This window comes from Sturnus vulgaris, chromosome 30 (assembly GCF_052056855.1).
Source record: "Sturnus vulgaris isolate bStuVul1 chromosome 30, bStuVul1.hap1, whole genome shotgun sequence".
NCBI classification, from domain to species: domain Eukaryota; kingdom Metazoa; phylum Chordata; class Aves; order Passeriformes; family Sturnidae; genus Sturnus; species Sturnus vulgaris.
Window position 1 is genome coordinate 2291934 of NC_142272.1, and position 68204 is coordinate 2360137.

Here is a 68204-nt window from a genome sequence, read left to right on the forward strand (position 1 = left end):
ACAACAGAACAAGAGGAAGCAGCCTCAGGCTGTGCCAGCGGAGGTTTAGTTGGACATCAGGAGGAATTTCTCCGTGGGGATTGGAAGGGGCTGCCTGGGGAGGTGGTGGAGTCCCCCTCCTGGAGGTGTCCAGGGAAGGACTGGACGTGGCACTTGGTGCCCTGGGCTGGGTTACAAAGTAGGGATTGTGCACAGGTTGGATTCAGTGATCTGGGAGGGCTTTTGCAGCGTCAGGGATTCTGGATTATATGATCCAATAACCTCGTGGTTAGAGAGGGTGTGTTTGGGCAGCAGCAGGAAGGCACTGGCTGACCTGGCCCAGGCTGCAGTTCTGAGGGAGGATATTGCTGCTTCCCTGGAGGCTGCTGAGAGAGGTGCTGGAGCAGGAGTGGGGACCCACAGCAGATCCACAATCAAGCCTGCAAGATTTCAGGAAGATTTCCTCAGGGATACACATGCAGAGCACGGGGCATCCTAGAATATTATTGGAAACTGCTGGTCCTGAAGGAAGCCCTGAATCCAGCCTGTCATTCCAGCACTGGCAGTTCCCTTCTAAGTCCTCAAATCCATGGGTATTTTCCTAAGAGGGCCTCTCTACTCATTATTTGAACCTATTAAAATCCAGGGAGTGAGGGCTGGGATGTTTTTTCCAGTTCACGCAAGTGACTTTCCAGCAGTTAGATCTGCCACTGTAAATGTTTCTCTGCTTTTACTTCTCCATTAATTTCTCCCAATTAGTCAGAACCACATGTGAAATCCCTATACCTCCTCTGGTTTTTCTTCCTCCTTCTCAAAACAAGACCTTGTCTCCAACATATCCTAAAAACCTGAAGAAATGCTGGATTTTGATGACTTTCTCTTTTCAACAGTGAAATAAATCCCTTTCTTGGCTGTTTTTATAGCTACTGGATAAGGGACATTTAATTCAGTGTGGGACTATATCTGGTTCCTAATTCCTATTGGCCAGAGTCAGGACCTGATCCTGCCCCTCTGTGTGACTACAGGGAACGTCAGCACCAGGACCCAAACTGAGCACCTGAGCCAGGGAGGGCTCTCAGCCCACTCAGGCAGATGTTGGCACTGCTGGCTCCAAAGCGTGGGTGAGACCAAGGGTTTGGGATGGATGATTCACCTGAACAGGCCAGGGGGCTGCTCTGGCTCCCCTGGGAATTAATTCCCTCTTGTTTGAGGTTTGTGCAGTACATCACACACCTGGCACTGGGATCCCACGCCCGGGATCCAGGCTCTTGGATGTTCGATGGGCTGGCAGCTGGAAGCAAATGAAGCTCAGACCTTTTCCCCTATGCCTAACTCCTGCCTTGGCGTGTCCTGGTGTTTGGCTTCCAGGTGTTTTCCCTGCACAGTGGGGAGGGAATGTCGAAATCAACACCAAACCTCCCTCTGAGGCTCTGCTGGGCTGGGGTGTTTTGGCTGCTGACAGTGAAATTCAGTAAATCTGAGTGAGGAGCAAAAATCAGAGCCTTTAACTGGTCAGGGCCTAAGGGAAAGTTCTTGTTACCTGTGCTTGCATTTGCTCTTGCACCTCTTTAATTAAAAGGACCACAAAATAGAATAAATTACATATGCATTTTTATTAGACAAACCCCAGAAAGTGAAGAGAGACAAACAGTCATGGGACACATTTTATATACAAAATTCGGCCAAAAAAATTGCTGAGCTGGAGCAAGCGAGCTGTAAATTTAACCCAGTGAGACGCAGGTTCCAGGGCTGAGCCCAACAGGATGTGTGCGAGACAACACAGCTGAGAGAGAGTTCCTAAAGTAGGGCTCCTGTGGGACAGGACTTGGGGTGCAGGTGGCCCTGGTTGTGCTGACCCTGCCACACTTCAGGAAAGGACCAGTTTCGGTGCTTTCTGCTGCGTGGCGGTGACTGGAAGGAGAATTTTAGCTCCTGTAACTTCTTCTGGTGGAGGAGCTGGAGACAAACTTCATGCTGGAGCTGCTGCCAGCTCCGAAGGTGGTGCTGCTCACCCCGGGAACACTCCCACAGTTGAAGCTGTTCCCCAAATTGCAGACCCCCCCTCCCATGCTGAGGTTGCTCCCTCCTCCGTATCCCGTTCCCACTGTTGTTCTGGTGACGGCTGCAAGGAGAAGGAGGAAATGTTCAGTATCTCTGGGCATTGGCTTCGTGGTGCAGAGACACAGGAATGTTTAAATAAGGTATTTCTTATATTTTAGAGACTTACAGATATTCACTGGGACCCCATCTCCAGCCAACCTGTTCAGTGATGGAACACAAGGAAAAGGATTAGGATATTGTTGATATTGGGGGGGAGGGGAACAACAGGATACATTTCCCAGAGTCCTTTGTGAAGAAAAATAAAATCACACCATAATTCATGGATTTTTGTTATTTCCATTATGTGGGACAATCTCCCCATTCTGTGCTCCCTGTTTAGCATTCCAGAAATGCTGAGCTTCTCCTGTGCAATGCCCGGCCCCAGGGATGATGTTGCCCACTCACCTGCACTCCTCTCCCTCCAGCAGTTTCCTGTAGGTCGCAATCTCGATGTCCAGGGCCAGCTTGACGTTCATGAGCTCCTGGTACTCCCGGAGCTGCCGGGCCAGGTCAGCCTTGGCCTGTTGCAGAGCATCCTCCAGCTCGGCCAGCTTGGCCCTGGCATCCTTGAGGGTCAGCTCCCCACGCTCCTCAGCATCAGCGATGGCAGCTTTCAGGTTTGCACACTATGGAACACAAAGCTCTGCTCAAAGTCCGCACTCCAGACCCAGGTTGTTCTTTACCTCCCCTGCAATCACAAGGTTCTATCCCAGCACCATCAACTCCACCAGTTTTACTGACAGTTATCTTTTTGAATGAAAAAGGGTCAAACTGAATAGAAGTGCTCAGGTTCCTCCAACCTTTTCCTTCCTCTCCCTTTGAAGTGGGGGGTAAATTGGTTAGCAGTGGGGTTTGCTGCCCTTTACCTGTTTTTTCACGCTGTCGATCTCGGATCGGAGCCGCTGGACGTGGCGGTTGAGCTCCGAGATCTCCTGCTTGGTGTTCCGGAGGTCGTCCCCGTGCCTGCCAGCCGTGGCCTGCAGCTCCTCGTACTGTCACAGAGAGGAACAACCAGTCAACAGAAAATCCACCATTTTTGGAGTTACCACGAGCCTGAGAATCCTTTCTCAAGCGCAGATCAGCAGCTGGGAGGGTTTTCTCGGAAGAGTCAGTCTTTATCTGTTCCAGACAAGATATGAAGATAAGAGCAGGGAAACTCCAGGTCCTTCACCTTGGTCTGGTACCAGGACTCGGCCTCGGCGCGGCTGCGGTTGGCGATGTCCTCGTACTGCGCCTTCACCTCAGAGATGATGCTGTCCAGGTCCAGGTTCCGGTTGTTGTCCATGGTGAGAACCACAGAGGTGTCAGAGATCTGGGTCTGCATCTGGGACAGCTCCTGCAAAGAGTACAGGGAATGAGGTAATTCCCTTGGGACATGCCTTTTCACCTTTCCAGGTGAGCTGCAGACCTGGGAGAGGCTGCTGCAGATTGTTATCTGAACAGCTCAGGTGTTGGTGCAACTCTATGGAGGGGAAGGATTTAGCATTTCCTGGGGGAAGGAATTAGAGGCTCTCAGAGGAGCGGAGGGAGAGAAGCTCTTCACTGAGGGCCAGGATGTTTTGGAGCTGGTTGTACTCACTGCTTCGTAAAGTGCTCTCAGGAAATTAATTTCTTCACTCAGTGCATCTGCCCTGGCTTGGAGTTCCACCTTGTTCATGTAGGAAGCATCTACATCCTGGGGGATGAGAGATTTTTGGGTGGTTTACACCCCTATCAGTAAATCAGGAACATGCATTGTGATAATAGTCCAGGGAAGAAACCATAAAAAAAAAAAAAAAGGAGTTGGAATTGTAATGGATGGATTTGTGACTGAGTAGGTGATGAGAGCTCTACAATGAGCCATCCCACAGTGCCCTGGAATTTGCTCTCACCTTCTTGAGCGTCACAAATTCGTTCTCTGCGATGGTCCTCCTGTTGATCTCATCTTCATACCTAAAGGAGGACGGCACAGGGAGTTTTTGTTTGGGCGGGTAACAAAGAGATTTGAGTTTGCTGGAATGAATTTCCTTCAGAGCATTTTGCATACAATGCTCTTTTCCCTCAATGAGAGACCAGGAGCTGAACCAGTTAAAACAAGTACATCAAAACAATTTGAACGAATCCATTATTTTTTACTTATTTCTGGCCATTAGTCATCCTCCTTCTGCTGTTTTAAGCAAATGAAACGTGCTGCCCTGAAACTTTCAGACCTACTGTGTAATTTTTCCTTCTCAGTAGGTAATTTAATTAATAAGTCTTTGATCATGCTCCAAATTATTCCCTAAATGTTGATGTACTTGGATCGGTTACTCTGTTACTGAGAAAATTTCTCCTTGAGAAAATGTCATTGCTGGGAATTCCAAGATCCTGGACTCTCCTGGATTCCCCAGTTGGTTTAAGGATATTGAGGGGAGAAAGGCTGCACCTGCCCAGGTGAGTAGAGCATTAGCTCAAGACTTACTTCTTCTTGAAGTCCTCGACCAAGTACTGGGTGTTGACGAGCTCTCCTTCCAGCCTCCCCTTGTCGCTCAGCAGTGAGTTCAGCTGCACCCGCAGGTTGTTGATGTAGGTCTCGAAAAGGGGCTCCAGGTTGTTCTTCACTGTTTTCATTCCCTGCTCCTGCAGCAAACTCCACTTGGTTTCCAGCACTTTGTTTTGTTGTTCAAGGAATCGGACCTGGAAGGAGAAATATCCTGAAGGGGCTTTGAAAGAACAGAAACTGGGGAGAATTTCCCTGCAAAAGGGAGGGTCTGGCTGAGAGGGTGAAATGGTTTTTCAGCTGGTTTTCAGAGCCAAATTCTCATCTATTGGGAGATTTTACTGCAGGGACCCTGTTCAGTGTTATAAACTCTGGAACAACCCTTGATTTTCTGGTGTCCCATTCATTCTTTAAATTGAGACCAGGTACAGGGATTTTGAGTAAAAAATGTGAGTAAAATCACATAAAGATCAAAGCAGGGCTTGCTCTTTAATAAAAATAACATTGTTAAGGTGCTTCTCCTTCCCTTCAGTAGAGCTCCCCTACCCCACTAAATGTCCAAAATATTGCAGTGTTTTCCTTGAAACCAAGGAGAACCAGCTTGACCAGAGCAGGAACTGAGCAGATGTTCTTGTGCATCAGTGAAATGTGGTGGACAGACAGATTTGGATCAAATTTTGATACTTTGAACTGAAAATCCAAACATTTTGGTGACAGATTTAAATACCCTTTAGAGAATTCAGGCATTGAGAAGCTGCTTCTCCCTTGTACCAATTTCCTGGTCATTTTAGGTGGGTTTAGGTGGGTTTCTGGAATTCATTTCGTCATCTACAAAGCTGTACCCAAGGCTCCTGAGATGCTCACTGGAGGAGCCTAAAGTCTCCAGAAGAGTGGGATTATCCTCTGGAGATTTTTTTCCCCACTGCCTGTGAGATGTGGAGCAGCAAACAAGGAGGAACTCAAACACTGGATGATTAATTCATGGCAACCGCTATGGAACAGGTGCCATTCCCTGGAGCTTCCAGGGCATCTTCTAGTCTCATTCCTCACTTCTATTCCTCCTTGATCAGCTTTTGTCCTCATTAAGCAGAAAAGAAAAGTGTCCCTGTCAAAAAAATCAGATATTTAGGAAAGCTCAGATCTCACCTTGTCAATGAAGGAGGCGAATTTGTTGTTGAGGGTTTTGATTTGTTCCTTCTCCTCTTTTCTGATCCTTTGGATGTTGGGGTCAATCTCTAAGTTGAGTGGTTTCAGAAGGCTCTGATTGATGGACACTTCATGGATTCCCCCAGCTGGGAATCCAGGACCACCCCCAAAGGCCCCGTATCCGTAGCCAAGGTTGGCTGGAACACCAAAGCCAGCCCCGTACACGCTCCCGGCGCCACCACCAAACCCTGCTGAGCCATAGAAGCTGCCACCCCTTCCAGCCACGGAGATCTTCTTGCAGCCACCAACATTGTAGAGGCTTTTGCTTCCAAAGCCCCCCCCGACCCTGGCAAAGCCACTGCCAGCATTGCAGCTGCCCAGGCGGGTGACGGAGCAGGAGCTGAAGCTGGTCCGGCAGGTGTTGGGGACCACGGCTGAAGCAGCGCTGAAGCCACTTCTCCCCCTCTGAATCCTCACGGTGGACTGGCGAGACATTGCTGGGGCTTTTTGGATTGGGATGGATGCAGCTAGAATAAAGGAGCAAAGGAGCTGGCCTGGAGCAAGGAGTAGGAGGGAAAGGAGAGAGGTGAACCTGTGCTCTGCAAGGGCTAGGGAGAGCCCTTTTATGCATGTATGAGCCTGGGATGGGTTGGATGAGGTGGATCATCTTTCTGATGAATTAGGCTTGGCATGTCCAACAGCATTCTGGAGAGTGAACTCACTCTGCACACACGCCCTGCTGAAATAATACAGCCCAGGTTCTCAGCAACAGGGAATTGTTTGGGAATAACTGTCGCCGGTCTTTGTAGACAGCCAGACTCGTCCCCATTTCAAAGCTGGAAAGTGCTGATGAGTCACCTTGGGCACCGGCAGCAAAACACCAAGTGCCTGTCACTCAACACCTCTGTCATTGGAAAATTTCATCCCTCGGGATTGCTTTTGCCCCTTCTCTTGTTCACAAGCAGGGCTTGGGAAAGTTTAAATCCTTGTGCTTTAGGAGTGGGACCGGTGCCAGCTCCACAGCCAGCCCTGCAGTCAGTTCTTTTATCCTGGGCTTTTGGGACATCTCTGTGATAAGATTCTTGTGAAATTTGCCCACAGAGGTTATGGACTCCCCATCCCTGGGAGTGTCCAAGGCCTGGTACTTGGAGCAACCTGGTTTATGGAAGGTGTCCCTGTCCATGAAACTAGATAAGGTCCCTTCCCACCCAAACCATCCTGTGATTCCCTGGACCATGTGGTTCCCTCTGAGCCACCACAGAAATTGGCAGATATAGTTTTGCTCCCATGCCTAAAAAGCTCAGGTCCCTCTGGAAATCCTGCTGGAAATCCTGCTTTTCCAGGCTTATTCCACTGTCTTAAAACATATAATTACACGAATAAAAATGGAATATTTTGACAAGATCTTGTTCCTGTGTGGATTTTGACAGCTGCCACTGAGCTCTGTCACAAACATGTGCTGCTACCTGAGGTTTGAGGGTTTGGACTTTATTTTAGCAGGATGAAAACAAACAAGCAAACAACTCAGAAATAAATACATAGGAGGAAAGACTGTGGGAATGGGAACTGCTTTGACTCCACTGGCTCTGTGGAAATGGAGCGCTCCGGGGCCATTCCCAATGCACGCTTAATAAACACAATGTCATTTCCCAAGGATTTAATCAGCTCTTTCAGCACATCTGGAAGTGTGATCCTGCCTGCTGAAATCCACTGGAAATCCACTCTACGGGATTCCCTCTGCCCAGATCCACAGGACACTCTAGGACATCCTGGGTCTTTCCTTTCCCTCGCACGGCCCTTTGCATTTGACAAGTGGTCTGAGTAAAAGATAAAAATGTAAAAAAATAATTAATTTTGAGGCAAAAGAAGTGCTTGTGGTGTTTTGTGTTATTCAGGAAAACAGGATTTATATTTATTTACACAAAAGGCTGAAATTGTAAGTGTATACCCCTGAGCAGTTTCCCCTTGTGCTGGCTGCAGGGCAGAGCAGCTGCTGCTGCAGCACGGGAAGAATGGAATAATGAGGGATCAATGGAATAATGAGGGATCAATGGAATAATGAGGGATCACCATGCTGGGGGCAGTTGTGCTTCCATCTGCTCCTGCCTGGCAACGTATCCAAGTGCAGGAAACTCCCAGAAATTCTTTGTGTCCCTGTTGTTTCTCAACAGTCTGAGGGACGATGTTTGCAATGGAGGTTTTAAGTTCAATGTTATTCTTAGACAGGGTTTGTCAGGTCGGTTTTGTGTTTGCTACCAGGCTGAGTTTATGTTGCAAGGAAGGGCTGAATCCTGCAGGTTTTGCACAGTGGGGCTCTGTCACTAGATCTGACTCTGCATCCCCAGGAGCTGGAAGCAAATAGATTGTAAGTAAAGTCTGTGTCCAAAGGGTATTTTTGAAAGGATTATTGATCAGTCTGGGGGCTTTGCCCACTAACAGACAGATATCTGGACTCGAGGTCATGAGATTCATTCCCACATGCTGGATTCCCGTCCCAGGCAGAAAGATTTCCAACTGAAAGAGGGGAAAATTAGGTTGGATATTGGGAAGAAATTCTCCCCGTGAGGGTGGGCAGGCCCTGGCACAGGGTGCCCAAAGCAGCTGTGGCTGCCCCTGGATCCCTGGAAGTGTCCAAGGCCAGGTTGGAGCAGCCTGGGACAGTGGAAGGTGTCCCTGCCATGGCAGGGGTGGGATGGGCTTTGAAGTCCCTTCCCACCCAAACCACTCCATGACTGTAAAATACTCAAAAGCAGCTGGAAGTTGTCAGCCCATGGTTCCTTTGGGAATTGCTCTCTCAGCTCTCTCCATCTTTCCTAACTCTGAGTACCTGAAAGGAGTTTTATTCCAATTTTTCAAGGGAAAGTCAGCACCAAAGGGCAGATCCTCCCTCCCCAGGGAGATACACAACGTGGGGAGTCTGGGTGTGAAGGGCAGAGCCCCCTCAGTTCTCCCAGCAGGATACGTCAGTGCTTTCCTTTTTCCCCTCAGGCTCCCTTTACATCAGAAACTTGTCTTTTTTTGGCAAAGGAATCCACTGGGTGAGTTGGAGCCCATGGTTAATAACAGCAGTAATAATGCAGCTCCTCCAAGCAACTGAGAAGGAATTAATTTCTTTCCATTCCGCCTTTTGCCAGGGTGGAGGTGATGTGGTCGTCACTCATCCGGAAGGAATTTCAGAGGTAATTACAAAAGGCAGAACTGGGAGCACAAGGAACTGTAGCTGCAGGTTTGGGGTACGGGCTGGTGGAAAGGGGGGTCCCCACCCTGCTCTGTTGGTGAAACACAGGGTTTCCAGGTAGCTCCCAGGGGAGTGTCTCCCATGGCCCTGCAGTTCCAGACATGGAATGGATTTGCTGCTCTGGTGCAGGGACCTCCTGATACAGAGGCTCCAGAGGATGGTGCTGGAGCTCAGCCATTGCTCGGGAGCTTTTCCTCCTGATCCCACCTCAGGAGCTGTGTCAGGGCAGGTCCCTCTGGGCCAGAGCCCCCCTCGTGTGAGAGAGGCTGGGCAGGCTCTGGAGCTCCCTTCCCTCTCCCCGTTTCTTCCCACCAGGAGAAGCAGTCCCTGCAAGCCCAGAGAGAGGCAGGGGAACTCTTCACACACGCTGCAAACCTGGGAGTAAAGTCTTGGCTGAATTTGTATCTGGCACCATGTGCTGTCAAGGTAAAAACCTCTCCTTTGAGATCGGGGAGTTCTGCCTCTGTCAGCGCAATAAATGCAACTCCAGCCCCTTTAGTGAGAAATCCGAGCCATTTTCCTGTGGTTTGGTGAACAGGGATGTCTCCGACAACCTTTCATCACCTCCTCTCCATCCATCTGCTCCGCTGCTCCTACCCAAAATTCACCTCAGAATCCTTCATCTGATGCAACTTCTCAGGCTGAAATTTTTGAATGTTCCTCTCTGTGTTTTGTTTGCAAAAATAACCATATTTGTAAAACAAGAGCGTGTCAAAGTACTCTGCATTGGTTCACCTGTGCTACCTAATCTCAGTTTAATTATCAGCAAAGTCAAGGCTGTAATTTAGGTTAATTGCTTAAATTAAAGCCTTTGGGTTAAACTTGGGCTTCCAAGCTAAATTCAAACCCGACTCATTTTGGGCGTAATTTACTATTTCATCCCACGTTAATGAAGACCAGCAGGACTGAGGTTATTCCACAGGAGACCACTGAACTCACGGCATCCCTGTGCTGAGGGGCCTGGCCCGTCTGAGACCCCCTGGGTGAGAGGCAAGTGTCCAAGAATCCCATTTCCTGAAGGGATGAATTAGGATGAACTCCTCAGAAGTTTTCCCATAGGTGTTGCCCTGTGCTGGGCCCTTTGAGCCTGTTCCCAGCAGTATCTGCAGGCCAGTCAGCTCCAGTTCCTGGGTGACTTTGAAGTGTAGGTGTGACCTGCTTTCTCCAGATAATTGTTTTCTGTGCCAGCACGGAGACTCCAGTGCAGTCAGGCTTTGCAAAGAACTTCAGCTCTGTCACTGCTGCGTGGCACACACCTGGGAGGGCTTGTTCTCCCCGGGCTCTTGCATCTTGAGGGACCCTCAGACTTTTGGAGGGGTCTGGTACCCCCTTTATGCTGTGCTGGTGCCTGGCTGGTGGTGCCTGAAGGAATCTGGATCCTCCACTCTCCTTCTAATGCCTTTGGAGAATCCCCTGCCCTGGGCTGGGCTGCTGGGGCTGTGACCCCACATGAAAACATGAACTCCAAAGGCTGAAGGTGGCCACAGGGTCCTATCTCATTTGTCCATTTGTCCATTTGTCCATTTGTCCATTTGTCTATTTGTCCTATCCCATCCTTTCTCCTGGCCCTGGGGCATGTCTTTTCTCCCAGTAAAGAACACTGGAAATGGTGTTGCTGGGGACACCCACAGTTTTGGTGAGCTCTGTGCACGTTCCACATCCCTCAGCTCCATCCTGCTCCTGCCTTGGTTTTCCTTCTGAAGATCCATAGTGCTGGTGTGGAGCTTAATTTTTCCCTGTTAAAACAGCTGGATTGGCACAAGGAGCTGGGAAGATAAAGGAGGATTATCCATGTGTCCTGGAAAGTGGATCCAATCACAGGGCAGAGATTCCAGGGGCCCCTGTGTTTATTTGCCACTCTGCTGTCCTGAGGAACTGGTGCCATTCCTGACCTCCAACTGCTTTGGGCAGCGAGATATTGCCCCAATTGAGCAGATGGCAGCTGGGAATATTGTTCCACTCTGGATTTGCTGCATCCTGTGTTGTCTTTCCTGCAGGCATTTTGTGTCTTGTTTCATTCGCAGCCTGTGCAAATAAACAATTTGCTGATTAAAATAATTTTCTTTGATAGAAATTCTGCTTTTGACTCAAAAAAAGCTGCAAAATTTTGTTTTGGAATTGTTAAGGACAGTTGATTCACTGTTTTGAGACAGGATCATTCCCATAGGAAACATTGAAATTAAATGTTGGGTTTCAGAAAATGTTTCACCTGGTGTTTTGGTGGCAGCTAAAATCACGTTATGTTGACTTGAGCGTGTCAAATTTTCCAGGTGTCTGCAAATCAGGAGGATGGAAGTTGAATACAGCTTTTTGCATCTGCTCTGCAAGATGCAAAGAAGATGTGCCAGGATGGGCTCTTAGAACACTTAACTGGAAACAGAAAACACAGAGCTGCTCAGGGCTGGTTTTGGCTGCATCCTCACCCTCAGAGAGCGGGAGACAAACCCAGTACTGGCTCACAGAGGATCAGGAGCTGTCCTGCTGCCATGGGGATGAGTAAGGATTTGGCAAAGATGTTTCATGGAGGGTTCATTGGTGGTGGACCCATGTGTTGATGTGGTCGATAGTCCAATGTGTTGTGCAACTTGGGTTAAAAACCAAAAACCATCAGATTTGACATTTTCAATAATAAAACCCAAAAAATTGGGCTGCTCTGCCTCCAGCCACCACCTCGACTCTGGTAGCTTGTCCCCATTCCCTCAAATCAGTCTAGGAAACAAAGCCAGATGCTTGAAAAGTGGTTAAAACTCTTCAATTAACGGAGCCCAACCATTCACCCACCATAAAACCTCCTCTGGTGCAAACGGGCTGCCCCAGCTTTCCCAAGATATTGTTCCATGGCCCTTGCCAGGTGCTGGAGTGGAGCCTCGGGATGTTCATCCCACCATGGGCGGGACCATCCCTTTCCCTGCTCTGGGTCCCCACCTGCTGGAGATGCCCGGCTGGCTCGGCCAGGGCTCTCACACCTGCACCAGGTGATGGATGAGGGGGTCCCGCTGGTGTGGGAGCTTGGAGGCTTTTCCCTGGAAAGCTGCTCAGGAATGTTGAACTAGGGGCTTTTTCTGGCAGACCCGGCTGACATCCCCTCTCGTCTCCTTTCCCAGCTGGAAGTTGCAGCGATTGAGGGATGGGTTGATGGGCACTGACCATCTCCTTTGGGGACCAGCATTCCCAAAGGACTGCGATCCTTCCTCACCTGCTCCCCTTCTGCCCTGGCTCTTTCCTTGCCCGTGGTTCTTGTCCTGCCGTTGGGGCTGGATTCCCACCTTGCCTGGCACTGCCCCATTCCTGCTGGATCCACACCCAGCACTGGCAGGGAGCGGGAGAGCGGGATCAGGAGCCACAGGAGGCAGCCCGGGATTGGAATCTCAGCTGAAATCCCCCAACCAGCCAGGTCATGGAAACCTCCTGAGCAGCTGGGTGGGAACTGGGAGACTGAAGTGCTGTGGGCACCTTGGAAGACCTCCAAATGAACTGAGGCCTTGAAACTGCCCTTGCAGAGGAACAGCCAGGATGTTCATAGGATATTTGGGTGTCCCAGGGAAACCTCCGTGTGCAAACCGTGTGTGTGCAGATTTTGGGTGCCTTGCCCTGTGCCTGCCCCTGCAGCTGCTCTTCCCAGTCAGGGCAATGTCCACCTGCTCTATCCCCTTCTTGCTGTGTGCCAATCTCGCTGTGTCCTTGCCATGGTGCTGATGCCAGAGGTGGGCTCCTCTGTTGCACAATTTACTCCTGCTTGTATAAATTAATGGCTGAGCCATGCCCTGCACGAGCCAACCCATGAATCCCAAATAAACCTTTGGGAACCACCTTCCTTTTCCCCACTTCCCTGCACTTACTTCCTCCTGCAGTGACAGGCAGAAAGTGCAACTTTGCAGGCAACCACTACAGTGGGATTCATCCAGCTTTTGGCTCAGTTCTGAGGCAGCTTTTCCTTCCTGTGCCTCAGTTCTCCATCCATAGAATCATGGAATAGTTTGGTTGGAAGGGACCTTAAAGCCCATCCAATTCCACCCATATGCCATGGGCAGGGGCACCTTCCATAGACCAGGTTGCTCATCCCAACCTCTTCTCCATTTGCCCCGACTTGTCCTAGAGCCCAAGTCCTAAAACTGAGTTTTGTTTCCTCAAGGATCCAATCCTGTCTCAGGTACTGCCCTCAGGGTGTCTCCAGTGCAGCAGAGGCACGGCACAAACCAACACCCGCAGCAGGAGGAGGGAAGAAAAGTCAAAATCCAGCAGAGTTTAAAAATGACAAATGCTCTTTTATTGGACCTTACGGTAGGTTAGGCATGGAAGTGAGGAGGCTGCAGCCATGAAGACAAGTAGTTAGGAATCTTATACACACAAAGCAAAAACCTTTCCCACAAGTGCCAGAGAAAACAGAAGGGGCTGGAAGAAATCTTGAATTGCAGACAAAACCTTTGGAGATTGTAACATGTGTTGGGGGCAGAGGCTTTTGGAGCCTTTTGGAGATGTTTTCACTGCCGAGGACCTGGGACTGTGGTCCCACAAGGCTGTGATTCACCCTTGGAATGGGATGAAGGAAATGGTTGTCACCATCCACACAGTGCTTCCATTTCCCTTTGAACGCCTGACTTTGAAGAGAGACCAAGGGCTCGCTGACAGAGGGGCACCAGGGGGTCCGTGCCCAGCCAGTGACCTGTTACAACCTGTGCTTCAGCCAAAGGTGCTCCAGATTCTCACAGAGGGGTCCTGGTCCCCCCCGCTGCCCCAGAGGTGAAGGATGGAGGAAGGAGAGGCTCTAGCGCTGCTATTTACACCACAATCTGCAGGGCAGGAGGCCGGCATTGCCGACTATCACACGCTCCCAGCCTTATCTGATGGTCTTTTTGCTGGTGGTGGTCTTGGAAACGATCCTGACGCTGCCTCCTGTGCTGGAGCTGACGCCCCGGCTGCTCCCAGAGCTGAAGGAGCTGCCTCCACCATAGCTGTGCCCCCCAGAGAAGCCTCCGCTGCCGCCTCCGAAGCCTCCGCTGCTGCCGAAGCCGCCGCTGCTCACGGTGTAGCCGCCGCCGCCGCCGCCGCCCATGCCGAGCCCCCCGCCCAGGCCCAGGCAGCTCCCGCCGCCGTAGCCCATCCCGCTGGAGCTGCTGACCACGGCTGGGAATGAAGCAGGAACGCTCATGTGAGGGGACAGCTGGGCCTCCGAGGTGGGGAGACCCCCACCTTGTCACCCCCTTGGGGAGGGCTGGGTGGGAAGAGGAGGAAGGGGAGCAGGTACAAGGAGGTGGAAGGACGGGGATATGAAGAGATGGAAGGGAGGTGATACTCACAGACACTGACAGCTCCGACTCCTTCTCCAGCAAGCCTGTTGGGAAAGGGGAAAGTGAGTAAAAATGCCAAAACCTTGTCCATGGGACCATCTCATTAGGCCTGCATGGCCTTTGGTAGGGTGGGGTGTGTCTGTGTTACAGGTGAAATGTGATAGTGCTCATTTTTATCAGTATCAGTGCCAAGAGCTGGACACAAAACTTTGCCTACAAAGTTCAAAATTTCAACCATTTCAACCATTTGAGATGTCTCTGTCTGCCCTGGTGCTCCAGCCCCTTGGAAAGAGCTGTTTGACCCCAAGGAGATGATCCCTGGTCAGCACACAGCAGGTCCATGTGTCCTCACCTGCTCTCCTCTCCCTCCAGCAGTTTCCTGTAGGTCGCAATCTCGATGTCCAGGGCCAGCTTGACGTTCATGAGCTCCTGGTACTCCCGGAGCTGCCGGGCCAGGTCAGCCTTGGCTTTCTGCAGGGCATCCTCCAACTCGGTCAGCTTGGCCTTGGCGTCCTTGAGGGCCATCTCCCCACGCTCCTCGGCCTCGGCAATGGCTGCTTGGAGGTTGGCACACTGGGAGCGGGAAGAACAGGCAGCTGTTTCACTTGGGCTCCCCAAACCACTCTCTCTGTTGCTGGGGGGTTGTGGACACTGGCTGGTGGCTCCCAGGATGGCACTGAGGCCTCCTGATGGGAGCTGGCTCTTCCTGCTGTGTCTGACCACCATCACCTCCCCCCCACCTCCTCCTGCTCTGCAGGAACATCCCCCTCCTACCTGTTTCTTCACGCTGTCGATCTCATTCCGCAGCCTCTGCACCATCCGGTTGATCTCTGAAATCTCAATCTTGGTGTTCCTCAGGTCATCCCCGTGTCTCCCGGCAGAGACCTGGAGCTCCTCGTACTGGTGCAGTGAAAGGAGAAGAGCAGAGAGCACTGGTGAGCACTGGGAGCTCAGGGAAGGGTGAGGGACTTCAGGAAACAAAGTGTAGGTCTGGATAAGGGTTAAGGGGTGGGGGACAAAATTCCTGTGAAACCTGCCCATGGAATAACAGTACTTGCCCTTAGCTCTCAATATGTGCTGGGAAGGCAGTGCCTGATGGGGCAGGGGACCTGGGCATTGTCACCTACACGAATCTGGAAGGGGAAGTGTTTAAGGTCTGTTCTACCAGTGATGCCGTGAGCCCAAAATCAAAACCTTTGAACATCTCGTCCCTGTCTCCCCTCAGATGATGGGAAATAATTTCTGATCATTTCTGACCACAGAAATCAGCCTGTCACCCCAGGTTCCCACCTTGTTCTGGTACCAAGCCTCGGCCTCAGCGCGGCTGCGGTTGGCGATGTCCTCGTACTGCGCCTTCACCTCGGCGATGATGCTGTTGAGGTCCAGGTTCCGGTTGTTGTCCATGGACAGCACCACTGAGGTGTCAGACACTTGCTGCTGCATCTGGGACAACTCCTGCAGAAGATGCAAAAAATGAAGCTAATGTTCTGGCATCCATGGTGGAAACCACAGAGATTAGGTGATTTTGGGAGTCCTCCCTGCCAAGCTGTTTTCTTGCATTTCCCCTGTTCTGTCTCCACTTTGTAACTTATTTCTGCATTATCATTTCCAAAAGGTTGAGACCACCTTCTCCTCTGGACCCATAGAGCCCTGGGTGTGGGATCCACGGGGCAGGTGCTGGGGGATGCTCTCCAGGAACCACTCACCGCCTCGTACAGAGCTCTCAGGAAGTTGATTTCCTCTGCCAGCGCATCAGCTTTGCCCTGCAGCTCAACCTTGTTCATGTAAGCACCATCCACGTCCTAAAGAGAAGATACCAATGGTTTCTGATGAAACCAGAACCCAAAGGGGCTTCAGGACATCAATGGGATTGTGTCTGCTTCCACATTTATTATTCATAGAATTGTGGAATCATGGAATGATTTGGGTTGGAAGGGACATACCTGAAAGCTCATCCAATTCCCACCCCTGCCATGGGCAAAGACACCTTACATAGACCATATTGAACTCTTCCATGCATTGGGCAGCCACAGCTTCCCTGGGCAACCTGTGCCATTGCCAGCAGTTCCTCAGGCTCATTTTCTTGTCCCCGTGATCAAGGTATTGTTTTAACATAATGTTGGACATTGACTGTGAGCCAGAATCAGGTTCTTGGGCAGAAGGCAAGGCTCTGACTCACAAGGATGTGACCAGAGACTGAGCTGAGCTGAGCCACAAGAGACCAGAAAACAGGGCAGCTCTATTGGGCTGATCTCACAGCTTGACCAGCCATGACAGTGCCAGACCCCAGCTCCCACCAAGTCTTGCTTGAACTCTGCAAGGTGAGTTAATTCCATTTCCTGGCTCGAAATTCCCAAACCACTCACCTTCTTGAGGACCACGAACTCATTTTCAGCACCTGTGCGCCGGTTGATCTCGTCTTCATATCTGCCAGGATGAAAGAGTGGGGGGGGTGGATGGAATGAAGAGGTGGGAGCACCCCATTCCCAAATCATCAGTTGTGGTTCATGGATATATTCCCTACTCCCACATGTTTATCCAGAGCAGACGCAGAGCAAATATTACTGTCTTTGAACTGTGGGACTGCATGGTGTGAGTAGTCTCAGTTAAATTAATATATTTTAATCACTGCCCATAAAGTCAAGCTCATACATAAATGTGCAGATTCAGAGCCCGTTTTGGCAGGAAGCAGGAGCAGCCATTCCCTGTGACCTTCGCTCCGAGCAAAGTTATGCAAAAGACTTTCAACAAAGCTGCACTGCAATGCCTACAAATGTATAATAAAGCAATCATTTGATATTTGGTATTATAATAATGCTAATGGCTCTGAAGAACCTATTGCAGCATTTAATTAAAACAAAAAACTCCATGGTTGTGCAAGAGAGGATCATTACAGCTCTGACAGTGGTTCTGTGGAACTTTTTATGGCTCAGAGCAACATCCTCTCATCAGATAATCAGGGCAGGGCTTAGCTAGAAAGTAGACAAAACATGCAGGCTCTTGAGACAAAGACCTGGCTTTCAAAGGCAGGTTTGTTCCAGTCCTCTCACCAATTTTGGCAGAGTTTTCCCTGCAGCCAGATCTCTGAGTGGACAAGGGAAGAGGTGGGAATTAGCCAGTGCACTAGGAACAAGCTCTAGACTTGAAATAAAATGTGTTTTCTTTCCCAGGAGGTAGCCCTGAAATCCAGAGTATAGAATTCATTGTTTGGAGCCTGACCAATATTTCTAAAAGCCTAGAACACATTTAAAGACCTCAAATGCACCCAAAACCACACCAAGAGCTTTGTCAGTCCCTCCTGTTGGATCTAAGTGTCATCTTCCCAGCCCCTCTCCCAAAAATCTGTCTCTTCCCATGCTTAACTAGCTAATATTAACATATTCTAGCCCTGCAGGGTGATTCTCAAATTTGCAGTCGGTCAGGGCTGGTTGAAGAAGGGACATATTGTTCTCAGCCAAATAAAAGTCAATGGCCTCACCTAAAAATCCACCCCAAAAAATCCCCTCCGGGCAGCAGGTGCTGACTGGTGTGTCCTGAGAATGATCCATCCCCTCTCCACTGGATCCTGTGTCTCACCAGGGGATTAATTCCCTCCCCTGGGAAATTTCTGGCAAAAGGCTGATCATCTTCCAGGTGATGGGAGCTGAGTGAGCCCAAGCATTCCCAGGTCACCTGGGCCTTCTAGAAAGGCTGGAATTTCCTTCATAGAATGGGAAATGGGGGATTTTGGAGCTGGAAGTTTATTGGCTACATTTCATTCTGGTTTTGCCTGTCTATTATCCTCACAATTTACTAATTTTACTAATTTTTCTGTCTCCTGGTCTCCAGGAGACTCCAGGGATCAGACCATGACCTCTATTATGTTGGAGCAGCTCCCCAGGAACTTTGTGCTAAACACTGACCTTGCTCACGATAAATGAAAAATAACAAGGGGTAATTCTGGGAACATGTTTTATGCCGGGAAGAGGAACCTGGATCAAACACAATGTGTGCACCAGCAGGAATGAGCACCTGGCTGGATTTTCCTGGCTGGAATGACTTATGCTGCAGAACGTGACCCCTTACTTGTTCTTGAAGTCCTCCACCATGTCCTGCATGCTCCGGAGCTCGGTGTCCAGCCGGCCCCTCTCTCCCATCAGGCTGTCGAGCTGCCGCCGCAGGTTGTTGATGTAGGCTTCGAAAAGGGGCTCCAGGGACTTCCTGGTAACAGTGTGACCCTGCTCCTGGAGCAGTGACCACTTGGTCTCCAGCACCTTGTTCTGCTGCTCCAAAAAGCGCACCTGAGGAGGAATAAAACCAGGGACATGTGTGAACAACATGCAGAAAACCTCACAAATGCCAGGAAAAGGTGAGATCTCCAGCAGATAAGGTCCAGAGATGCTGGGACAAGCAAAGGGGAATTATTAAGAGTATCCCAGTTTAGGGCATTGGATTCTCAAAAGTATTAGAAGCTTCTGGAGATGTTTAGTAGGATTTTTTTCAGGAATTTTAATCAGGCCAAACACCCATACTTGCAACTTTAATATTTCTCCCCCTAGGAGATGCTCAGCCCACCTTACTGGTTTAAACTGGTTCTATCACATTGTAGAGGAGAAGATCCATCCACACCGAGATGGTTTTTACAGGGAAGAGAGAGAATTACTTTGTCAATAATATAAAGACACTGAAAAACTCATCCTTGCTAAGAGGAAACATAAAACAGTTCTTAGTTTTCAGCCAAGCCTGAGTTGTTTGTTGGCTGGGATCAGTTCAGGCAAGTCCCTAAATCGAAATGAAGCTTCATCCTGAAGTTTTTTCCCCAAGGCAACTGATAGCATGCGTGGCTTAATGGTTCAGACCAAACTCTCACCTTGTCGATGAAGGAGGCAAATTTGTTGTTGAGGGTCTTGATCTGCTCCCTCTCCTGTGTTCGCACCTTCTGGATTTCCGGATCGATATCCAGCTTGAGGGGTGCCAGGAGGCTCTGGTTGACAGTCACTTCATGGATGCCACCAGGTGGGCAAACAGGGAACCCGGGGCCACCTCGGCCACCAAATCCAGGCCCCCCCAGCCCAAATCCACTTCCCAGCCCGTAGCCGCCACCACCACCGGCTCCTCCTAAGCCAAAGCCAGCGCCTGCTCCACCACCATAGCCAAGACCAAAGCCGTATCCGCCCCCGGCTCCGCTCCGTAGACCTCCACCGACAGAGCTGTAGGAAATTCTTTTGCTTCCACCTAAGTTATAGAGACTTCTGCTGCCGAAGCCACCGCCAGCTCCAAAGCCTCCTCCACCTCCAGCTCTTCCTCCTCCGACTCTGGAGACAGAGACAGAGCTGAAACTGCTTCTGGTCCCAGAGCCACCACCTCCTACAATAGCAGAGCCTGAGCTAAAGCCCCTCATGCCCCCTCCAGTAGATGATCTGAAAGAGATCCGGCTCATGGCTGGTTCAGTTGGGAAGATAAAGAGTAGGAGAGAGGAAAACTAAAAAAGGCGTGTAGCAGGAAAAGAGCAGAGGGCAATGGAGACAGAAACCCCTGTAATGGGAGAGCTTGGGAGCCTCCTCTTTTATCTGCTTGGAAAACTTGGCACGGGAATTCAGAACTTGACGTGCCTTGCAGCAACTTGCCTTGTCAAACACACCTCGGCTATGGCGAGGCGCTGAAAAATGCATTGTTTGCAGGCAGGAAAGTAACGGCGAGAGGGAGCTCCCCCCTCCACCAAAGCCGCCGCTCTGAGTCATGGAATTAGAATTGAATGGGACCAGGTCTGCACTCAGGGGCAGGATGCAACACGATTCCCGAGACCCTGGGAGCAGCTTTCCCTCAGGCGAGCCAAGGACTCGCTCGCTTGAGCAAAGCAAAGATTTTGCAAGTTGCATTTTAAGGTTTAACATGTTGCATAGGCAAGAAGAATAGGGGCTTTTCCAAGGTTTCCAGCTCTGCAACTGGCCATGTGTGTTCTGTTGTTGGCTTGGGGAAGTTTGGTCTGAAGGTGATTTTAATGATCAGTTCTGATATTGTGCTTTTTTTTTTAATATTCAAGTTTGATATGTCTTTTCTGGATCTAAATGGTCATGGGCTTGAAGAGATGAGCTGAGTGGAAGCTGTGTCATGGCAGTATTTTCTGGGATCTTACAAAAAAATCATCTCCCCTTGTTCTAGGGGAAACTGAGAAATTAGTTAACATGATTTTGAAAGACAGCAAGTAAATGTCTTTTCCAAAATCATGTCAAAATAGCTTAAATAGTGCTTTCCTTAATATAGACTTATAAAAATACTATTAAAAAGCTGTTTGAAATGATTGTGGTTCTGTAGTACGTCCTTGTCAGGCTCGGGGTTCAAAAGCTCCCTGTGAAGTGGTATTTCTATCACTTTTTCTGCCCTCCTGCCTTATATTTATCCAACAATTTCCACGTCATTGCTGGCTCTCCAAGATGTTCTGTGGAGGGGAATTCACCCACTTTCCTTCCCACCCCCTCCTTCACTCCACTGAGATCACACAGCTGGAAAAACTTTCTAAAATAGATTTTGCCTCTTGATGTTGCTCCTGGGTGAACCCTTGTGCAGGAGTTTCAACACCCACAATGAGTCTCGGTTGTGTAAAGGTTTGAGAGCTGGGGATCCTTCTCTTGTGTCCATGAAGAGCTGGACACGAGATACAGGAAAAGAAATCCCCTTATTCCCACTCAAAATACTTCCCCAAATACTTTTGTGAACAGGATTCTGCCCACTGCCCGGGGCTGCCTTGGCCAGGTGAAGTAATACTGAAAGAGAGAGATGAGACCCTGAGAAGCTAAACTAAAAAAACCTCCCAAATTCATCTACGTGAGCAAAAAGTGCGGGAGCTCAATCCAAAAGGAGGCGCTTAAGGGGATCGGCTGCGTCTCAGAGGGTGTTTGTGTTGATGTGTTTCCAACCACTGCCTTTTTTCTGTCTGGGAACTTAAAAGAACCTGAGCAGGAGGGGTTCGGTTGGGTTTGGTTTGCTTTGGTTGGGTTGTGTCTCCTTGCAATCAGAAAACAGCAGCGCTCCCAGCTCCCATCTCCCGATTCCAGCGGTGAGTCACCGCGGGCGCCATCGGAGCCGGTCCCTGGATGGGCTGATCCAAGATCCCTCGTGTGGACAGGGAGGTGTCTGGGCTGTAGCAAGGGGGTGCTCTCGCCCCGGGAGTAGAGATGTGGGAATATCCTGCAGGCTGGAAACGCAGCGTCTTGCTGGGAAAACTTCACCCCTGGCTCCATCCAAACCCAGCGACTCCTGATTTCGCAGCAGCAGGAACCTCGGCCATGAGACCTCTGGGCGCTGAAAATAAACACAGTGATACTGAAAATAAGTAACCTCTGTTCCAAGCATGGCAGATCCATGGAGATTTGCTTTCCTATGCCTGCCCATGTGAACTGGCATAGCTGTGCCAAGAGCCCGTGAACAGGGGCCAGGCAGGGAAACTTGCCTTTGACTCCCAAATCACTTATGCAAAGTCACACCTGGGAACAGGAGCACAGGTTTTAATTAAAGCAGAGGGAAAGGATTCATGTGGAAGGGAGTCATTACTTCTCCAGCTCTTCTAGGAAAGCCTGTTGCTGCAGACAATGGCAATTAAGTGGAATACTACAAAGGATTTGAAAGAGCAGAGCAAATGATGGTTTAGGCACCAAAACAAGGAAAATTCTTGCAGAATCTCTCGGTCCCTCACACTTTCCTTTCTTGGTTTGTGTTGCTCACGTGCAGTGTCCCACTGAAGGTGCTCAGGGGTGCAGGGGGGCTGTGCTGGCCCCTCAGGTGGGACAGTTCCCTGTGGAAAGGCAGGACATGTTTTCGGGGGTTTCCTGGGGGATGAGGGCGCTGCAGAGAAAGGTGAGGAGGAACAGGCTCCTGTCTGCAGAAGCTCAGCTGCCTCTGAGCTTCGATTTGCTCTTTTTTTTCAGAAAGGACTGGAAAAAACATGTTAAAAACTCTCCAGGTTGGTTAAGGTTGGGTTGTCATGAACTGTGTTAAATCCTTGCACCCGACCTGTGCAATTCAGAGAGGTCAGAAATTGAGGTGACTCAGAGTTTATTTTTAACCTTCACTGGTTTTTTGGTCTCTGCAACATCCTCTGGACAGCAGGGACTGAGGAGTCTCGGCGGATGACAGGTTGATGATGAGCCAGCAGTGCGTTCCTGCAGTCAGGAGGAATGGAATTCCCGATGGAATCCTGGGATGCTTTGGGAAGAGAGTAGCCAACAGGTCAGTGAGGGGATCCTGCTCCTCTGCCTGGCTCTGGTGGGGCCACGTCTGGAGTGTTGTGTTCTACTCTGGACCCCACAGGTCCAGAAGGACAAGGAGCTCCTGGAGAGAGTCCAGTGGAAGCCACAAAGGTGATGAGAGGTCCAGAGCATCTCTTTGATGAGGAGAAATAGCAGGAGCTGGGCGTGGCCAGTCTGGAGAGGAGGGGATCCCAACAATCATAGGAATATCCAAATATCCATATATATATATATATATAATTTGAGAGAGTCTCTCATCAACCCATATGAACATCTCCAAGAGGTGGCAAGAGGATGGTGTCAGACTGTTCAGTGGTCCAGTGACAGGACAAGGATCCCAAAACCCCTGAGGTGGGAAAAGCCCTCATAGAGTCCAAGCTGTGCCCAATCCCCACCTTGTCACCAGCCCAGAGCACTGAGTGTCACATCCAGTCATTCCCTGGACACCTTTAGGGATGACGATCCCACCACCTCCCTGGGCAGGGAGAAGTCATGGCCATAAACTAGAACACAAGAAATTCCACCCCCTCACGAAGAAGAACTTCTTTCCATGGAGGTGGCAATGTCCTGGAAGAGCTGCCCTGGGAGGACATGGATTGTCCTTCTCTGGAGACATTCCAAGCCCACCTGGAAGCCCTCCAGTGTCACCTGCTCCAGGTGTCTGTGCCTTGGTGGGGGGTTGGACTGTATGAGCTCTAGAGGGCCCTTCCAACCCCAATATCCTGGGATTCTGGGATTCTGAGTCCGGTTTTGTCCCTGGATTTGGTCTTTCACTGAGGCTCCTTTGATTTCCCGGGCAAAGGGGATGAGATGTTGCTGTGTTTTGGTGCACCTGGGTTTCAGCGAAGTTTTGCTGAAGTGTCTCCTTTGAACTTGCCAGGACACGCTGGCATGTGCGTTCCTGCTCCTTCCCTTGCTCCTGCTCCTTCCCAAGTTCTGCCCAGAGTTATGCAGGGCCAGGATGCTGCAAGGTCAGGGCAGAGCAAAGCATCTGAGCCTTTGAAATTCAATAAGGGCTTTGCAATAACATTTGTCTGAGGGTTTTTTCTCCACTTTTCCTCGGTTTTATTCTCCTTTTGCAATGACTGGCTGAAGTATCTGTATCAGTGCTGTTGTGCTCCAGCACCCATCCCCAACCCAGATCTTCCAGATAAAGCCTCCTCAAGAGCCCTGCAGACACTTGGGTTTGCTCTGGCTTCTTAAGAAAGCAAAAATTAAATCCTGAGGTTTTGTCTGGCTGCCCCAAACACTCCCTTCTATGGAAGAAAAGCTTTTGGATTAACCCCAATAAGTTAAGAAATGAATGGTGATTAATTATCTTGTCACTTATGCATAAACCACCACCCTCCTTCTCTTCTTCCTCTTCCTCCTCCAGTTTTCTCAAATTCTTCAGTTTATTTTGGGACAAGTGATTTCAAAATTTTCATTATAATTTAATTGGAATTTCAAAACTTTTCCCTGGAAGTAAAGCAAATATACCTCCAGCTCATTCTGATAAAGGTTGGGAATATTTTGTATTGCTGGTTTTGGTTTAAAATAAAAAGATAAATAAAAAGAACAAATAAATTACAATCTGGTTTTATTGGACAGATTCCAGATAGAGAGAGGAAGGGAAACATGGAGTTGCATCACTATTATGAAAGTATAAAAAGCTGCAATTTTCTTTTTTAATGGTGCTTTCCAAAAATAAAAAAGACACAGTGGAAGGCTAGAGGAGGAAATTCCACCAGAAAAGGAGAAAATAGAATTGGGATGCTGGAGTTCCTTTGGGATTTTGCTCTTGACTGCCATGTTTCCCACACACTGGGCTGGAACCTGCTGCAGTTCCAGTTCCTTCCCAGTTTCCCAAAGATATTTCTTTTGGCAGAGGAACCCACACAGGGAGGAGATGCTGGAATTCCCCCAGGAGCTCTGGACATGGCTCTTCAGGCAGATTTTCCAGCTTGATTTTCAGAGTCTCAGACTTTCCCCAGCTGCTGTAACGAGGGCTGTGGGCAGAGACAGCAAGACTTGGACTGCTGGAAGATTTGGAAATTTTTGAAGACATTCCAGCAAAATCTTACATGGGACAGGACAGAAACCCCATTTAATGGCAAGCACTGATCTCGCTCTTGAAATACTCATTATGTCAGACATTACTTAGAATGTAAAAATCCTAAAATTTAGAAAACAAGCCCTTTTTCATAGGTTTCAGATCAATCACTGGTGAATCCTCTGACAAAAACCACCCCTGAGCTTAAGCATAAGGGCCACTGTGGGCAAACTCATTTATGAAGAGAAAGGACAGCAATGGGAAAGTGATTTGGGAAAAGCTTTTTGATAAGCTCATGGCACATTGAATTCTCATATGTGGGTGGAGGGATCTCAGGTTGCTGCTTGAACATTAGCACTCCAAATCCCTGGTCAGGCTCATGTGCCTGAGCTGACTCAGCAGCAAAACTTGGCAATATCTGGAAAAATCATCTCTTTCAAAACTTGGCTGTGAATGGAGGAAAGAGGGATTTTCCATCTCACCAGAGTGACTCAGAATGAAGGATATTTTAAGAGGGACATTGGGACATTACAAGCCACTGCCTGGGATCTTTGAGTAGCCTCCAGGGGTATTTCTAGACAGCAGAAAAATAACCCTGATGCAGACAATCTTCTCTTGTGAAGGAACAAGTTGGGCTCGTTCCAGCAGTGAAGACAAAGCAGGGTGAGCTAAAGACACATTCCCAGCCCATTCCTGGGCTTCTGGGAGCCAGAACTGAGCTAGAACTTCTCCTGCTATTTGCTCTATTTCAGCTGATGGCTGTGGGTGGCCACAATCACAAACTGCTTGGCCTTATTTAAAACAAACAAATGGAAAACCAAACCAATTTCCCATTCAGAACAATCACTTAGGCCCATATTTTCCTTTAATTTCTGTTCCAGGGAGTTGGAGAGCTCTGATTTCTGTGTGTTCCACTGCTTTTCTTGACGTGAGATCCAAATGTGTGAGAACTGCAGAGCAGGAGCAGGGCAGGGGCAGCTGGAGGGGTGGAGCTGAAGGAGAATGGTGGGCAGGAGGAACAGAGGAACCACAGGAGGGTCTGGGCTTTGCTTTACTCGGGCTCTGTGGCATTCTTCAGGCTTTGGCTTTTTATGCTCTTTTTGCTGGAGGAGGTTTTGGAGACGATTTTCACACCTGGGTTGGTGCCTTTTGCACTTCCAGAGCTGAAATTCCCTCCGCTGGTGCTCAGGGCGCTGCTGCCACCTCCAGCGTGGCTGTAGCTGCTGGCAGTGCCCAGGCCACTCCCTCCTCCAAATCCACCTGCAAGACCACCTCCAGCCCCGAGTCCAAGTCCTCCTCCGCTTCCAAAGCTGTAGCCTCCTCCTCCTCCTCCTCCTCCTCCTCCACTGCCAGCTCCAAGACCGAAACTGCTCCCGCCGCCTCCTCCAAGGCTAAAACCACTTCCACCACCTCCTCCAAGACCAAAGCTGCTTCCACCACCTCCTCCAAGACCAAAGCTGCTTCCACCACCTCCTCCAAGGCCAAAACCACTTCCGCCGCCTCCTCCACTCAGGCTCAGTCCACCAAATCCTCCTCCTAAGCCAGCCCCACCAGCCATGCCGGAGCTGGAGCTGATGACTGCTGCAAGGAAAAGCAATCAGAGGGTTGGACATCTGCTTGGCAGTCACGGCATCATGAGATGGGCTGGGCTGGAAGGGGCCATAAAAGTCATCCCACCCCTGCCCCTGCCATGGGCAGGGACTCCTTCCACTATCCCAGGTTGCTCCAAGCCCTGTCCAATCTGGCCTTGGACACTTCCAGGGAAGGGGCAGCCACAGCTGCTCTGTGGAGTCACCCTGTTCCAGGAAATGCCATCATCAGGACCTTGACCCACAGGACTTCCATCCCCTGCATAAGCCCCTAACGACAGTGGAGAACTCCTGAAGTGTTATGTGGGGTAAAACTTCCCTTTTCCCAAGATTTCTCCCAGGCCTTGCTCCCAAAGCGAGACTTTGGGATTCAGAACTGTGATACTTACAGTAGCTGATGGGGTTCAGTCCCTGCCCGCTGAGCCTGTTGAGGGATTAGAGGAGATTAGAGCAAAATTACGGAGACAGGCAGAAGAACCAACCTCTGATGGGAAAAGTGATAGTCACTATTATCCCCACAAGGATTTTGCTCCCACCTGCTCTCCTCTCCCTCCAGCAGTTTCCTGTAGGTCGCAATCTCGATGTCCAGGGCCAGCTTGACATTCATGAGCTCCTGGTACTCCCGGAGCTGCCGGGCCATGTCAGCCTTGGCTTTCTGCAGAGCATCTTCCAGGTCAATCATCTTTGCCTTGGCATCCTTGAGGGCCAGCTCTCCACGCTCCTCCGAGTCTCCGATGGCCGTCTGCAGGGTGGCACACTGCAAGGGATGAGGGGCTTGGAAAGCTGCTCTTCCCCTTGGGTGAGAGTCACCCAAGGAAGAAACCTGTTCTGGCTGAGACGTTCATGGAAAATGTTCCAGCTGAGCAAACACGGCTGGAGTTGAGATGCCAGACTGGCAAGAACGACTTAGTAGCTAAGTTTTACAGTGTGAAATCTCTTCCAGGAGAGAATTCAACACCTTCAATGAGGCTGGAAAAGTCCCTGATCAGCAGAGCTGAGCTGTGGTGTTGAGGGATAACAGACTGGGGCTCTGTCGTCCCCTTTTGCCATTCCTACCTGGTTTCTCGTGTTCTCTATCTCGGAGCGGATCCTCTGAATGAGCCGGTTGAGCTCTGAGATTTCACCCTTGGTGTTGCGCAGGTCATCACCGTGTTTCCCAGCTGTGGCCTGCAGCTCCTCAAACTGAGGTGACGAGGAAGATGTAACCTGACCCATCTGAGTGTCTGGCTGGACAACACATGGCTCAAAGAGCCCCTCTTTGGGACCACAGGGGTTGCCTGTGGCAAGGATGGGTCAGCTCACCTTGGTTTGGTACCAAGCCTCGGCCTCGGCGCGGCTGCGGTTGGCGATGTCCTCGTACTGAGCTTTGACCTCGGCAATGATGCTGCTCAGGTCCAGGTCCCGGTTGTTGTCCATGGACAGGATGACAGCGGTGTCGGACACTTGGGCACTGAGCTGGGCCAGCTCCTGTGGGAAGCACACAGGAGCTGCACTCACGTCTCCCAGCCCTCAGAGTGGTGGCAGTCCTCAGCCAAGGACAATGGCAGGACAGGAATTGGGGATTTGTCTGTACCGCCTCGTAGAGGGCTCGAAGGAAGTTGAGTTCATCACTCAGGGCGTCCACCTTGGCCTCCAGTTCCACCTTGTTCATGTAAGCAGCATCCACATCCTGGAAAAGAGCAGCTATGGGGGCACGTGTGCACCTGGATCCTCTTCTCAGCCAGGAAGAAGTTCCTTGGCAGAGCCAAGAAACAGTGAAGCATGGAGACGAGGCTGCCCCTTTCCCTGCTGCCTGGCAGAGAAGCTGTGCTTGGCACATCCTGCTGGAAGAGCACCAAGAGGGCATCTCTTGCCCCAGAGAAGTGCTGTGTGTAATTTGGAAGTGGATAAGGAGGGAGGTCCTGGCTCTTTGGCCTTGGTACCTGGGATTCCCAGCAGGACTGATCCCCTTTGTCTCTACATGATCTGCTTTGCACCTCTGTGTGTTGTGGGATGGGAGTGGGAGGAGATTTTGCTTCCTTCCTACAAGCCATTCTATTCTTTTCCCACAATCAAATGGTGATTTAAAACCCCTCTAAAGGATAAAGATTCAGCTCCATGAGATCTCCCATCCCTCAGGATATTCCCAGTCCATGCAATAGTTGGTGTTGGCTCAGCATCTGCAGCACCTCCTATCTCACTCACCTTCTTGAGCACCACAAATTCATTCTCTGCTGCTGTGCGTCGGTTGATTTCCTCTTCATATCTACAGGGATAAAGGGAAAGAGGTGCTGGATCAGACCTTGGGAAGCAGAACAGGTGTCCAGGTGGGACTGCAAGGTGATCTGGACTGGGGGTGGCATCTCCAAATCAGCCTCCTGGGAACTAGCTCAAATGTGTGAGATTCCCCTTTCTCAAAAGGTTGAAAAGACATTTTTGACTTAACACAGATGGAATAAGGAAAGTAAAGCTGGTTTAGAGGATTTTCCTTTGCAGGAGCCATCACAAGGTGCTGTGTCCTGCCTGAGTCTCCATTTTTTGATGGGAAAAATGTCGATGGACCCTTTTTGGTGCTGTTGAGAAAAACAGGTCCTGCAGGGAGAGATACCTCTGAGCAGGGGGTATTGAAGGTGATTAGTGATGTTCTATATTTTGGGCTGGAGCACAAACTGGAGACACTTTTTTCCCTTTCCTAGAGAAATTTCCATTAATACTTCAGTCTGGATGTTTACTTTCAGAAATTGAAATTTTTGACATGAATCATAGAGTCATGGAACTATAGAATCACAGAACCATAGAATCATAGAATTATAGAATCACAGAATCCTAGAATTACAGAATCATAGAATCACAAATTCAGCTGAGTTGCAAGGGACCCATGAGGATCATTGAATCCAACTCTCTGGCCCTGCACAAGACACTCTGCCAATCCCACCCTGTGCCTGACAGTGTTGTCCAAACACTCCTGGAGCTCTGGTAGCCATGGGGCCATGACCATTCCCTGGGGAGCCTGTTCAGTGCCTGACCACCCTTTGGGTGAAAACTCCTGCTGCTCAATGTTCAGCTGAACAATTTACACCCCATTTCACACTCACTTGTTCTTGAAGTCCTCCACGAGGTCCTGCATGTTCTTCAGCTCCCCGTCCATGCGGCCCCGCTCACTGAGCAGGTTGGCCAACTGCCGTCGCAGGTTGTTGATGTAGGCCTCGAACAGAGGGTCCAGGTTGCTCTTGCCAGAATTGTTTTTTTGGCCCTGCTCCTGCAGGAGGGTCCATTTGGTCTCCAGCACCTTGTTCTGCTGTTCCAGGAAGCGAACCTGAGCATTGGGAAGCAGAAGAGGCTTAGGGAGAAGATATCTGTGAGCTGACAGCCAATATTCAGTACTGGGAATGATGCATGGCAGGAGCCAAAGGACTCCCGAACTAAGAGTTTCCAGACTGGAAATGTCCTCTGGATTATCCAGAGCTATGTTAGCTCAACCTGTAGCTGAACAAATCCACCCTCAGTGGACAGTTCTCTTCAGAGGCAATTTAATTTTGGAAGCCAATGAGTGATGGTAAGAAAACTTGGGTTCAGCTCTTTCTTCACCAGGCAGTGAAGTTCCTCTTTCACACCCTCTGGGGTTTCTTTTTTTGCAAGATATTTATCTTCCTTTGTTAAAGCCAAGGTCTGAGTACTAATGCTAAAAGGCTTAATTGTCTTTCCTTTTGCTCACGCATCCAACATACTTATCCAATTAAAAGCCAAGGAAGGACTTGAATGGTTGAATCAACTGTGTCAAAATAAAAAGGATTTTATCTTGCAGGCAATAAACAACAAAGATCAAGACATCTGCTGTGATTGCCCAGAGAGAGAGTTGGGTTGACCTGGACCCAAAAGTGACTTACTCCATTTCAACTCATCTGTGTTATTTCTCAGGCACAAAACCTGGATCTAATCCCATTACTACAATTTTCTTGTTTTGTTTTCTCCCGTGCAAATGTTCAGAAGGACATTATTGTTTGAGGGAGTTAACAGAGACATACAGGGAGGGAATGAGTGAAGGACTGGAGATCTCTGAAGTCGTATTTTTGTACCCACTAGATCCTCACTCCCCCTCTACCACAGAATCACAGCACCCAACAAAGTCTCACCTTGTCAATGAAAGAAGCAAATTTGTTGTTGAGGGTCTTGATTTGCTCCTTCTCATCTTTCCGCACCTGTTGGATGTTTGGATCTATCTCCAGATTCAGTGGTGCCAGGAGACTCTGGTTCACAGTCACTTCTTGGATTGTACCCACTCCAGACGGGCCACCAGAAAATCCTGCTGGGCTCCTTCCACCACCCAGCCCCGCAGGGAATCCTCCCAGCCCCCCGAGTCCACCAAAGCCAAGCCCCCCAGCACCTCCGTGCCCACCACTAAAGCCAAGCCCCCCAGCACCTCCACCAAAGCCAAACCCACCTCCTCCACCGCCAAGCCCCAGCCCAAAGCCACCACCAGCTCCACCACCACCAAATCCACCTCCTCCACCGCCAAGCCCCAGCCCAAGGCCCCCACCAGCTCCACCACTGCCACCCCCACCACCGCCACCTCCCAGGCCAGAGCCACCAGCACCTCCACTTCCAAAAGCAGCTCGGAAGCTGCTTCCAACCCCGATAGAAATTCTCTTGCTACCACCAAGGTTGTAGAGGCTCCTGCTGCCAAAACCTGCACCACCACCAGAACTGCCACCACCACCTCCTCCAACGAGCCTCTCAAAGCCGCCTCCTCCTCCTCCCGATCGTGCCATGGACACAGAGCTAAAGCCAGCCCTGTTGCTGCTCGGAATTATGGCCGAGGCAGCACTGTAGGATCGGCCTCCCCCTCCTGCCCTCATGCTGAGCGTCCGGTTCATGGCAGCAGCAGAGAAGGGCCCTGCACAGCCAGAGAGACTCCGCAGCTCTCTGGGGAAAGGGAATACGGGCGCCCCTTTTATCTGCCGGGGATCTGGGCTTGGTTGCATGGAAGTCCAGTGATCAATTTAGTGCCTTCATGGTTTTGACGTGCCAGGAGGCAGCTGTCTCCCTGAGACTTGTTAAACCCTGATTGCACCCAAACACACCTCCTGGGGCTGGATCCGCTCAGCTGGAAGAGTTATCTAACACCCAGATTTCTGGCAGGAAGATCTCAACCTCATGCAAAACCTCTGTCTCCTCGAAGAGATAGGTTATTTTATTTTGTATTATTTTGCCTAACCCTGGAAGTGTCCAAGGCCAGGCTGGGAGGGGCTTGGGGCTACCTGGGTTAATGCAACGTGTCCCTGCCCATGGGAGGGGGTAGCATGAGATGGTCTTTGAGATTCCTTCCAACCCAAACCATTCTGGGATTCCATGATTCTATAATTTACTCACTGTGAAAGAATGTAATTTTAAAATATTATAAAAACAGAAATAATGTCTTGGATTCCCAATTCTACTTAAAAGATGCAGCACATCAACACAGAGATCAGTGGAGAGTCCTCTGGACGAGCTCAAGTGAAAGACAGTGAGAACAAAATGGTTACATATGAATAAAAATAATTCGTGGGGTTTCTTCACCTGAAGGCAGAAGGCAGCTTGATGTTCATGAAACCTGACATCCCTTTTGGGGCTCTAATTATCCAGTCTGCTGTTCCTACTCCCTTGGCACGGACCATCTCTTTGGGATGACTTGAAAAAGAGGTCCTGATCTAGTTTTCCTCTTCCCCTTTCCAGATGTAAGTATCATCTCAAATTTTGGCCATTTATATTCATTATTTAGCCTATGGCAAGTTTTCTAGGCTTTTCCTCCGGATATTTGCATTTCCAGAGGACAACTCCATTCCATGCAGAGGTTGTGTTGTCATTTGTCCAGCTAGCTGATGATGTGATTGATGCATCTTCATCTTGACCTAAAAACCATTTCAAAAAAAGAGACAAATTTTCTGAAAAAAAAAGCTCTGCCCAGCTCTGTGGAATGATGTAATTTGCCCACTTTAGGATTTAGTCAGTACTGAGTTTCTGACTCTCTCTAGCTCTGATTTCTTTTAAAGACTTTTGTACCTTCCAACCAAAATGCTGCCAAAAGCAGATTTAAGCAGCATGAAAAATACTCCCACAAATTCTCCTTATTTTACTTCCTAGGTCCTTGGGAAAAAAAAGATCAAATTCAACAGGGTATGGTGACATTTTCTGGCATGTCAGACTTGGTGGAACTGCAGTGTTGAGAGTATTTTGCCCCTTGCATGTCTGAGCTCAGCTGGTTTTTGGCATGGGGCTGCACTGGTGGCTTTGCCTGAACTCTGGAGGACTGGACCTTAAAATAAATATATTAAAATAAATATATTTACAGGACAGGATTCTACTTGCCCTTCAAAACACATTCCTGTGCCCCAGTGCTACAAAACCATTAAGGAGCTAAAATCCCACTGGCATCTCTGGAAGAACAACTAAACAGGTGCTACTGAATACAGAAGACTAAATATCTGATTCCCCCTGGAGAAATGCTGCCAGGCAGGCTTGAATGGGAGAGTTGAGGCACTGAAAGAGAATTTCACTTTGCAGTGAGAAATGATTCCCAAATGGGGCAGGTCAGCTTTTCTCTTTTTGGAAAATGTGGGTCTGAGTCTGGAATGTGACTTGAAATTCATGAGCATCCATTGCCTCGATGATTTGCATAAAATTCAAAGCCAGGGTGCGATGGGAAAATGAGATTTTGTCTTCATGGTTCCTTGACCCCGGTAAAGGCAGCTTGTCCTGAAGCTGAAGAACGGGTTCAGATCAGATGTTAGAGCTAAATGAATGTAATGGGATTAAAGGTGGGGCTGCCAAGCAGAAAGAGGGAATTGTCATTTTAGGCTCCCACACTCTTCTCCCCTCGGCTCGTTATCCACAGGGTATGTGAGCGATGCGAAGGCCACCTCAAAAACGCTCCCTGTCCTTCCTGGGCTGATTGGTGATGTGGAGGAGCCGAGGGTTGGGGCTCCAAACCCAGAGGCAAATGTGGCATTTTCATATTTGGATCAACTCTGCCAGGCTCTGGGTTCAAGCTGAAAGAGGGAAAGTCAAAGGTAAATTTATGGAAGAAATTCCTCTCTGTGAGGGTGGGGAGGTCCTACAATGGATTTCCCAGAGCAGATGTGGCTGCCCCATCCCTCAAAGCGTCCAAGGCCAGATGGGATGGGGCTTGGAGTGACCTGAGATAGTGGAAGGTGTCCCTGGCCATGGCAGGGTGTGGAATGAGACAGTTTATAAGATCCCTTCTAACCCAACCATTCCATGAATCCATAGTTTTAGACTCTATCCATTTATAAAAGGGTCTGTCCAGACCGACACTGCAGGACTTGACCTCCATCTGCCCCAAACACATATTCCTGGCTTTTTTCTCTCCAAAATACCCTGATGTACATGAACATCTTCAAGCAGGCAGAAGCAAATGTGGGTTTTGCAATAGCTGGGAGTTGAGGACAGGGATGATTAAAGGTTTTCTCCCAGAAATGCAAGAGCTGCCAGACTGCTTTTGTCCCCTGGGGAGCTGGCTGGTGTTTGGTGTTCAGGTATTGCTTTGCAGGGAGATGATCAACATAAATTATGAGCTGTTGGGGCACTGGAAGCTTCTTGTTTTGGGTGTTTCTGTTTGGTATTTACATAGAAATGAGATGGAGCCCGAGTTGTGTTCATGCAGCAGAAAAGATGAAGACAATGTTTCCAAAAACATTTTTAGTAGGGTGAGTTCTGCTTTCTCACCACGGGCTGACCCACTTGGCTTTCACCACCCTGCAGCCACTGTGGCATTTATTAAAATAGAATTAATGTTCTGCTCCCTGTTGAGCACATCCAATATACCATGAGGGGAGCCAGAATGCCCGAAGCCAGCAGAGCAGCAGAGGCTGGAACTCATCCCATGGTGGGTTCATCCCCATCCCACCAGCGAGGACAGACCGAGTCTGGGATTGGGGGCTGAGCCCATCCTCCAGCCCTGGAGAGGTCGAGGGATAGAAGCCGTGAGTCAGCAGGGAAGTCTTGGAAACAGAGTGGGACATGGGGGAATAAATTACAGCCCCTGGTTCGTGGTGGGCAGACACCCTGCCCACACCCTGTGCTGCTCCAGGCTGGACGAGGACACAGGGATTTCCCCAAGGGTGATGCAGAGCTGGCTCAGGGGTCATTGCCTGTTCCATGGGGAGATGTGGGAAGAGAGGAGCTGCAGGGCTGGTTGGTGTTCCTGTGATTCCAGCTGTGCATGCAGCTGGGTTGAGTTGTCACCATGGCAAGATCCCCCCAGCCAAGTTATAGAGACCCATCAGAAGGTCACTGTCCAGAACTGGAAGCCCTGCAGAACTCCAGGATCACTGAGACAACACTCAAGCATCTGGTGGGATTTTTGGGGTGTCCTGTGCAGGGCCAGGACTGGGATTTGATAATCCTTGTGGGTCCCTTCCCACCCAGGATATTCCATGATTCTATGACCCTCGAAGAGGAAAAGGAAAGGGCAATGTGATTTCTCCTATATCCCAGTTTCCTAAAATTGTGAGAGAGGGTTTTCCCTCCCTGGAAGGGATGATGGAGGGACATGTCCAGCCTGATCTCCAGACCCTGCTATTTGTGTGAGCTCACATGTTTTAAGGAAGGTGGGGGCTGAGGAAGAAGCCCCTGGTGCTGCATTTTGGGAAACCGCACTTTTCTCTTACTTTCCTCAAAGACCAACCCACTCTGGTGAGAGAGTTTCGCAGGTGTGGTGTGGGATTATTTTCTTGTTACTCCCTGAGCTGGTTCTCACTGATTTCTTTAAACAAGGGCCTGGTTGTCTTTTTGTTCCATCTCCAGAGATCCCAGACACTGTGAGGGATCCCAAGCAAAGTGCATATCCCACAGATGGTTAAACAGCCTCCTTTCCAGACTTCCTTGTGGCCACACTAATCAGTGGATGGAATAAAGGTATGCAAAGGTGCTTCAGGAAGGAGAGCAGACAAAAACTTCTTGAAGCTCCAAACTCCACCCATTTGGAGACTCAGGTTTGAGGAAATTTCTATGATTTGCAATATCAGAGAGGGAAATAAAGCCCAGGCAGTGCAGCATGAATTATGCATGGAGTTTATTGAAGGTACAGCTGAAAGTCTGGAGTAAGCGAAGGGTAATAACTCTGTTCACTTACACATTAAAAGCTTTAACTCCGTCTATTGCACACAGGAAAAACAACGCATGCATTTAACTACAGAAATATAAGGTGCTCGTTGGGGCATAATTAAAATCTGCTCTACCAAACGTGGTGTAGCAACCTGGACCAATTTACATAAGCATTCCTAACCCTCTTGTAAACAGGAAAAATTGGATTTTCTGCTGTCATCAAAGAAGTTAAATTACAGCTGCAGCTTCGTCTCGGACAATTAAATTGTGGCTTCTCTTTCTGAAGTTGGGATGACCAAATTTTTCATCCTTTTGCAATAGCTGCATTAGGGAAAGAAAGTCTCTGCTGGAAAGGGGCCAAGCAGGGAAGGGTGACTGAAAAGCCAAGGTGATGTGTGGAGACAGGAATGCTCTCTGAAATGAAAATCTCACCTGGCTGAGGGGGGCAGGGGGGAGTTTCCCCCAAGAAAGACATCAGGAGAGGGTGGATTTTGTCAGGCAAAGGGTTTAGGCAGAGCGCTGTCCTAGTGCATAGTTGTGTGATCCCTGTGGCTGTCAGAGGGAGGGGGAATACTGTTTTATTGCAGAAATGCTGATTATTATAAAATCTGCGGTGTCGGGCCCCGCCAGTCTCTACCGGGTCGTCCTGACCACACGCACGGCTGTGCTGAACCTGTTCCCGCAGACCCCCGGGGCCCCGGGGATGAGGACGGGCCCGGGGCCGCACTGCTCCACCCCCGCGCACACCACGCTGCCCAGGTTGCCCAGGTTGCCCAGGTTGCCCATCCCGGGGGCGCACTGGACCCCGTCCACCCCCGTGAGCACCTCCCTCCCCACGCAGCCGACGGCGCTCCTGGCCCCGAATCCTGCCCCGACCTTGGGGACACAATCCACGCTGCGGGTGCTGAAGCCGGCGCTGCCGAAGGACGAGACCATGCCCAGCCCCGCGCCGGCCCCGCCGCTCTTCACGGTGCATTTGCCTCCGATCCCAGACAGGGACCGGCACTCCCCGACCGTGCCCCCGCCGCTGACCACGGCTGCGGGAGGAAAACACGCTGGGTCACGCCCCGAGCAGCCAAAACCCGGCTTTAAAGAAGCGTTACAAGCTTAAAAGCTTGTAAGGAAATTAAGGGGGGGGTCATTAACTCACCCACGCTCACGGGGTTGCCGGTGCATATCCTGTCAAGGAAAGAAACGTCTCAGAGATGTATTTAGGAACATATTCCTCAAATTCACGGGCAAGTAGAACCCAGCCACTGCCTGCTTAGAAACCTGACATGTCCTTCAGGTCTTTAGGTACACCCTGCTGAGGGGAGCTTGTTCAAATTGCTCACCAAAGCACTGCAGGGTTGGAGCCCTAATTGCACGGTCATACTAATATCCCATCCTTTTTTTTGGATGAGAGTGTGATCCCCTCTGCACCCAGTGGGAGGGAAAAGGGACCCTGCTCCCCTCTGCAGCTCTGGGTGCATTTCTTTCTCCTCCTGTTGTCTTTTGCTGACCATGCTTAAAAGATGCATCCAGGCTTGCTCCTACCTGCTCTCTTCTCCCTCCAGCAGTGTCCTGTAAGTGGCAATCTCAATGTCCAGGGCCAGCTTGACGTTGAGCAGCTCCTGGTAGTCCCTGAGCAGACAGGCCATCTTGTCCTTGGCCTGCTGCAGAGCTGTCTGCAGATCAACCAGCTTCTGCCGGGCGTCCTTGAGGGCACAGTCTCCCCTTTGCTCGGCGTCACAGATGGCTGTCTGCAGGGCTGAGATCTGGGGACACACACAGGAGCACATTCCCACAAAGCTTCGGGAAAGTCAAGTAAAGCCCATCCAGTCCCATCTCCTGCCATGGGCAGGGACACCTTGCACTACTCCAGCCTGCTCCAAACCACATCCAGCCTGGCCTTGGACACTTCCAGGCACAATTTCTCGGGGCAAGAGGGCAGGCAAGGGTGGTATTAAGGGGTATCTCCACAGCGTTGCTTATATGACCCCCTATTTCTCAGCCAGGAAGTGCCAGAGAGTCAAGATTTAGGCTGGATTTGTGGTAGCCAAGCTATATGGGATGAAGAGGATGGGATCTGTTGGCTGCAACCTGGTGGGACCCCAGAGCAAACACTTATTCTGGTATCACCAAACCAATGCACTTCTTATTTCCCAAGTGAAAAATAAATCTGCTTTTTTGTGTGCATGAACAGCAGATGAGAAGTTAAAATAGATCTAATCTGGAGCATGGGCTCTTTGAAGCTCCACAGGGTGGGAGCTGGTAGAACAATGCCCTTTGACAGAGGAGCCGCACTCTCAGGTGGATCCATCCTTTGGTCCTACCTGTTTCTTCACATTGTCTGATTCACACTGCAGCTTCTGGATCATCCTGTTGAGCTCAGCAATCTCGCTCTGGTTGTTCCTTAGGTCATCACAGAACTTGCCCCGGCTGCTGTGCAGTTCCTCCAGCTGTTGTACAGGAAGAGGATGATGTCAATGCACCCAAATCGCCCTTCACAGGGCCCCCTGCCTTCCTGGGGAGATGGAACTCTCTGGAGCTGCACCGAGGTCGGTGTCCCCAGGGCACCACCCAGACGTGGCCTCAGCCTGGACAAGGTGAGAGTCTCAGGTGAGTCCTGGACTCGCTGATCTTGGAGGTCTTTTCCAGCCTTAGGGTTCTATGATTTGCCCTTTGGGAAGTGATGATGCTCCTCAGGGTGCATGAAGAGGACATTTCTGAACAGTCTGATCTGCTCTGCTTGTGCCAAAATGTCTCAGACCACATTTTTAAGGTTGGTTTGGGTTTAGGGTTTTTTTGGTACAACTTCTTAAGCAAACTGAAGCTAATACACAATGTGAGGTGGGTTAAAGTTGCATCAGGAAGGACAGGAATGGTCTCAGAAATAGACTCAGAAATGGTCTCAGAAATGGACTGTCATGGAAATTCATGGACTACTCACCCTGGTTTGGTAGAAAGCCTCCACCTCGGCCTTGCTTTTCTGGGCAATCTCCTCATAGCAGCACTCCACACTTTTGATGATGCCCTCCATGTCCAGGTCCCGGCTGTTGTCCATTTGCACGATGACAGAGGTGTCACACAGCTGACAGTCCAGCTGAGCCCTCTCCTGCAGGACCAGAACATCAGTTCCATTCCCTCAACCAGCCCCAGCCAGGCCTGCAGCAACCCCAGCAAGGGGGTTCTGGTTTGAAGAGGTTCTCCCCTGAGCTCCCAGCGTGGGGTTCTCCAGCTGGGTGACCTGAGTCCAGCAAGACCTGGCAGCTGTGACCTGTTTTGGAGGCACAACATGAGATGGCTGTGTGCAGTTCCCTAAGGAAGGGTGGGGAATCCTGGTGGAGCAGCCCACTCCTGCATTTCTGGCTGTGCCAGTGCTTTCCTGGACTGGGAATCCTTTGGGCATGAGTTCTTTGGGCCCCATTGACCCGTGCTGAAGGGGTTTAGCTCAAAAAGGTGTCAATGCAAAGTGCCCCCAGTGTGTTTTGTTTAAAACGTGGGGAATTTTAGACAGAGCTGTTATTTTCATAAAAATATTTTGACTAATGTAAAAATAAAACAAAACAAGTTCTAGAAATACTGAGCCAACCCAGGGATGGTCTGGATTAGAATTTGAGAGGTTTTCAGGCAAAAGATCCCTCCCCTTGTGGGCAGCAATGTAGGAGACAACCACGACCCCCTTTGCCTTCCCAAAGTAGGTGTGACAGTGTTGTTATCAAATACATCTAAAGACATACACTTTTGGGCTGCAATCCCAGGATTTTCAGAAAAGACACCTTTCCCTGCACTCTTGGTGTAAGGCTTGGGTGGGGAGGGCAGGAGATGGCTGCCTCAGCCCAGGGAGCAGATTGCAACAGGAGCTCTTACCTCGGCATAGATGCACTTCAGGAACTCCAGCTGCTGCCGCAGGAGACCCACCCTCACCTCCAACTCCTCCTTGGTCAGGTAGAGACAATCCACATCCTGGAGAGATACCAGCAATTTGGTGAAAAGATGTGAAGGAACAATTATGGCAAATCCCAGGTTTTCTTTAGACTTGGAGGAAACCCCTCTATTTCCAGCCTTTAGCATTGTGTGGGTTTGGGCTGCATGTGCTGAAAACCTCAGAAAGGTCCTCCAGATTCCTTAGGTTGCCTCATTTTTGAGGCATCAGGCTGTGCCATGGTGCCAGGACCCTCCACTTCTCCCGCTGACCCCACTCCCAGGGTCTGCCCACCCTCAGCTGTCCTGACTCACCTTCTTGAGCACCACGAACTCATTCTCTGCTGCTGTGCGCTTGTTGATCTCATCTTCGTACCTGCAGGAAGGCAGAGCGGGGGGATGCTCAGCTCTGGGGGTCTCATCTCCATCACCCAACCGTGCAGACCAAGGGCAATGAGATTTCACCTTGCAACTAATTTTTTATCATTATTTTTGCTGTTTCTTACCCCTCACGGCGTTACTCAGCAGTTTTAGCCATGCCAGTGGTTTGGGTAGCTGGAGTCAGAGGACAGAAAATCCAGCCAAACCACCAGAAATGCAAAGCTGGAGGCTTGGATTGCTGCTTCCAGCCCTTCTACTTTGTGAGATGTTTTTCGAGAGTATCCAGGACTCTGCTCAGAGTGCTTATGGGGAGACTGTGGCCAAAATGCCTCGGGGAAAGGTCAGGAGCTTGAGCAACCTGTGAAACTCCAGGGTGCAGTGGGGAGCACAGTCAGGGCATAATGAATCAGTAATTGAGACCTGCAAGAACTTTCACAAGATGATGGTTCTGTGAGTTGGATCAGCTCAGTGGTGGCTCAGCAAGAAAAAAACACCTGAGTTGATGAACTGTGCGGAAAGTTGATCCAGTGACCTGGTTTGTGGCTTAGCAGAGCACACGGGGAAATATTAAGGAGTATCTATGGCTTAGATTTAAAAAAAACATTCCCACATTCCCTCTGGGAAAAGAGAATGAAGCCCAACATGATGTGGGTAAAGAGTGGGGAGGAGAAAATTGGCTGACTTTTTTTTGTTTTGTGGGAATGGATGGCACTGGGGAAGACACAGGCACAGGTGATGGGGGAGATTGGATATGGCAAATCACAGGGGGGTGCAGGAGGCAGAGGAAGTGATTTCCTATCCTGCTCCCTGAGGAAACTGGGCTTGGAAGCATCTCCCAGTCCATCAGCAGCATCTCCAGTACAGCACTGGATGCCCAGTGCAGGAAATTCACCCAGTACTCAGGTTACTTGCCCTGTACCCCAGTTTGTTGGTCCATCCAGTGCAATTTCCTTGGATTCACACTCAGGAACACCACCCAGGCCAGCAGTGTCCGGCTCTGCAGCTTCCCTGTGTGTGACTTACTTGCACTTGAACTCCTGAACCAGGTCCCGCAGGCACCGCTCCTCATTCTCCAGCCGCTCACGCTCCCCCATCACACACTCCAGCTGCTTCCTCAGGTTGCAGATGAAGTTCTCAAACACAGGCTCCAAGTTTCTCCGGGATGCTGGGAGCACATACTGCTGCAGCAGCTCCCACTTGGTGGTCAGCACCTTGTTCTGCTGCTCCAGCAGCCGCACCTGGACAAGGAAGAGATGGGAGAGTCAGGCTCTCCTGTCCCAGGGTTTCTGCACTTCACAAAGGGAGAAGTGAAAATCAAATCAGAATTGCAAATGGCCAGGTACTGCTATCTCAGGGGGTTAAGTGGGACCAGCATCTTCTCTGAGCTAAACTGGTCCCACCCAGGACTCGAATCTCAGGCTGAGCAACATCAGTGCCTTCACTCTGTGTTGAGGCCAAGCCTGGGTTCAACATATGCTGGCTCAGCCAGACACTTCCCCTCCTCTCCCAGAACTGGATCCTCGGCCTCCTGGTGGGCCCAGGGCAGTAACAAGTCTTTCTCAGCACTAAAAGCTCCATCCAGGACCTCATTTGGATGTATCTGATTTAAACTCCAATCGTGGATACTTATCATGCCTTTCCCCTTGTAGATTAAAGGGCTATCTAGGAGCTTGATGGGTCATGAATAAGTCATTTTACAAATGGGAAGAAGCAGGAGTTGCTGCTCCTGGGTGGATTCAGTTTTTCCAGTTGCAGAACAACTCTCCAGGAAAATCAAGATCAGATGAGACAGAGCAGATTTTCTTTGCTGCTTGAAAAATTATTTCCCATAACAGCTCTCTAAAGAGTCATGAAAACCCTTAAATGTAGCTAAGAAAACAATGATAAATTACATCTTTTTAGGAAATCACCAAATCATTTCATTCACAGAGTGGAGGGACAGAGAAATTAAAATAGTTCCTCCCATTTTAGTTAAATTCAACTTTCCATATCACCTTAATGAAACACAAACTATTTTAAGAATGCAGAAGTCCTTTGGAGTATATAGATTTATGAAAGCAACATCAGATTATACACTTGAGATAAAATTTCCTATCCTTCTGTGTCTTCATCTCATCACTCACAGGTTTGGATTTACCTGGAGCTGCTCCTAACTGAGCTCTTTAGCAGGTTGGTGACCATCCAAAGGTACAATACTGATGGTGTTGCCTTGGTGCAAGGCTCAGATCCAGAAGGTCTCCAGGCCAGGACCACCACGGCTCATCAGAGATATTTAAATACCAGGGCACCAGGAGAAATAGCCCCCCATGTTGTCTCTGGAGACACGCACCCTTCGGAGCCGAGGGACACGGGGCAGGGAAAGCGGGGTCTCACCTTGTCGATGAAACAGGCAAACTGGTTGTTGAGGTTCTTGATCTGCTCCTTCTCATGGGTCCTCACTTGGCACTCCTCGGGGTCCACGCCCACGCACAGGGGCTTGAGGAGCTCTGGGTGGATGCTGACGCCGCGAATGCCCTCGGACCTGCCTCCGCCGAGGCCAATGCCGATGCTGCCGCCGTAGCCCCCCACGGCCACGCCATCCCCCAGGCCTCTGTAGCTGCCCAGGCCCCCGAAGCTCGCACAGTTCCCAAAACCCACGACGGTGCCGAAGCGGCCCCCGCCGTAAGCGACGCCGCAGCGCCCGACTCCGGCACCGCCGTAGACCCCGCTGCGGCAGCTCCCGCCGAAGGAAATCCTCTGGCCTCGGCCCAGGTCACACACACTGCGGCTGCTGAAGCCACCGATCCCACACCTCCGTCCCACGGGCTGGCACACGGAGGCCGAGCTGCTGTTGGCCCTGCCCAGGCCGCAGACGGCGGAGGCCGAGGAGAAGCCTCGTCTTCCCAGGATGGAGCCAGAGGTGTAGCACTGTCGGCTCATGGTGCTGGGGTGGGCGGGCAGTCACGGCGATGCGGAGCAGCAAGACAGGAGCAGGGACTGGAAGAAGGAGAGCTCCTTTAGCTCCTCTGAGGCACAGCCCTTCTCCTTATATACATTTCAGGAGGTGCCTCAGATGCAAAAATTTAATTTATCCAATGGGTTTGGTCTGCCTGGCAGCAAGAAATGGCTTCCAACATTTTAAACCCACAGCAAACACTTCTATCTCATATGAAATAATGTGGAAATTAAAATAAACTGCTTTGCTTGCAAGCTTCAGTTTCAGGACTTATATTTTACTTAATTAATCTGCTTCCTTATTGTGTAATTATAGTTTAGCAGAATAATTCAAGGGGGTTTTATTCATGGCTTGTTTACGGTTTGGTTTCACCACAGCGTTTAATTACGTTTCAGGACCTCCTGCAAAATGTCGTGGGGATGCCGCCCCTTTCAGGGTCCGGGGCCAGCTCCGGGCGGGCTCTTGAGCAACAGCGCGGGTGCCAGGGAGAGGGAAGGCGGATCCATCCCGGCTCAGCACTGACGTTGTGGGGAGCGTTCTCGTAAGCATTTCTTCCTTCCTCTTGTGGGGATGACTGTGGCTCTTGGAGAGAATTCGGGTGCTGACCAGAAGGATGGGGTTGGTGGTTTCCATATTGAAGGAGCAGGAACCGCATGAGGTGGTGCTGAGGATGAGTTTGGTCTTGGGGAAGATGCTCTGGGAAACTGGGGGTTCACAGAATCGTGAAGTCGTGGAGTGATTTGGCTCAGAAGGGACCTTAAAGCTCATCTCATTCCACCCTCTGCTGTGAGCAGGGACACCTTCCACTATCCCAGGTAGCTCCAAGCCTCATCCAACCTGGCCTTGGTCATTTCCAGGAGAGGGGCAGCCACTCTGGACAACCTGTGCCAGGGCCCAAGGAGGCTTCCACTGCCCCTTAGAATACCTGAAATTGAAGATAAGGCATTTCTGGGAAATGACAGTGATTTATTACAGAGTTATGTGCCCAGGGAAGGTGCTGAATTTTGAACATGGGCGTGATGGGACCAGGTCACACAGCAGATTCACATGAACAGGAGAAGTAACAAAGAAGGGAAGTGTTACAAGCAGGTTGAGAAATGTCAGCTGGAGTGAAGGTTTTGCCTGGTGGTCCCTTGACACACCTTTTTGACATTAAATCCCTCCAGTAGTATCTGGTAATGAGAAGGAATCATCTCAATTAAAATTCTTTAAAATATTTTTGAATTTGCTTGGAAACGAATAAAGTTCCTTTTTTGCCTTAGAAAAGAGGCCTAATCATAAAAACACAAGGGATTGCAGAGCTTGCCCTGAGAAATCTTTACATCTTTGCTGGGGCAAAATTAACTGGTTCTGGGAGGACTCAGTGCTATTGTCAATGTGAAATGTAGTGTCTTGAATTAAAAGTTGGGAAAAAGAATCAGGATATTTAGAATATTTGTGGAGTATTTCCTGGAAAGGTCTTTCCTTTTTTTTTAAACACGTCTCATAAAGGGTTGAAATGAAAAAAAAATACTATAATTATAATCATGTTCCATTATAATTATGCTAATCTGAATATGCACAGATGCACATCTTCCAATGCAATGTACTTTCAAAGAATCATGGAATCATGGAATGGTTTGGGTTGGAAGGGATCATAAAACATTCCAACCCCCTGTTGTGGCCAGGTACACCTTTCAGTATCCCAAATTTTTCTCATTCACAGATAGTTGGAGAAATCAGATGAGCTTTGGGGCACCACATCCTTCGTGTCACTTCGAGGTAACCCAAGCACTGGAACCTCTTGCATGCAAGTGAAAAGAGAAGAAATATTTTGGAAGTGAGTTGTATTTTGAGCCAAAGCATTGGTGCAATCCCTGGAGAAGACACTGGGTGTGTGGTCTGAAGCCAAACGTGCAGCACTGCCTGGGGACAGGGCATTCACGGGTAGGACAAAGCATCACTGAGCCCTTAGGGAAGTCCAGACATGACCTTCATGAACTTTTTTAGGTTGGCACAACCACGGGCAAGCCAAAGCCAGGAGAAGCCAGGCTCTAGTTCTGCTTCCCATGTGGCTCAGCCCTGCACAGCTGCGGGATCGGAGCAGCCGCTGCTCCAAGCTCTGCTGCCCAGCAGGACCACAGAGACACTGCATCTCCTCTTCAAGGCAAGAAAGACACGACCCTTTTCCCCTGAGGACAACAACTTTCCAGTTTTTCCAGCTGTGAGAAATCTGTATCTGGCTGGGTCAGGTCCCAGTTATCCCCTGTATCTCTGCTCAGCCACCATGGTGTGCCTTGTGCCACATGGGTGACGCACATTTCAGGGCTGTAGACCCTCCAAAGCCCTGGTTGTGTTGGAAAACAGGGAAAATGCTGCTCATGGGACAATCATCCTCTACCAGCTGCAAGCTCTGAGATCCCTTCTTGTGTATGAAGAGTTGTCAGGCTGTTCCTCTACAACAAACCTGATCTTCAACCTCTGGCTCCTGCTCCTGTCCCTAAGAAGTGGCTTTTCCAGGTGCCCAGCCTTGCACTTCAGAGGAAGTCAGTCCAGGGCAGCGCTTGTGGTTTGCAGGTGCTGAGCTTTCACAAAGCTGGTTCAGAGTCACATGGTGGAGGTTCCACCAACTTCAAAGCAGGAAGGACTCTGATGGGGTTTGGGCTTCCCAGGAGAAGGTTTGCAATGGCTTTAATGGTCTTCCTTGAGACCTTTTCACATGTCCCTACTTTGTCCTGGCTGGTTGTGTAAGATGGTGTTGGCAGAAAGGGACCAACCTTCCTCTTTCCAAGGAGGGTATGAAACCGCTTCTCTCAGGGATTCATCTTTGATTTAAACCTACAGCTTCCACCCAGGTTTACAGGGGAAACCCCTGAGCTGCTTGGCCCTAAACATTCCTTGAGCTGTGGTGGCTTTCATGAGACTTTAACACCTTTGAGATTTACATGTGCCTTGATAAATTCATTCTGCTTAAGCACCTACTAAACTGGGACCTGCTAAGCCACCCCTGCAGACAGGGAGAGCCTGGGGGCATTTCCAACCTCTTCCTGGATTCTGTCTGGAAAAACCATCCAACAGCCTCCTGAGTCTGCTTTGACCCAGTGAGAAAAGCACCTTTTAAGACCCTCTCCTTGAAAAACAAGGCTGTCAGGCGTGATGGTGGTGGTGCACTCCCTCCCTCCCTCCCTGCAGGCTGGGCAGTTTTTGTGGCTCCCTGTGGAATGGACACAAGGTCACCATTAAAAGGGTTAATGAGGCCCCTGGGACACCTCCCCCTGGTTCTACTGGTCCTGCTCTCCAAAGGTGGCTGTTCCCCATCTCTTAAGTGCAGCTTGATTTGGCTCCCACATCAAAGCAGACAGGGATTTAGTGGGGACTGGGGTAGAGATGATGGTCTGAAACTGGGAACCAGTAACCTTGCTCCACAGCCACTCCTCACCCTCAGCTTGGATCATCCCCATCCATTTATGCTGCTTTGGGGCAAAGAGATGGAAAAGATAATTCCTGAGGTTCCTCCCAGGCTGTTCCATGATTCCTGCCCATATGTACCGCTTGCATTTGAGGTGTTTCCAGGTATAACCTTCCCAAAACTCCTCCCTTCCTTCTGCTGGGCTGTGGGTGACCTGTGTGGTCCCATCACCATTGTTGGGGTGTTGTGGCAGTCTACTCAGAGAACAAAATGAGTTTAGGATCTGAGGAAACTCCCACTGTGTGCCCTGGCAGCCAGGATGGACAGCACCTCGTGGGAGCACCAGGTCCTGCCAGGGAGGGGGATTGTTCTGCTTTGCTCTGGGCTGAGGCAGCCTCACCTCCATTCAGGGGGCAAATTTGGGTGGCACAATATAAGGAAGACCTAAAGATGTTGGAGAGGGTCTAGAGGATGGGGAAGGGTGTGGAGGGGCCACACAAAGTCAGCCTGGAGGAGACTGAGGGAAGACTCGTCAGCAGCTGCATCTTCATCTCAAGGGGCAGCTCCAATCTCTGCTCTCTGTGAGCAGGGACAGGACCCAGGGAGCAGCTGGAGCTGTGTCAGGAGGGTTATGTTGGATATTGGGAAAAGGTTCTGCCTGCAGAGGGGATCAGGCACTGAACAAGTTCCCTAGGGAATGGTCACAGGCACAAGGCTGCCAGCGCTCCAGGAGCCTTTGGACAGCGCTCTCAGGCACATGATTGTTGGGATATTTGGCATGTCCTATACAGGGTCAGGAGCTGGACTGATGACTCGGGTGTGTCCTTTCAAACTCAGGATATTCCATGGTTCTATAAAATGTCCCTCCTCAAGGTGATGTCTCACATGAGGAACACATGGAGCCACCTTTTGCAAGAGACAAAGAGGTTTCGTACCAGCCACCACAAGTGTCCACCCCTTCCTTTGTAACATTCCTCCTTTGCATAGGAATGTGTGAGGCATTTTGACATCATCCAGACAAGTTTGTGCCAGCACTCGGGACTGAGGGACCACAGGGGCTCAAAGTAATGGGGTGGGATCAGGGTGGTGGTGTCAGGAGAAAGCAGAGCAGCCAGGAAGGAGCACTGAAGGGAGTCACTCTGTGGTGTAAGAGCCCCCCAAGGGCACAAGGTGTCCACTGGAAGAGTTTTTTGTGGAATGGTTGGCAAAAAGCATCCCATGGGGAGGGCATCAGATTTGGAGGTGGGAAATAGGGCTGTGATATTTCACAGGACAGTTGTCTCATCTCTTGTATGGTACAGATTATTTAAATCAGAAAACATGTTCTTTCATGCACAGAGCCAACTGGGGACTCTGGAGATGCCTTCCAGCAGCTGAGTGAAAGGGGAGAGTGTGGGAGGAGGGAAATTCAGCCTCAGAATTTCAACTAGTTCCCATCAATATGTCTGGAAATCTGTCTGTGCACACCAGTATCTGCAGTACCACAGGGAGGAGCTGCTCAGTGAGCAGGTGCTTGGTGTAACAGAGTTAATTTTGCAAACGTTTGTTTTAGAGTTTTCTTTAAAACAAAAATGGAGACAATGGACAAACATTTCATGCTGTTTGCTGGCAGCAGAGCAGAGAACTACTGAGATTTTATCAGCAAAACGATCTCTGTGTTGAATTTAAAAGTGAAGAAGGACAAGGAGAGACATTGGTTAGAGAACAAAGCCTCTCACAGGCCATGTAAAAACAACCTGGCAGGTGAGATCACCAATAAATAAAAACACTTCCAGCGTGGGATTCCTTTACCTAAATTCAGATGCGTAAAAACCAGGCACCAAGTTGGAGAGAGAGACCATGAATAGCCAATGAGAGAGCTTGGGATCATCAAGGAAAATATCGTTTTCTAAAGCCACCATTGCAGGAGAACCTGGAGACAGGAGTAAACAGGGCCTGGGGAGGGTGATCCCAGAGCAGAAATTCTTATCTGTCCACAGCTGCCTCAGCAAAATAAAGGGACAAATTTGAAGCAGGAGGAATAACAATGGTGTGGTGAGCACCTACTCATTAAATTTCCCAGATGGACACTCAGATTAAGGAGATGAGAGAAGGCTGAGCTTCTGGAGGATGCACCTATTACCTTAATGAATGGTTGGAGTTACTTTTGTGATTCATTTTGTCACCAACACGAAGAAAGCCTCGGTGTGTCACCCCAGCGGTGGCAGTTCAGCGTGTGTGCTGTGTGTGATGGTTTCTCCACTGGAATAAGTGGAGATAAAGGCAGGATTTGTCCTGGAGGAGTTGGAAACCACCTCCACTGCAGCCCTAATACTCAGGAACAGCTGCTCCAATGTTCCCTAAAGCCCCAGTGCCCTGGAGCAGCCAGATGGAACATTGAGCTCCACGCTCTTTATTTCCCTGGCTCAGAAAAGCCTGCAGGGTTGGAACATCCATTTCCAGAGATTAACAACTGAATTGCCACAAAACCACACCTTCCTGGAGATAAAGCAAAGCAATAGTCATGGTACCTGTAGGGTGATGATCCCTCCCCCCACTGAGCAAGGTCATGGAATCATAGAACCACGGGATGGTTTGGGTTGGAAAGGACCTTAAAGCTCATTATGTTCTGCCCCCTTCCATGGGCAGGAACACCTTCTACTATCCCAGGTTCCTCCAAGCCTCATCCAGCTTGGCCTTGGACACTTCCAGGGAAGGGGCAGCCACCACTTCCTTCAGAGTTGCAAAGTCACACTTTGATTTCATTGTTTCTGATGGGGATTTCTTCACTGCTTGACCTAAATCTCCTGTTTTAGGAAACTCTTCCTTCCATGGCCAGAGATGTGCAGATACTAGCTTTGAAATCCAGCTGGGCCCATCTCAACATCTGTTGGGAGTTGACTTGGGAACCTGGGCTGCAAGAAAACCCAGCACCGAGTGACTAGAAAAGAAAGCCAAGAAACAGCACAGAGAAAGAATGGAAAATCCTCCAGTGAATTCTGTGCTGGGCTGAGACCCCAGCGTGGGCAGCAGGCAAGGTGGGGGGGTTCTGCCACTATGCCCTGCTCAGGTGAGACCCCACCAGCACAGGAGGATGTGGAGCTGCTGGAGAGAGTCCAAGGGAGGCCATGGAGATGATTAAAGGGATGGAGCAGCTGCTGTGAGTTAAGGCTGAGGGAACTGGGATTGTTCAACCTGAAGAAGAGAAGGCTCTGGGGTGACCTAATTGTGGCCTTTCAGTGCCTGAAGGAGACAACAAGAAACATACAGAGACTGTTTCTAAGGGCCTGGAGTGCCAGGACAAGGGGGAATGGCTTCCCACTGAAAAAAAATAGGTTTAGATTAGGTATCACGAAAAAATTCTTCCCTGTGAGGGTGGGGAAGCCCTGGCACATGTGGAGTGCCCAGAGAAAATTGTGGCTGCCCCATCCATGGAAGTGTCCAAGGCCAGGTTGGGCAAGGCTTGGAGCAGCCTGGGATTGTGGAAGGTGTCCCTGCCCATGGCAGGGGTGGCACTGGATGGGTGTGTGGGTCAGACTGAAGAAGAGAAGGATCCAGGGAGACCTTGAAGCCCCTTCCAGTGCCTAAAGGGGCTCCAAGAGAGCAGGAGAGGGACTTTGGACAAGGGCCTGAAGTGCCAGGACAAGGGGGAATGGCTTCCCACTGGCAGAGGGCAGGGTTTGGGAAGAAATTCCTCCCTGTGAGGATCCAAGGCCAGGTTGGATGGGGCTTGGAGCAGCCTGGGCTAGTGGGAAGTGTCCCTGGCCATGGCAGGGATGGCATTAGATGATCTTTCAGGTTTCTTCCAACCCAACCCATTCCATGAAACTCTGTTTCCTGCCAACAGGACTTTCTGGCCATGCTCTGTTGGAGGATCAAAGAAAGCACATTAGGTAAACCTACACTTTTCTGGGCAAACTGTGCTGAGTGGGATCTTGAAACTCAAATTTTCATTTCCAGCTCAGCACCTGGGTGATCCCAAGTGATTCAGGCTCCCTCTTCCCCCTCAGCTTGGCAGGATAGACACACTGGGGACACTCACTGGGGGAACTCCAGGGCAATTTCTCAGAGCAACAAACACACATCAATGTTTGGCCTTGTTATTCCCTTTGTTCTTGTTATTATGTGGTTGAATTTTCTCCCTTAATATCCCATGGGGAAATCCACCTGCTGGGCACTGCATGTGATTCCAGGGAGTGTGAAGCACCTGCGTCTCTTGTTCCCCAGGCAGAATGGTTTGCATGTGGAAATCTCAATGATCCAATGCCAGCTTGGTGTTCAAGGCATCCCAATAATTGCACCCCTGGTATTCCAAGCTCCTCCTTAGCTTCACCTGGGGATCATTTCATGTTTTTTTTCCTCCTGGGCGTTTTTGCAATGCTGTCGCTGCTCAGCTGAGCCTTCCTGATCCTGTCTACAGCCAGGCTGCTCCCAAAGCACAGACAGGAGGCTTTACTTTCCCTTTAATTACTGAGCACGACAACTGTGGCTTCCTCAGCCTCATTTCATTAAGGGCTGACAAACACCCTGGGCTGTCCCCAAAACGTCACTGCTGCTTTGAGCAACTCCTTTCAAGTCACTCCAAGAGTTCATGATAAAGGGGTCTGGTTGCTTCTGAGATTGCTACTGGGTTTGGCATAAGTGCCTGTCACCCCGCGGGGTTTAGCACCTCCTTCCCACCCAGACCCAGTCACTGTCACACACAGAGCTCTGCAGGGCAGGCTGCTGGTCCCCACTCTGAGTCCAGAGGTCTTGGATGCAGAGTTCACTCCTTGACCCTGAATCTTCATTCTTTGACCCCAAAACTGAACAAGACCCTTAAAATGGAAAGGTTTTTATCCTTCCCCTTCTTTCCCTTACTTTATTCACCTAGTAACTGCCAATTTAATTTTTGTTGTACAAAACAGCCCATTTCAAGGCAGCTGGCAGAGGTCCTGTTTAATTCCTTATCCCAGGTCAACATCTGGGCTCCTCCAGAGCTGGAAGTGCCCTTGTGCAATAATATTCAGTAGCTGATTCCTCATTCCTTTATGGTTCAAAGCCTTGAAGCCTGCTCTGGACTGTGCCCTGGGATTTCTGACAGGGCCTGTATCCCAAAATTTGTCCATTTTCACAGCAATGGAGGTGTCACAAACTTTGTGCCTAAAGGTTGTAGAAAAGCAGCTGTCCAGAGTGAATCCCCTTCATTTGCATCACTTTTGGGGAAATGGAAGACTAATTATCTAATGGGAGCCTCCATCCTGCAGTGACAGCCCAGACTGGGGTGATTCAGCACAGAAGAAAACACTGAAGCCTCCTTTAATCCTGGAGGTGAATAAATCCCCCTACTGAGCCGGGCCATGGACAGCAAGCACTGGGTGGAGACAGAGGATTCTCCACTTGAACCCTGAAGAATATTCGTGGTATTTTTGTTCCCATATAGAACCAGCCCATAAACCCTGGTGGGCAGCACAGCCCAGCTCTGTCACCACCAAACTGGGCTGTCCTGAGCACAAGGGTGTTTCAGGGGAAAAAAGCAAATCCAACCTGCATTTCCCTATGGACAGAAAGGGAGGGAGTTCTGCTCTTCAAACACATCTCAGCAGTTCCAGCTCTTGCCTCCCCAGCCCACCCTGCCCCACGGCACTCTTGCAGCTCCAGAGCCAGCACAGGACCAGTGACACTGGTTCACACTTGGCTGCTTTGCATGGCTGGTTGGGGCTTGGGTTCCTTTCTTTTCTTCTGAGCAGATTTGTGGAGGGTGTTGTCTGTAGTTAGGATCTTCCTCGAGCCATCTCAATGGCACAGACCTGGAAAAGTAGAGGAACAATCACAGAATCACAGAATATTCTCAGTTGGAAGGGACTCAAAAGGATCACCAAGTCCAACTTTTACAGAGGTAAGTCTGCTCATCTGTGCTCTGGGAAGAGCAAATCTCCTGAGAAGGTTTCATGGTTGTAGAAAAGAAATCTTGAACCCCTTATAATTAGGTCAGAATTTACCCAGATGTTTGGTTTGGCCACCAAAGAAATAGGTCCAGTGTTCCCCATGTTCCAAGGCCAAAGAATCAAAACAAAAAACAAACAACAACAACAAAAAACCACCAAAAAAACCAACCTACCAAAACAAAAATAAATAAAGGCATTTCCACTAACACCACCTTCAAAGGGAAGCTGTGTTAAGCAAACAGGAAAAAAGCCCTGCATGATCCCACTTTGCTTTATCCAAGGAGGTGAAGAATCCTCCCCACACGCTAAGCCTGGACCACAGGCCTGGAATATCTTTGTTCTGCTCTGATCCACCCCTTCACAGCTCAGATCTCTGACCAAACCCTTTCCCCTCCCTCCCATTAGTAACAGGGACCACATCACAGGGAACAGCTTGCTTTGGAATAAAGCCTGGATTGAGCTGCCTTACTGCAAGGAATGAGTGTTGGCAGGAGGAACTAATTAGGGACTAATTTCTTACCTATCTATCCACAATCTGCTCTGTTGCAGGTTCTTTGGATCTTGTTTTTCCCCACCTTCCTGGGGCTGCAGGGCTGACAATCCAACCTTGGATTTCCCATGGAGTCTCCCATGGCTCCACCTGTGTGTGCTGGACTAGTGACAATGGAGTAATGGGTGTAGTAAATGGTGTGTTTGGTCATGAATAGAAAGCAATGTCTCAGGAGAAGAGACATCTCATTTGGGGTCAGAAAGAGGAAATAAAACCACTGCAGTTCCCAGGCATTGGAAACGACTGATAATTGGACAACCAAAAACAAAGAAGCCCAGATTATCCCTGATAATCATTCCCTGGATACAGGATGCCATACACCTGCATCTGCTTCACAGAATCCCAGAATCACTGAGGCTGGAAAAGCCTTCCAGGATCATCAGTCCAACCTGTGACTGAGCCCCACCTTGTCACCCACACCAGAGCTATGAATGCTGTGTCCAGTCATCCCTTGGACACCTCCAGGGATGGGGACTCATCAGTCACCTTCTGTCCTCCAGGAACTTCTGAGACATTTAAACCTTTCTGTTAACACCTAAAATGAAAAGCTGAAATGGAAAAGTTGATTTGGTTAAAAGTGGGATATTCCAAACCAAATCATTGTGGTGTGACTGGGGACTTCCCAGTTTGACTCTGTAATGAATTCACCATGGATAAAGCAAAAATCCCACTCCTGCCTTGTCAGCAAAGGAGGCAGATTTACTCCTGAGATTTCTTTATCTCTCTCACAGTCCCAGGTGATTCATCCCCAGATCTCTGCTCGTTCTCTGCATATTTCACTGGTTGTAGAGTGAGAGCAATTGGGATCACCATGACCAGGATTCATCCTCCAACTCCTCTGCTGCCAGAACCCCAAATCTCTGCACTCCCCAGATTCTGAGATTGTTAAAGCCAAACCTAAGGCATAAACGTCCTCCTCTCGTGTCCCTCTTGCCTCCTTCTGACATACTCCACCACCATCATCTCCACAGAAGCCAAAGAGGGTTCTTCTTCCAATAAATCTGATCCAATTTTTGCTGTTGCTGTTGATTCAAAGGCTGGACAAGTTTGGTTTTCCCTTTACTGCTAATCCTGAGCTAAAAGGCTTCAAAAACTCCTCATTCAATGCTTAAGTGCAGAGGTTCAGCATCTTTATCTTATTCCAGGTCAGGAGAGAAGGAAGGGGTAGAGAGGCCAGGGAAAGAGCCTGTCTGGTGGCAGACTTAGGAAAATATTCCTTATCTTGGATTCCTTATCCAGACTGGATGGAAGAAATGTCTCCTTGAGCCTGCCTGGTTTTGTTTGGCTTGTGGTGGTTGGTGTCAGCTCTTGACATAAAAAACATTTTGGTAACTCTTACACACGGGGAATAATGAGCAAGTGGAAAAGCTTAAATGACAGCCTTGGCTGGGAGAACATTTCCTTGTTCCATTCATTGGGGTTAATTACCAGCTCCACCATTTACTGGGATGGGTGTTCTTCCTGCTGTGGTTGTGCTGCTGTTCCTGCCTTGTGCTGCGGGGACACGCTGTGGCCAGGACTTTTGAGAGATGATTTTCTGGGAGATGATTTTGGGAGATGATTTTCTGGGAGATTACTTTCTCTCTGTTCCTGTCAGAGTCCCACCTCTTCCTCCTCTTCCTCCATTCCAGTCTTGGTGCTTTCAGTGCAGAGAGATGATATAGGAGAAGAATCCCACTGAATGATTTTAAAGCCCCCCCCCCCATTCCAGGCTGCTCCAAGCCCTGTCCAACCTGGCCTTGGAACTTCCAGGACGGGGCAGCCACAGCTTCTCTCAGCAATCTGTGCCAGGCCCAACCCTCACCTTTCTAGTCTACAAATTAAGCTCAGCTTAGGTGGGTTGATGCCATCAATCTCTCCTATTTTAAAGATGGATTTAATGGCACAATTGTCCCAGCCTGTTCAGGATGGTTGAACTGGAAGATGCTTGTTAGGGAGGGTGGGGAGGTGCCTAATGCATGAACAGTCTCCCCTCTCCTCATGCTGCTTTTCTGGCAGCACACATTTGGTTTTTGAAGGGGGAACCCCTCCATGTGTCCCCTGGAAGATGGAAGAGACCTGGGCTGTGCCACTCAGCCTGGATGGCTTTGCTTCTTCCCATTCTCTTCTTCATCCCCTCAACCATGATAGGCTTTGGTTTGGTGTCCTGGGTTTGGTTGGGATGATGTTAATTTTATTCAATTAGTCAACCAAACCCAAGACATTTAATAGAAGAAAATTCCTAAAATGATATTTCTAATTTTTTTTTTTGCTAGAAGAACTTCATGAAGACATTGCTCCTGTATCAAAATGGTTTCTTTGATTATTTTTAATTGATAGAAATTCCAGTTCCTCAACTTATGAGTGTTTGTACCTGTTGCTATTGGAAAGAACGGGGAAAAACACTCCTTAAGACTAAAAAGGAAATAAAAATAATAAAGGCAAAACCATCCCCAAGATAAAAATACAAAATAAATATTGCGAAGACAGGTAGCAATGCCTTGCCAGGAGAAGATTTTGAGATTGTTTTACAGCTTTAATGAATGGTTTGAAAACCATTTGAGATTAACCTTTTCCCTTTGCTCCTGTGAAAAAAATTTTAAGACCTGTAGCCAGAGAGAGAAAAATAAATGCAGCCTTCATTTCCCTCTTTGGTTTGTTAATATTATAGCTCAGAAGATTTGGGTGTTGGCTCCAGGAGGAGGAAAGGAGCTGCCCTTATTTTGGGTGAGGCAGGATCCTCTCCCTTTCTTCTCTCTATTATTCAGGCCAGTAAAAGTTCATTATTCCTCTGAAATTAGACAGTCACCTCCTGCTTCCTCAGCCAGGAATGGGAAGAGTCACCCTTGGTAATGCTCAGAATATTTCAGGCTCCTGTCTGAGCTCAGCCCAAGGCCCCACAGGGACAGCCCAGGCTCGAGTCCTCTCTCACCTGGGGCTGCCTCAGTGTTTGACTTTAAAGGTCGTGGGGGGAAGCTCTGGAAATGCTGGGCCTTGCCAGGCCCCCGCCCCGCTGAGCTGGGAATGCCAAGCAAAGTCAGTTCCTGCTTTTCCAGGCCATAAAGGCAGAGAAGGTGGGGGAAGAGCAATGGGTCAGGTCAGCCAGGTGAGGACCAAAGCCCAGCTCCAAAGCAGGGCTTCCTCCCCCTCCTCTTCCTCAAGAAACCATCTTTTTAGCAAAACACAAGAGAAAGTGACCTCGGCACAAAGCCAAGCTGAATCACTCCTGGTATGGATTGTGAAGGGATGGCCAGGCCTCCTCACAGACACCAGACCCAAATTTGGAGCTGCAGGGTTTCCTGGACGCTTGGCCAAGGCTGAGTGACCTCCGGACACCACGCAAGGAATCCGTGATGTTCACACAATTAACAGAAGCTGCCTGATGTGAGGGACTCCTATTTCCAAATTCCATTTGTAAGTTGCGAACGAAGCAAGCTCAGATGCAGAATTCCCTGCTGAGTGGGCTCCATCCCACCTACTTGGAGCTGGTTAAAAATGAAACTGCTGAACTGGGATTCCTCGTTGGAGAGAGGGCACAGGTGGAGGACAAGCGTCCACCTCACCCCAGCAGGGTCTGACACTGACACGCAGTTGGTCAGAGCTGGATGATGCATTTCCCACTCTCAGCATAGAAAGGACATCCCCTGCCCTTCCCCAAAGGTGCTGATCGTCCTCCCCGCCTTGCCCTTTAATTGTTCCCTTTTCTCAGGTTGCAATTAGAATTTTGGCCTGTGAGAGTGGGGAGATTACTGGGGCTGCATGACCTGTAATTCTTCCTGGGCTGGAGACAGGAAGAAATTCCCTGTGATAATAACGTCTGCAAGTCTGGCGAGGAGAGGCAGGGAGGATTCCTGGGAACTTGCAGGCGCCTGGCATGGGACACCCATGTTTGGGATAATCCCCCTGCCTGGGGCTGCCTCCAGAGCCAGGACAGATCCAATGGTCCAGACAGCCTCAAGCTCAATGCATTTCATACTAAATTAGGCACCTATGTTTGGCCAGATGAATCACCCTGTGGAAATATCATTTTTTTCATGAAATAACCCCCCAGCAACTCTGCTGAGCTCAATATGGGAGACTCCAATACCGAGGCAAAGTCAATCCCACCCCATTATGGCCAAGAGATCTCACTGCCTTTTAAGTCACACCATTCAAATAACACTTTGTCATCATCACCAAAGCCACTAAAGCCAAGGTTTTGTGTCTGAAGCAGGACTCTGGTCCCACAGCCCAGATCACCTCTGAGCCCAGAACGGCCGTGCTGAATTCATCTTCATTCAACTGTTCTGACATGAAAGGATCAAACAAATGCATTGTTTGGATGTTGCAACAGGCTGGAAAACACCACCGTGTAGTGCTTGGGATTATTTTGGAGGTTTCTGGAAACCTTTGACATCAATTGTTAATTGGTCTATAAAATATCTTACATGATATGCTATGAGGAGATAAATAAACCAGAGTAACCCCCAGTGACACCTGAGCCCACCATGTCCCAAACTGCCTACAGAGTATCCAAAGGTCTCTTTGGTTCTCACTTCTCCCCAGAGTATTTTTTCACCTAATTTGTAATTTCTTTAAATATTGTCAACAGAAAAATTGGGAGACAAAAGATGTCCTTTCAAAGCAGTTTATTGAGGACACAGTGAGAAACTGGGAAGTTTGAGCAGTCAATGGAAACAGCTCCATTCATGCTGTCCAAGGTGTCAACGTGGACGATTTATGCACTAGTACCTTCCCTTGGCATTTTGGGGGATGGAAAAGGAAAGGGAGTGATCTCTTCTAAAAATCAGCACGCCTTGAGCCAGCCACCCCAACATGCAGAAGCAAATGAAAGTACTACATGTTCATCCATAAGCAAATTCCACACGCAAACAAACAAACAAACAAACAAACAAAAAAAAAAAAAAAAGCTGATGCCTGTGGAGTAACTAGCAGGTGCTTTGAAAATTGCCTTGTTTCAGATTTAAGCATAAATTTGCAGCACAGGGTTTTCTTGGAGCAAAAAAAGATAGGATAAAAATAAAGGGACTCTGCTCTTTGCAGCATCTCCTGGGAAAGTTAAGCTGTTAAATCCTCACTCTCTTTTCTGAAATGCTTTGGGAGGAGCTGGAACAAAAAAGAGGGATCTTGGAGTGGGGAATATTGTTAATTAATCTGCTCGTTATGGGAAAAGACAGAAGGGGAAGCAGCGCAACAAACAAACCCTTAAAGCTGTGATAACTTTAAGTGAGGATTTAGAAATCACACTGTGCTGAGCACCTGCAGAAGTTTCTAGAGGGATATTTAGGCTTGGGGACTCTGAAAACACAGTTTGGGAGGATAAATCTGGGGCCAACAAATGTGGGAAAGGGTTTGGTGACAAATGTTGCTGCTAACGGGCAGAGGAATCAGTCAGCCTGCCTGCTCTGGGCACAGGGCTGGCGTGTCTGAGCGCCGCTGTCCGCGAGCTCCGCGGCCCTATGGCACCACACAGGGGTCTCTGACAACCCCAAAATTCCCCACCACGCCGTTGTTGCATGCCACCACCTCAGGGCTGCCGGACACAACGACGGGGGGCCCTGCCAGCTGCCGGATGACGCAGCCCTGGTTCCCAAAGCTGAGCACCCCTCCGGCCTGGCAGGGCCCCATCCTGGCATTCAGGGCCCCGCTGCCAGCGCTGACCACGGTGCGGGCTGGGTACCCCCCGCTGCGGGAGCTGAACCCCCCGGCTTTGCAGCTGACCCCTGCAGCCTGGCAGAACACCTCTGGGATGCACTGCTTGGCCACGGAGCTGAGGACTCTCTTGGGGTGGATGCCGGCGCTGCGGGAGCTGAAGCCGCCGCTCTGGGAGCTGTGCCTCCCGGCCCGCCGGCCCAGCGAGCCGTAGCCACACGCGGCCCCGTTGACCATCACCCCGCAGTCATCGGGGATGTTGTAGCCGCTGCTGACCACAGCTGCAACAGAGCCCGTGGGAGTCGGCAGTTAGAGAGGAAAACTGGAAGACTTTCACAAAGCAGGTTGTTTCTTGAGTGACAGAACCAACCAAACCTGATTTCCTCCAGATTTGTCCGACACGTCTGAGGCCCTGTTCCTTCCTGCTCCTCCCCGTTCCAACACATCCCCTCATGGATCCTCCCCCTTCCCATGTTGCTGGTGCCTCCCAGGTTCAGTACATATCCCATGTCTCCAGGACATCTACTTTCCAGAACTGGAGAAGGGAAGCAGAGGGACCTGGGGCAAACAGATAATGCTGCCCCCAAAGGAATCTTTCCTAAAACAAAAAATCTTCATGGCTGAAAATGTGCAGTTACTTACACACGCTCACAGGGTTCCCCACACATATCCTGTGGGGAGAAAAGAGAAATGCACGTTACTCACAACTTCCAGCCACAATCCAGACCACTTAGTCCCTTGTAACATGCCCCGCTATCCCTAGGACAGGAACTGTTTTTGCTGGCACCCATGTGGCCTCCATGGCCTCTAAGCATCCCTCCAGGTCCAGTTTTTGTGAGCCTGGGGAGATCTTGGAGCTGTAGAATTCACTTGGGTGCAGGAGCTGCCATGGCCTCAGATACACAGGAGGGAAAAGTGTCACCCACCTGCTCTCTTCACCCTCCAGCAGAGTCTTGTAGGTGGCAATCTCGATGTCCAGGGCCAGCTTGACATTGAGCAGCTCCTGATAGTCCCGCAGCATGCAGGCCAGCTCGTCCTTGGCCTTTTGCAGAGCATTCTGCAGTTCAACATGCTTTTCCCGAGCATCTTTGAGGGCACAATCCCCACGCTGCTCAACATCACAAATGGAGGTTTGCAGGCAGGAGACCTGTCAGGGGAGGACAACAGTGCAGGTGTCTGCAAAGCTTCTTATCCTAGTTGTTGGACACTCTGGGTTTGGATAAATCTACTCTTCCAATTGCAAACAGGGAAAACCCACCAACATCCCATCCCTCTCCACCCACTTTTCACTTTCCAGCCAGGGCCTAGAGCAGTTTTCAAGACTTCTCAAGATCAATGCATCACCTTGCCCTTTGGTTGAGCTGTCCTACTTCTCTGGAAACATCTCCTACCTGCTTCTTGATGCTCTCCAGCTCACACTGCAGCTTCTGGATCATCCGGGTCAGCTCTGAAATCTCACACTTGTTGCTCTGCAGATCATGGCAGTATTTCCCTCTCTTATCCTGCAACTCCTGAAACTGGAACCAAGAAACAAGACAATCATCACTTTTGGCCTGTGACTTTGCCAGGCACAGACCCAGCTGGCCTCTTGCTCACCCTGGTCTGGTAGAAAGCATCGACTTCTTCTTTGCTCTTCTGGGCGATCTCCTGGTACCAGCACTCCACGTTCTTGATGATGCTTTCCATGTCCAGGTCTCGGTTGTTGTCCATCTTGACGATGACCGAGGTGTCGCAGAGCTGACGATCCACCTGGGCCCTTTCCTGTGGGTTTGGAAGGGCTTAGTCAGCTCTTTTCACCTCTCAGGCTCTGCAGGGAGGGAAAGACTGGGACCCAGAGTGGCTGAGGGATAGAACAAGTCAAGAAATGCCCCTCGGGATGGCTCAGCAGAAAATCCTGCGGCGGCATGAGTTGCCACCTGTTACTGCTGACCTACGTGCTGACCTGCAGCAATTCTGTCCACATCAAGGGCAAGGAATTGGAGTGACTTAACCCTTGGTATCCTCTCATCTCCTGCTGCCTGAGTGATTTAATGACAGGACTGAGCTGGGAGTTGCTTCAGCTCTAATCAGGCAGCTGCAATCTGGAGGAACAAGCCGAACGCATCTTGTCTCCAGGGTAGAGTTAGGACTCAGTCAGTTCCTACCTGGAGCTGCATGAAGGAAGGGGGAGCCACCCTATCTGCAGCATAATCATGTTAATTTTATATCAACCTTGTACTTCCAGGCTTTTAATTATTCAGGGCTTTGTATGAGACGCATCCCAGAGGAGTTTCAAGCAGTAGAAATTTGGAGCACCTGAAGGATGAGAGAGGACCACCAAAGTCCAGGGATGTACCAGAGGAACTCACCTCCTCAAACACACATTTCAGCAGCTCCAGCTGCCTCCTTAACAGATCTACCTTCACCTCCAGCTCCTCCTTGTTCAGGAAGATGCAGTCTGCATCCTGCAAGAGGAGAGATACACACATTCTAGCCCAAACCTGGCTGTAAATGTTGGAGAAACAGACAGAGGAAACACCAACAAGACATAAATGTGTCTCAACAAGATTTCAAGAGAAAAAAGGTGTGAGAGGGTGAGTCAGGATATCCCGGTGCCTCCTGCAGGAAAACAAAACCATTCTAACACGACTTACAGGAATTAGTTGATTTATCACTTAGGACGCAGCTACAAACCCACAATTGACTAATGAGTATTTAAACACAATTTTTTAATATTCTTCAAATGATTCCTGCTTTTCTGATGTCCAAGAATAAAGGATGTGGAGAGACAGCCAGAAATAACCTGGTGTTCTGGTGTGACCTGTCCTGCTCTGTCCCCCTCCCACACTTCAGGAATGTTTTTGAGGCAACAAAACTGGTGCTGTAGTGCTGATGATGCAAACTTTGAGGAGACATTATTTTTACTTTCTACTTGCCTCTTTTCCCAACCCTGTGCCTCTTTCTATGTCTCCCTCCAACTCATCTTAACACTTTTGTGGGGTTTTTTAAATAATTAACTATTTCAGCCATGTTTTGCCCCAAATAAACTGACTACAGGTATAATGGTTCATGTCGTTTGAGCTTCTCACCTTTTTGAGTGCCACAAACTCATTCTCCACAGTTGTGCGCCTGTTGATTTCCTCTTCATACCTGTTGGAATAGGAGGAGAAAAGGGCTGAGGAAAGAAAAATGCTCAGATATTCAGACATCGACCATCAGGTATAAATGACAATAACCTCAGGTATAAGTGACAATAACCACCAGGTATAAATGACAGTAACCACCAGGTATAAATTACAACTCTGTCTTGCTGGGACTGCCATCAGGCACTACCAGATCAGTGTCTGGAGACCAATATTAAACCATCCCAAGATCAGAAGCTTCTTCATGAGCAACAACAACATTACCAATGCAAAGAGCTTGCCAGTGAGACAGAAGAATGTGGCATTCCTAGAGGGGACATGCCACAAGTCTGGAAGAAGTTGCCCAAGATGAACCAGAAAAGCAAAATGCCACCAACTAGAGGAGCCCAGAAGGTCCTTACTTGCACTTGAACTCCTCCACCAGCTGGCTTGTGGCACATTCTTCACTGCCCAGTTTCTGCTTTTCACACAGCAAACAGTCCAGGCGCTTCCGCAGGTCACAGATATAATTCTCAAAGTAGAGTTCCAGGTTTTTCCCTTTTTTTGGCAGCACGTATTGCTGCAGGAGGCCCCACTTGGTCTCCAGCACTTTGTTCTGCTGTTCCAGGAATCGGACCTGAAGGCAAAAGAAAGTAATTCTTCAACTAAAGAGATGAGGACAGGGACTCAACACCTGCTTAACTCTCTGCTCTTAACCACAGGCACAGGAATGGGATTTTCAGGAAGTGAGAGATGATATGGCATCATGATCTGAAAGTTATTTGCCCTTACTAAGAAATCTTTATGCCACGAGTCTGAATAATTTAAAAATCTAGAATTCAGACATCTAAATTATTTAGAAATCTAAATGTCATATCTACACTATTCAAAAAGAGTCCCATGTCTACATTATTTAGAAATCCAGGAGCCTGGTTTCTAAATCTGCATTTTTTAACAAGTATTAGGAACAAAACTCCTCCAGATGGTTCTTCTGATGTATTTTAGGAGAAAATTGAATCCCCAGATAGTGAAAGTGCTTTGTCTCTGTTTTTTTTTTTTTTTTTTTTTTTACAAAGGGATCCTTGGGTGACAGATCGGATTTGATCTCAAACCTTTACATGTCTAGATCAAGATTAACCACTTTTGCCTTCAGGAAGGTTTTTGGAACTGTTGCTATATTTAAAGTCAAAGAGAGGAGGGAGTTATTGGAATTATTTAACATAAGACAGAAAGATGAACCTGTCAGGGCTGTAACTGAGCTGCAGCAAGAAATCCAATTTGAACTGAGACTGTCCAAGAAGAGACACCTACAAGAAAGTCCAGTGCAACCATGGCCATGGTTCAAAGGCCATGGAATGCCAGAACAGGGCTGAAATGACCCCCATTAAAAAGATCTGTCTGGACCAACATGCTCTTAAAAATATTAGTAGTTATTAAAAATTATTAGAATTATCTTAAAAATCTCTATGGAAAGCTGGACCCAGCTCGGGGATTCATGGCAGAGCTGGACTGGGGCTTTGGAGAAGGTCGATTGATGCCTGGGACAAGATGGGTTTGGGAAGGGTTTGGTCAGGTTTTGTTTTCCTCGAGGGAGAGCAATTCTGGAGCAGGTCTGGACTCACCTTATCGATGAAACAGGCGAACTGCGTGTTGAGGGTCTTGATCTGCTCCTTCTCCTGGCAGCGTATCTCATGTTCCAAAGGGTCCACCCCGACGCAGAGGGGCTTCAGCAGCCGCTCGTCGATGCAGATCCCTTGGATGCCGTCGGTCTTGCGCTCGGGGTATCCCCGCACGATGCTGTATCCCCGGGGGCCGCACAGGCCAACCCTTCCTCCTCCAACGTTCCCGTAGCCCATGCCTCCGAACCCCATCTCCCCAAGGCAGCCGGTGCCGCAGGCCCCGTTGACATAGGAGATCCTCCTGCTGCCGCCCAGGTTGCAGACGCTCCTGCTGCTGTAGGCGCCGGCTCCGCACCGCACGGGCTGGCTGGCAGACGCGGCGTAGCTGCGACCACAGATCTCCGAGGCTGAACTGAAGCCTCTTCGTCCCAGGACAGATCTCACCGTCGGTGCCTGCCTGCTCATCGTGGCTTGTTTGAAGGTAGAATAGCAAAGCTATGGGGCTGCTCTGGTGCAGGATAGGAGCAGAGATCCCACTGGAGCGACGCGGGGATGCTGTCCCTTATATATATTTTGGGAAGCTGGCCTTGATAGGATCAGGACGTTAATTTAAGTACTTAAGGGTTTGGTTTGCCTGGAAGCAATAAATGCTCCTCAAAATGCAAACCAGCCTGGCAAATAGTAACTACTGAGGAAATAAAAAGGAATCTAAAAGTGCTCTGTTTGCAAGTTACCTTCGAATACATTACGGTTTGAAGTACTCCCCTAACTTAGTGCTAATTATAGTTTAGGAACATTTTTGAAGGAACTCTTTGTGATTTGTTTGCAGTGTGTCGTTTGGGGTTTTGTGTCTCATAGGGCTGTGTATGATGGGATGTTTTGCGGACTTGCACTTTGTGGGGGTAATTTCACAATTTTGGGTGCGGAAAAGTAACTCAAAAGAAAAATAAAAGAAGAAAGTCAACTGTAGAACAACAAACACTGTGGATGTTGTGTCATAATGGATCATTTCTGTATCTAAAATACCAGTAAATTCATGAGTTTAAGGTCTGGATTTGTATGCAAGCACTCAAAATATCTCCCAGTTACATGCACAGAATCACAGAATTCTGGGAATTCTGGGAATGTGCAGAATCCTGGGAATGTGCAGTGTTTCATTAGGACCTTCCCTGAGACACCAGTGAAGCAGATCAGGTTTCATCCAGGTTTCATCTGTGACATATTTCTATTTGCTCACAGATATATATTCTGTGCCATCAGTGCCAGTTTTTTTTCTAGAATTATGCTGCAAATTCATATTTGTGACAGTTCTTTGGCTTTCACTATTCCGGAGCTTCTCCCAAGGCTGGGTGTCAGAGCGCTGTCAGATTCACCTCCTGGAAGTCTCTACGGGGAACAAAAAAGGAACAATAGTCTGTTCCAGTTTGGTGAGATCCACCACACTCACCAAGTGACAGCTGAATTTGGGTGACTTTGCCAGACCTGTCCTTCAGACTCCACAGGGAGACAGCTCCAAGGCAAGGAGTCCCCGGGGCTGTGCTCAGGGGAATGGGGGTAATTTACTCTCCATAGGGGCTGGGCTTTGCACCAACAGAGGAAGTCTTAATCAGTGAATTAGGTTGGACACCAGGGAAGGCTCTGACTCACACCAGGACCATGAATCCTTCTTTTTCCTAATCACCAGCCCAAGGAGGTGAGGCAGGAAACCTCTCAAGGCCTTCTCCAAACTGGCGCTTGGAAAGTCAAAACATAAGGGCTCTTTCAGCTCTTTGCAGATGAAGTGTTTGGGAGAAAAGGACATTATAGTTCAAACAACTGAACACCCTTGCTCCTTCCTTTCGAAAGGAGCAATGCTTGGAGGAATATCCATATTATACAATGGGATGGCAGCTGGAGATACCCAGGTTCTGTGTTCCCTCATGCTCATTAACCTCCTCCAAAAACATTTTCCAAGAGTCAGGATCATAAAAATTATGCTAAACCTCCTCCAAACACACAACTTTCCAATACCAACAGGTTGAAAATAAGATGCACATGGAAACTGCGGGATGCAACTGCAACTCTGGGATCCCCAAAGCCATTAATTGAACCTGTAATTGCAACTTCTGTGAGTTTGAGGGGCTGGTGGTATAAATTAGCTTTGTAAACTGCTACTTTTGCTGTATCCAAAAGGGATAATTCCAGATATTTACAAGGTTCAGATTACACCTTTGTAGTAGTTCTGGCTTACAGTGTAAACCGGACTGCCAGCACAATTGGAAATATCAGATTAAACAAATACAAGAGGCTTCAAGCTACAGTTTGAAACTTCCACAGTCCTTAAAGTTCTAAACAGATTTATCAGAAGCAAAATGCAGATCTGGCTTCAAAGAAGAGCAGTTGTTCGGAACCCTGTGGAGGAAACCAGGCTCATCAGTCGGGCTGAAGACGTGTCCTGTTCCCACTCTGCACCCCATTATCCCAGTCGGATGTGTGGGAGACACTTGGAATGCAGCATAGGCTGCAATTAAACATCTGTGAAACAGCTGTGCTGCAGCAGCCCTGGTTCCCAAATTCACCAGAGCCACTGGGTTCTTGAGAAGGAAGACATGTGGGGTAAAGTTGCTCAGCATTGGGTAAAATTTGTGTGTTGGCCAAATTCTTGTTTCTTCTACATCCTAGGGAGAAGGCAGTTTTATTTAATGTGTTTTAGGTATTTCCAAGGAATAATAAGTGGTGCATAAGACTTCAAGAATGAACTATTTGTTTTTGTGAATATGGACATGGGTAAGGGGAGAGCACTCTAAAGAAAAGCTTGCAGTTTTATGACTCAAAAGAAAAAAAAGATAAAGAAGAAGGGAAGGAGAGAGGGAAAAGGAAAATATTTTGATGAGGGGTTGAATGAGTCATTTTGACAACTTGCAATCGCTTCCTTTGTCAGCATTTCACTCCCTGAATGCTCTGCCGAAAAGGGAATTCATTAGAGAAACAGTGGCGTTCACTAATTTCTTTGTTGCCTCTGGAGATGAATCTGGACGAGCTCTCAGAAGGTTTTATGCGATAGTCTCAAAGGGCTCTGCTATTATCCTCAGCCATCGAGAGCTCCTCAGAGTCAGGCTGGACAATGGCAGGAACCTGCCTGTGCCACCACCATTTGATCCATGTAAGATTGGGTCGGAACATGGACTTCTGCAGTTTCTTGCACTGTGCAGACTCTTCTCCAAGTCATTCATGACATGTTGGAGGATTGATTTGATTAGTGCAGCCTCTTGTATCCTAAAGTCAAAATTATCCAAGGCAATTCAGTCTGGTCATGTGTTTTTGCCTCTCATTAACATCCCCCTAATCCACGTGGAAGTCAAAGCTGGGATTTTCAAGGGATATTCCTCACAAAATTCTTCAAACACTGGGCCTGGGTGCACTTTCCTCTCCTTCAGCCATCAAAGTGGCTACGGATTCTAATTTCCTCTTTGAGACGCTCTCTCTGGCTCATGGAAAGAGATCTGGCATCTCCAGACGTTGATTCATCACCTCCCAAAATAGGCAGTGGAGGCAGGTGGGAGGAATCCACCTCTGCAGCTCCTTCTCTCTGTTCTTCCCGGAGACCAGAGGCCGTCTAGACAACCAGACACCAGCCCCGGCGCCCGCTTGGGGAGGCTGAGGGAGGTGAAATGAGTCCCACCCTTTGGGCACTGAATTTCTTCAGCACCTTTGAAGTCCTAATGAGAGCCCAAACATCCCACGCTCCTGGATCTGCTCGGCTCCTGGTGCTGCATCGCCCGATCCTGCGATTGGAGCCTTCAGAGCTGAGGCTCCCAACAAAGCAAAGGCTTGGTTTGATCTCCCTCCTGTTGTGATCTTCCTCTTGTTGTGATCTTCCTCATGTTGTTTTCTTACTCCTGCAGTGGAAATGAATGCGGGATGTATGGAAATCCTGGATCAGGATGGTATCCCACTGCCTGGCACAGCAAAAGTGTTAGAAAAGGTGAGAAAAGTACCTCAGTTGTTAAAAGGTTACAGAAATGTCTCTGTAAATCCACAAGATCGCTGATCCCTTCCAGTGGAAATGGTTTTCCAGTTGAAGAAATTCCCTAAGCCATCCCAAGGAAGGAGCTGCCTGTAGAAAATGGGAAGTGAATTCAGCCAGAAGGAGAAAAGCTCTTCCTTTTCTTATGCTAAAAGTCCAGTACCCAAATAAAGGATTGGATTGGATTGGTTGGATTGGATTGGATTGGATTGGATTGGATTGGATTGGATTGGATTGGATTGGATTGGATCGGATTGGTGCAGCTTTGGGAGGTGCTGCAGAATGTCTGATGTTCAGAGAGGCCAAGTTCAGGACTTGTCAAATTAGCTTATCACATATTGAAATGGTGATAGGGGAATTTGGAGGCAAGGAAATAACCCTAATTCAGTGCCATTGCCCTGATTTATTCCCCTCTTGCATAAAAAGTGAGAGGATGGTCTGTTTCCAGTGGGAAACCTTTGGAGATTAAAGCCCTCCTAATGAATATTTATACCGATTTGATTGCTCTTTTCTTGTCAAATCTTTCTTGTGGTTTCCTTCATTAAAGACAGAGCTTGACTTATTTTGTGCTTCTCATATTTGATTGGGAAATATCTTCTTATCACATGAGAGTGTGGGGGAAGAGGAAGCTCTTCCAGTTCTGAATCCTGGTAATTTTGGTGAGATAAGACTTTTACTCTGGATTTCGCCTTTGGTAAAATGTATCTGCCCAACCTCAGGTTCATTTATTTGTTGTGCTCTTTCATCAGTTTAATAACAAAACACTTTAGTACTTTTTTTTTATTATAGATTTTATGTTGATTTATGTTACTCATTTCTGGTTTCTTTTTTAATCTGCTCAAATGTACAATGAAACAAAAAGATCTCCCTTTGATCTTTCTGAAAGCCTGACTCATACTCATAGGACCTTGAAAACTGTATTGAAAAACTAACCAAGCGCATTATGGGGCTTTTTCCCCCATAATACCCTCTTCCAGCAGATTTTGAAGAGATATTTTAAAAAATGTGTTTTGTCATCACACATCTGTGGCAGACACGATATAAAAATGCAAAGACTGAGATGGTTTTATTATGAATTTTAAAACACCCATTGAATTCAGGCAGGAGTCAAATTTGGTGCAAATAATCTTAAAAGAGCCTAAATTTATACCAACCAAAGACTATATCTACGACATTGGATCTGCATTGCCCCACCCCTGGAAGTCTCCAAGGCCAGACTGGAAGGGGTTTGGAGCCACCTGCTCTAGTGAAATTTGTCTCTCCCCATGGCAATGTGTGGAACTGGATGGGCTTTAAGGTTCCTCCCATCCCAAACCATTCCATGATTCCATGACTCTCTCCAGACCACTCTGCCTCCTCTGTTTAATTAAGACTTCTAATCATTAGATATGTCTTGTGCAATTAAAGAAGGGGCATTTCAGTACTTTTGGTAAACATCTAAAAGCAAACAGTAGCATACATCTAAAAGCAAACAGTAGCATGTTGGTTCTCCATTAATTTTACTGGAAAAGGAGCAAAAGGTTTAAAGCCATTGAGTCATCCCAGGAGAAGTGAGGGTGGTGTAATTTATGTGTGTCCAAGGAGCACGAGTGGAGTAATTAATCTTTGCTGACTCCAGCAGGTGGAATTCTGAATCAAGATTTCC

The 68204-nt window shown here is 49.0% G+C and overlaps 5 protein-coding genes across 5 annotated transcripts; all 5 read right to left on the reverse strand.

Moving 5' to 3' along the window:
• Positions 1 to 1612: 1612 nt before the first annotated feature.
• On the reverse strand, positions 1613 to 6178 carry LOC106863513 (keratin, type II cytoskeletal 75-like). Its single transcript, XM_014892987.2, has 9 exons — positions 5684 to 6178; positions 4520 to 4734; positions 3951 to 4011; positions 3659 to 3754; positions 3251 to 3415; positions 2946 to 3071; positions 2485 to 2705; positions 2207 to 2238; positions 1613 to 2101 (listed from the first exon to the last, which is right to left on the reverse strand). The coding sequence occupies exons 1-9, from the start codon at positions 6176 to 6178 to the stop codon at positions 1905 to 1907; spliced, it is 1608 nt and encodes a 535-aa protein (XP_014748473.1). The 3' UTR covers positions 1613 to 1904.
• A 7580-nt stretch (positions 6179 to 13758) lies between these two features.
• Positions 13759 to 19628, reverse strand: LOC106863510 (keratin, type II cytoskeletal 5-like). Its single transcript, XM_014892983.2, has 9 exons — positions 19059 to 19628; positions 18275 to 18489; positions 16576 to 16636; positions 15916 to 16011; positions 15500 to 15664; positions 14984 to 15109; positions 14562 to 14782; positions 14219 to 14253; positions 13759 to 14045 (listed from the first exon to the last, which is right to left on the reverse strand). The coding sequence occupies exons 1-9, from the start codon at positions 19626 to 19628 to the stop codon at positions 13759 to 13761; spliced, it is 1776 nt and encodes a 591-aa protein (XP_014748469.2).
• Positions 19629 to 25517: 5889 nt separating this feature from the next.
• Positions 25518 to 30908, reverse strand: LOC106863501 (keratin, type II cytoskeletal cochleal-like). The gene is made up of 12 exons (XM_088180638.1): positions 30512 to 30908; positions 30359 to 30418; positions 30168 to 30313; positions 29130 to 29350; positions 28240 to 28300; positions 27629 to 27724; positions 27358 to 27522; positions 27112 to 27237; positions 26592 to 26812; positions 26445 to 26479; positions 25907 to 26047; positions 25518 to 25726 (listed from the first exon to the last, which is right to left on the reverse strand). The coding sequence occupies exons 1-12, from the start codon at positions 30906 to 30908 to the stop codon at positions 25518 to 25520; spliced, it is 1878 nt and encodes a 625-aa protein (XP_088036764.1).
• Positions 30909 to 35087: 4179 nt separating this feature from the next.
• Positions 35088 to 42342, reverse strand: LOC106863502 (keratin, type II cytoskeletal 4-like). Its single transcript, XM_014892976.2, has 9 exons — positions 41797 to 42342; positions 40447 to 40661; positions 39358 to 39418; positions 38989 to 39084; positions 38069 to 38233; positions 37452 to 37577; positions 36673 to 36893; positions 36287 to 36315; positions 35088 to 36173 (listed from the first exon to the last, which is right to left on the reverse strand). Exons 1-9 carry the CDS (start codon positions 42340 to 42342, stop codon positions 35770 to 35772), a joined length of 1863 nt encoding a protein of 620 aa, XP_014748462.2. The 3' UTR covers positions 35088 to 35769.
• A 15296-nt stretch (positions 42343 to 57638) lies between these two features.
• LOC106863503 (keratin, type II cytoskeletal 73-like) lies at positions 57639 to 63018 on the reverse strand. The gene is made up of 9 exons (XM_014892977.2): positions 62557 to 63018; positions 61357 to 61571; positions 60902 to 60962; positions 60182 to 60277; positions 59430 to 59594; positions 59225 to 59350; positions 58760 to 58980; positions 58476 to 58504; positions 57639 to 58114 (listed from the first exon to the last, which is right to left on the reverse strand). The coding sequence occupies exons 1-9, from the start codon at positions 63016 to 63018 to the stop codon at positions 57639 to 57641; spliced, it is 1851 nt and encodes a 616-aa protein (XP_014748463.2).
• Between the last annotated feature and the right edge of the window lie 5186 nt (positions 63019 to 68204).

Excerpts from the sequence above, each read along its gene's own strand:
- LOC106863510 (XM_014892983.2), bottom strand. The coding sequence starts at position 19,628 with ATGAGCCGGATCTCTTTCAGATCATCTACTGGAGGGGGCATGAGGGGC. Across the intron at positions 14,254-14,561 it reads CTGGAGGGAGAGGAGAGCAG|GCTTGCTGGAGAAGGAGTCG; the intron begins GTGAGGACACAT and ends CTTTCCCAACAG. Across the intron at positions 14,046-14,218 it reads AGTCGGAGCTGTCAGTGTCT|CCGTGGTCAGCAGCTCCAGC; the intron begins GTGAGTATCACC and ends CTTCATTCCCAG.
- LOC106863501 (XM_088180638.1), bottom strand. The coding sequence starts at position 30,908 with ATGAACCGGACGCTCAGCATGAGGGCAGGAGGGGGAGGCCGATCCTAC. Across the intron at positions 29,351-30,167 it reads TTGCTTCTTTCATTGACAAG|GTTCGCTTCCTGGAACAGCA; the intron begins GTGAGACTTTGT and ends CCCAATGCTCAG. Across the intron at positions 27,725-28,239 it reads AATTTGTGGTGCTCAAGAAG|GATGTGGATGCTGCTTACAT; the intron begins GTGAGTGAGATA and ends GCTCTTTTCCAG.
- LOC106863513 (XM_014892987.2), bottom strand. The coding sequence starts at position 6,178 with ATGTCTCGCCAGTCCACCGTGAGGATTCAGAGGGGGAGAAGTGGCTTC. Across the intron at positions 4,012-4,519 it reads GTCGAGGACTTCAAGAAGAA|GTATGAAGATGAGATCAACA; the intron begins GTAAGTCTTGAG and ends GTCCTCCTTTAG. Across the intron at positions 2,239-2,484 it reads CTGGAGGGAGAGGAGTGCAG|GTTGGCTGGAGATGGGGTCC; the intron begins GTGAGTGGGCAA and ends ATCACTGAACAG.
- LOC106863502 (XM_014892976.2), bottom strand. The coding sequence starts at position 42,342 with ATGAGCCGACAGTGCTACACCTCTGGCTCCATCCTGGGAAGACGAGGC. Across the intron at positions 36,894-37,451 it reads CAGACAATGTGAAGAAACAG|ATCTCAGCCCTGCAGACAGC; the intron begins GTAGGACCAAAG and ends GTGTGTCCCCAG. Across the intron at positions 36,174-36,286 it reads CGGCAACCCCGTGAGCGTGG|CCGTGGTCAGCGGCGGGGGC; the intron begins GTGAGTTAATGA and ends TTCCTCCCGCAG.
- LOC106863503 (XM_014892977.2), bottom strand. The coding sequence starts at position 63,018 with ATGAGCAGGCAGGCACCGACGGTGAGATCTGTCCTGGGACGAAGAGGC. Across the intron at positions 58,505-58,759 it reads CTGGAGGGTGAAGAGAGCAG|GATATGTGTGGGGAACCCTG; the intron begins GTGGGTGACACT and ends TTCTCCCCACAG. Across the intron at positions 58,115-58,475 it reads GGGGAACCCTGTGAGCGTGT|CTGTGGTCAGCAGCGGCTAC; the intron begins GTAAGTAACTGC and ends GCTCTGTTGCAG.